This window comes from Arachis ipaensis, chromosome B9 (genome assembly GCF_059453495.1).
Source record: "Arachis ipaensis isolate K30076 ecotype BB chromosome B9, ASM5945349v1, whole genome shotgun sequence".
NCBI classification, from domain to species: Eukaryota; Viridiplantae; Streptophyta; class Magnoliopsida; order Fabales; family Fabaceae; genus Arachis; species Arachis ipaensis.
In genome coordinates this window covers 82,469,458-82,541,546 of record NC_142444.1, presented here as the reverse complement: position 1 = coordinate 82,541,546, position 72,089 = coordinate 82,469,458, and the positions used below count along the sequence as shown (strand labels likewise).

Genomic DNA, 72,089 nt, shown 5'->3' with positions numbered 1-72,089 from the left:
TAACTTTGGCTCCAACTTTTCATAGCAGCCAGCACAATTTGCTGGTATGAACGTTGGTGCCAACGTTAGGGGTCTAACTTTGACCCTAACGTTGGCCTTGCCTTGTGTGCTAGTGGCGCCAACGTTAGCCACCAAGTTAGGGGGCTAACGTTGGCGCAAAATTTTGCTCCTTCCTCATTGAATTTTCATGTGCCAACGTTAGCCTCCAAGTTAGGGGGCTAACGTTGGTGCAAACGTTGGATGGCCAGGGAGGAATTCATGTGCCAACGTTAGCCTCCAAGTTAGGGGGCTAACGTTGGCGCAAACTTTTGGAGCCCAGGGGAGAATTTTCAAATTCCAACGTTAGCCTCCAAGTTAGGGGGCTAACGTTGGAGCTAACTTTTCAACCAAAAGTTTGTGCAAAAGTTTGATGCTAACTTTAGGTCCAGCTTTTTACTTCCTGGTTCAATTTCACTTATTCCATTGTCTTCTCTTTACTCCTAGCTATTCCTTCTCACTTCAACCTTTCTCCAAGCTTTCTTCACCTATAATTAATCAACCAAACTCATCAAAGCTATGCTCATAATCATGAGATATTCATTCTATCATAATATGCAACAATTTTAGCATAAAACCTCATGAAATGGCATGAATTCATACATGATTGATTCAATCCAGGGAAACATGAAAATCTACTCAATTAGCTTGCTTATGGCTCAAGAAAGTGCATAATTCTAATGAAAACAAGAGAAAAAGACTAGTTAAAATAGGCTAAGATGACTTGTCATCATTGAGTCCTAACTCTGTGATAACCTTTATTATTTTAAGAGTCATTTATTTTTTTGATTTTAATTTTCTGTCTTCTATTATTATGGGTCTGCTCTTATATTTATCTTTGAGTCTTATTTTTATTCCATAATCAATAAAATTAGAGTTTATGTCTTAAATCTATGAATGTCCTATGAATCCATCACCTTTCTTAAATAAAAAGTGTTTCTAATTGAAAAAGAAAAAGAAGTACATGAATTTCAAATTTTAAAATAGTTTAATTATTTTGATGTTGTGGCAATACTCTTGTTCTCTGAATGAATGCTTGAACAGTGCATATTTTTGAATCTGATTGTTTATGAATGTTAAAATTGTTGGCTCTTGAAAGAATGAAAGAAAAAGGAGAAATGTTATTTGATGATCTGAAAAATCATAAAATTGTTTCTTGAAGCAAGAAAAAGCAGTGAATAGAAAGCTTGCATGAAAAAAAAGAGAGAAAAGCAAGCAGAAAAAGCCAATTGGGTAGATATTCACTTACATCTTGATTCAAGCATACATTGTGCACTTTACATGATTTCATGAGGATTTTTGCATGAATTTAAGGACAAATTGGATGTTGCATTTCCCATGACTTGGACTAGAACTTTGATGCACTTTATTGCTTGATTTCAGGACAAAGAAAGCAAAGAAGAACCACATTAGTGGCTACGTTAGTTACACTAACGTTAACACTAATGTGGAATGGGAGTAACTTGCAAAGTTAATGAGAAAAGTAATTGCCAATAACGCTCTCGAAGCCATCATTGCCCACGTTAAGAGTCACGTTAACTAAGTTAACGTGAACTCTAACGTGGAAGAAAGGAAATGGAGCCAACGTTAGTGACACTTAACATTATCACTAACGTTGGACCAAGCTCATAAGTGGCCACGTTAGTCACCACGTTAACTTAGTTAACGTGGCCTCTAACGTTAAGAAGAAAGGAGGGAAGCCAACGTTAGTGACATTCAACATTATCACTAACGTTGGCCAAGTCACATTAAGCCACGTTAACTCCCACGTTAACCTAGTTAACGTGGAAGCTAACGTGAGAAAACAAAGTGTTCAACAACGTTAGTGACACCAAACATTGTCACTAACATTGGAAGGAACCCACACAAGCCCCAATAAGCCACGTTAACTCCCACGTTAACTTAGTTAACATGGAAGTTAAAGTGAAGAAGGGAGGTGACGCCAACGTTAGTGACACCCAACATTGTCACTAACGTTGGAAGGAGCCCACACATGCCACCATGAGCCACGTTAACTCCCACGTTAACTTAGTTAACGTGGAAGCTAACGTGGATAAGGGAATGTTGAGCCAACGTTAGTGACACTCAACTTTGTCATTAACGTTGGAGATGGCTAGCATGGCCACGTTAGAAGTCACGTTAACCTAGTTAACGTGGACTCTAACGTGAGAAATAGGGGCACATTAGAACGTTAATGACAATGGTAAGTGTCACTAACATTCTCGAAGATTGGCAAGCCTACGTTAAAAGAGCCACGTTAACTAAGTTAACGTGGACTCTAACGTAGGGAAGGGGGGAGACTTCTCTACGTTAGTGCGAAAGGTAAGTCCCAGTAACATGTGCGAAGGGCATAGAGGCAACGTTAGTGGCAACGTTTGTGCCACTAACGTTGAAGTTAACGTGGCTCTTACTTGGGTGAGGAACGTTAGTGAAAAAGGTGATTGTCACTAACATTCTCGAACCCATATTTTCACTGAACGTTAACACCACTAACGCCCAGAGCTAAAGTCTCTGCCCACTTCACACTTTCTCTCTGCAAGTAAAGCCAAGCCCAATGAAGAAGAGAACTGCTTCAAACTCAAGATCCAAAGGCCCATACCCAAGACTTGAAGAGCCAACTAGAAGAACAAAAGAGTAGTATATATAGGAGTAGCTTTGTATTAAAAAGGGGAGTAGGAAATTATAGGGAGCCTCTGGGCATAGAATCACTTTCTATATTTACTTTCTCTGCACTTCTAGTTTCATCATGTATTCTCCATCTTTGTTTTCATTTTCCAAAGCTATGAACAACTAAACCCCTTTCATTGGGTTAGGGAGCTCTGTTGTAATTTGATGGATCAATACTAGTTTTCATTATTCTTCTTCTATCTTTTCTCTTGATTTTACTTGAAAGCTTTCAATCTTCATCCAATTGGGTAGTTATCTTGGAAAAGAAGCTATTCATACTTGGATCTCTTCTAAACCTTGAAAGAGGAATGAAGAGATCATGCTAGAAATGCTTTCTCATGTTGGACCAAATTGGGTTTGGATGGATATGTGACTATAATCCTCTCAACACTTGATTTGGGAAATGCATGTGGTATAATCAGTGACCATACTTCATCTCTTCTCATGAGCAATTGACCAAGGAATTGGCTATTGATCAAGATTTGAGAGATTGAATTACAAGAAATTGTAATTCAATCACTTAAGATTGCCAAGGAGATCAATGAGTGCATTGATTGAGGAAGAGATGAAAATGAAATTGATCCGGATAACGCAACAACTCCTAAGCTCAATGAACTCCCCATTTCTGATCTTACCCATTCTCTTTAATATCTGTCATTTACTTTTATGAGCAATTACCCATCCCCATATAAGATTCTGCAATTTACTTTCCGTCATTTACATTCAGCTCTATTTCTAGCATTTACTTTTCTGTTATTTACTTTCCCGCCATTTAATTTTCTGTAATTCTCAACTCAAATTCTGATTCGCTCAACTAGAACATTCCTTTAATTAAAGTTGCTTGATCAATCAATCCTTGTGGGATTCGACCTCACTCTATTGTGAGTTTTTACGTGATGACAAATTCGGTACACTTGCCGAAGGAAATTTGTTATGAGACAAGTTTTCCGTGCATCAAGTTTATGGCGCCGTTGCCGGGGATTGATTGTGCATCAACAATGATTAAATTGAAGGATAACTAGATTGAGTATTTTATTTTTTGTTTGATTTAATTTTCTGTTTGAGTCATTTACTTTCTGTTTTAGTTAATTTCTTCCCTTCCCCCTACGTTTTCTTTGTTATTTACCATTCATTTCACTAACCCACTAACTGTTTGATATATTGCATCACTCACACTAATAGTAATTCTGACATATATACTTTCTGCACCTATTCTCGTTGCTTGTACTTGTTTGTTGTATGACAGGGAGAAGAAGCGGGGCTTTAACTTCCTTTGATTCTGAACCTGAGAGGACCTTCCTTAGACTAAGGAGGGAGGCAAGAGAAAAATGTGTAGTTGGTGCTGAAGAAGAGGAGGAACACCTTGAGGAATACTTTGAACCAAACATGGAAGAAAACATGGAAAACCATCGTGAAGAAGAAGCTCACAACCATGGCGGAAGAGGACGAGCAAATCATGCTGGGGAGGATAGAAGAGTTTTAGGCTCTTACATCAATCCAAACCCAGGAAACTGTGGAAGTAGCATTCAAAAGCCAACCATCCATGCCAACAATTTTGAACTAAAACCACAGCTCATCACCCTTGTTCCGAACAACTGTTCGTTCAGAGGAAGTGTCTAAGAAGACCCCAATCAACATTTAATCACCTTCCTGAGAATATGTGACACAGTGAAGTCTAATGGTATTCATCCTGACGCCAATAGACTGCTCTTATTTCCATTCTCACTCAAGGATAAGGCAGCCAAGTGGCTGGAGTCTTTCCCAAAGGAGAGCTTGACAACTTGGGAAGATGTCGTGAATAAATTCATAGCAAAATTTTACCCCCCTCAACGAATTAATAGGCTGAGAGCTGAGGTCCAAACTTTCAGGCAACAACATGGTGAGACTCTATATGAAGCATGGGAGAGGTTTAAGGAGCTGACAAGGAAGTGTCCACCAGATATGTTCAATGAATGGGTGCAGCTGCACATTTTCTATGAAGGGCTCTCTTATGAGTCAAAGAAGGCCGTAGACCATTCATCCGGAGGATCTTTGAACAAGAAGAAGACCATTGAGGAGGCCATAGATGTCATTGAAACAGTAGCAGAGAACGACTACTTCTATGCTTCTGAAAGAGGGAACACAAGAAGAGTGATGGAGCTAAACAATGTAGATGCTCTGCTGGCTCAGAACAAGCTCATTACCCAGTAGCTAGCTGACCTCACCAAGAAGATGGAGAAGAACCAAGTAGCAGCAATCACCACTTCATCAACAACCCAAGAAGGAGTGAATGAAGAAGCAGAGGGAAGTCAGGAGCAAGTCAACTACATTGGGAATTCACCTAGGCAAAACCATGATCCATACTCCAAGACCTACAACCCTGGATGGAGGAATCACCCAAACTTTGGGTGGGGAAATCAACAAGACCAAAGCCTTGATCAAAGACGCCCAAATCCCAACAATGCAGCTCACCAACATTTTACATCTAGGCCATATCAACACTCCCATAACAACACCTCTCCACACCCACATCAAAACCAAAATAACTTACCTTATTCTTCCACCTCTGATCCCAATCTACAATCATTGGATGACAGACTCTCAAAGATTGAGAATCTACTTGAAGGCATAGGCAAGGAGATTCAAGATAGTAAAGCATTCCGAGAAGAAGTAATGTCCAATATGCAGAATCAGGATGCTGCTATCAAGAAACTGGAGACACAAATTGGCTATTTATTCAAGTAAATTCCAAGCCACAAACTTCGCAGCAAGACTAGCTCAACACAAAGGGAGGAGTGTCAGGCTATCACCCTTAGGAGTGGGAAGGAACTGAAGGAAACCCCCTAGAAACCACAAGAAAAGGACTCAGATAAAGAGGAAAAAGAGTAGGATGGAGCTCAAGTTCCTAATCTGAGTTCACAAAAAGGGGAAGGAGTACTGAAGCCAGACATACCAAGAGTCCATATCCTCAGCAATTAAAGAAGAAGGGGGATGACAACCAGTTTTCGAGATTTTTAGAAATCTTCAAGAAACTATAAATCAACATACCCTTTGCTGAAGCAATAGAACAAATGCCACTCTACGCCAAGTTTTTAAAGGAGCTAATGACTAAGAAAAGAAGCTAGAAAAACAACGAGACTGTGATATTAACCGAAGAATGTAGTGCTATCATTCAGCACAAACTACCCCAGAAATTGAAGGATCCCGGGAGTTTTTAGATCCCTTGTATTATAGGGGAAATCACAGTGGAGAAGGCTCTTTGTGACTTAGGAGCCAGCATCAATTTGATGTCGGTAGCTATGATGAGAAAGATGAAGATTGAGGAAGCTAAACCAACAAAGATGGCCTTACAATTGGCAGACCGATCGTTCAAGTTCCCGCATGGCATCGTAGAAGATTTGCTGGTGAAAGTGGGAGATTTTATCTTCCCAGCAGACTTTGTAGTGCTGGACATGCAGGAGGAAGCCAAGGCTTCCATCATCTTGGGAAGGCCATTCTTGGCCACTGCTGGAGCTGTCATTGATGTACAAAAAGGAGATATCACCCTAAGATTACACAATGAAAAGATGACGATCAATGTGTTCAAGGCCATAAGTTACCCACAAGAATAACTGAGGGAATGTATGAGGTTGGACTCACTTGAAGAGGAGGTGCAGGAAAGTTTTGAAGAAGAAGAGTCTGAAGAACCCGAAAGAATAATAGAAGAAGAGTGTACATCAAGTGAAGAGGTTGCAACAACAGAAATTGGCACACCAGGCACACCAAAGGAAGAGAACAAAAAGTCAGAAGCACCTAAACTTGAACTCAAAGCACTGCCACCCACTCTCAAATATGCATACTTAGGAGAAAATAAAAATTACCCAGTGATCATAAGCTCATGCCTCAGCAAAGATCAAGAGGATGAACTGATCAAAGTACTACGACAGCACAAGGATGCCATTGGTTGGACACTTGCTCACCTGAAGGGGATAAGTTCGGCCATATGCATGCACAAGATACTGCTAGAAGATGATGCCAAACCATCCATTCAATCCCAAAGGAGGCTGAACCCAATCATGAAGGAAGTGGTACAGAAGGAAGTTATGAAGTTATGGCAAGGGGGGTAATTTACCCAATCTCAGACAGCCCCTGGGTTAGCCCAGTGCATGTCGTCCCAAAAAAGGGAGGAATTACCGTGGTTCCCAATGAGAAGAACGAACTAATTCCTACAAGGACAGTCACAGGATGGTGGATGTGTATAGACTACAGGAATCTCAATGAAGCTACACGAAAAGATCATTTCCCCCTTCCATTCATGGATCAGATGTTGGAAAGACTTGCAGGGCACGCATATTATTGTTTTCTCGACGGTTATTCAGGATATAACCAAATAGTGGTTGATCCCAGAGATCAAGAGAAAACCTCATTCACTTGCCCATATGGAGTGTTTGCCAACAGGCGCATGCCATTTGGGCTATGTAATGCACCTGCGACTTTCCAACGCTGCATGCTTTCTATCTTTTCAGATATAATAGAAAAATTCATTGAAGTTTTTATAGATGATTTCTCGGTATTCGGAGATTCCTTCCCTAGTTGCCTACATCACCTCGCCTTGGTATTAAAAAGATGCCAAGAGACCAATTTGGTCTTGAACTGGGAGAAATGTCACTTTATGGTGACAGGAGGAATAGTCCTTGGTCACAAAGTTTCTAACCAAGGCATTGAGGTTGACAGAGCTAAAGTAGAACTTATTGAAAAACTGCCTCCACCCAGTGATGTCAGGGCAATTAGGAGCTTTTTGGGGCATGCTGGTTTTTACAGAAGGTTTATTAAAGATTTTTCAAAGATAGCCAAGCCCTTAAGCAATCTCCTTGTATCTGATACACCATTTATCTTTGATGAAACATGCATGTTAGCCTTTGAAAATTTGAAAATGAGGTTGTCTTCTGCTCCTATCATTTCCCTACCTGATTGGAATTTACCATTTGAATTGATGTGTGATGCATCTGATTTTGCAGTTGGGGCAGTGTTAGGACAGAGGAAAGACAACTTAGTCCATGTGATATACTATGCTAGCAAAGTCCTTAATGATACTCAAAGAAATTATACCACTACTGAAAAGGAGTTACTAGCAATAGTTTTTGCATTTGACAAATTTAGATCATACCTCATTGGTGCTAAAGTGATTGTTTTAATAGATCACACAGCACTTAAATATTTGTTTGCCAAGCAAGAATCAAAACCAAGACTAATAAGATGGATCGTATTGTTGCAGGAATTCAATATTGAAATCAGAGACAAGAAAGGAGTGGAGAACAAGGTAGCAGATCACCTATCCAGGATTCCTCATGATAAAGATGGAACACCTGATACAAGTGTGAACGAGTTCTTCCCTGATGAGCAGTTGATGATAGTTCACAAAGCACCATGGTTCGCAGACATTGCCCACTTCAAGGCAACTGGGGCATTGCCTCCAGAGATCAATAAACATCAAAAAGGAAGCTCATGAATGATGCAAAGTACTTTGTCTGGATGAGCCATATCTATTCAAGAAGTGTTCAGATGGAATCCTTAGAAGATGTGTTTCGGAAGAAGAAGGACGAGAGGTCCTATGGAATTGCCACGGCTCATGCTATGGAAGCCACTTTGGAGGGGATAGAACTGCAGCTAAGGTGTTATAAAGCGGATTCTTTTGGCCCACCCTTTTCAAGGATTCCAAAGGACTAGTAAAGAGCTGCAATGAATGCCAAAGATCTGGAAACTTGCCCAAAAGAAATGAGATGCCACAAAATTTCATCTTGGAACTGGAATTGTTTGATGTGTGGGGAATCGATTTCATGGGACCATTCCCAACCTCATATGCAAACAAGTACATCTTGGTAGCAGTGGATTATGTTTCCAAGTGGGTAGAGGCTATTGCAACCCCAACGAATGATAACAGGGTAGTCATGAACTTCCTCAGGAAGAATATCTTTAGCCGGTTTGGAGTCCCACGAGCACTCATCAGTGATGGAGGGAGCCATTTTTGTAACAGACCACTAGAAGCTCTTCTCCTACGATATGGGGTAAAACACAAGGTAGCCACACCTTACCATCCCCAAACAAGTGGACAAACTGAGATATCCAACAGAGAGCTAAAGAGGATTCTGGAAAAGACTGTAGGTGCATCAAGAAAGGATTGGTCGAAGAAGCTGGATAATGCTCTTTGGGCATACAGAACAGCATTCAAAACACCACTTGGAATGTCCCCATATCAACTAGTGTATGGGAAAGCTTGTCATTTACCACTGGAGCTGAAACATAAAGCTCTCTGTGCTATCAAGATACTAAATTTTGACAGCATTGCTGCTGGTGCAAAGAGGATCTTGCAGCTGCAAGAGATGGAGGAATTCAGGTCACAAGCCTATGAAAATACCAAGATGTATAAAGAGAAAGCAAAGAGAAGACATGACCTGCATCTTGCACCCAGGAGTTTTGAAAAGGGGCAGCGAGTACTCCTTTACAATTCCAAATTGAGACTATTCCCAGGAAAACTCAAATCAAGGTGGTCCGGACCTTTTCTTGTCACAAAAGTTTCGCCATATGGACACATCGAAATCATGGATGAAGGTTCAGAGAGGACTTTTACAGTGAACGAACAAAAACTCAAGCATTATCTGGGCAACATGGGGGAAAACCCCAGAGTAAATTACCATCTCAAGTAAAGGAGGAACCGTCGAGCTAGCGACGATAAAAGAGCGCTCTGTTGGGAGGCAACCCAACCTCAGGTAGTTTCCTTTTCATCTTTATTACAATAAGGATCACAAGTTGTTTCCCCTGTATTGCGAGGAGCTAAGTTTGGTGTTCCACACCAAAACAATTTAAGAGTGAAAGTGTGATTCTAAGTTTGGTGTTCCACCAAAGACATTAGTTAGAATTACACCCCACTCCCAAAACACATTGCTAGCTCCAACCAATCAAGGGAAACCACTTAGATGTAGTTAGACTTTAGTAATAATTGTTTTGTTAACAACAAGATATGAGGTTCTCTGCATATATGCAATGTTTTGTACTGGGCAAGGAACTAAGTTTGGTGTTCACACACCAAATTAAGTTCAAAAGCCACAAGCATACATGCAAGCTAACTATGTCTCAAGTGCTTTGGGAACAAGCAACTTTCAATAACGTTGCAGGAATCTTATGAGAAAATGGTGCACCTTCACCCAAGGAAGTGAAGTAGCAAGGACTAGGATGATGACAAAGAAAGAGGGTAACTAGAAATCATCACCCGAAGGTTGCATTGTTACTTAATTCCATTATACTCAGAATTGTTGAAAATTGGAAGTCCAAATGCACTTTTGATTAATAGTTACTCGTAGTTGGAACCTTTTTCAATTCTGTCTCTTAAGTTTTGTGTTGAAGAGGTCTATGCTTGCTAGTCTTTATGTCACTGCATCCTTACTTTGCTTACTTGTATGCTTGTCCCTTTGAATCAAATGAAAAAGAGAATGAGTGTTTCAAAAGACCAGAGAGGAGTTCATAATATGGAGTAAGTTCATGAGTTTATGGTATAGTCATAAGTTAGCTAAGTTGGTTCAACCAGAAGGTGGGAGGACAACTATCTGTCATGAATACTGTGCTTGAAAAACACCTCATGAGACCAGCTAAATAAGAAGATCCTAATAAGAAAAAGGGAAAGAACAATAAAGGTTGAAAAATAAAAGAAAAAGAGTAAGCAATAAGGCTAACTATGTGAGGGATCTACTTGGATGAATAAGCTCTTAGGGGTGCCTTATCACTTGGTAACTTGGGTTAACTAACTCGGGATTATCAGCTGAAAGTCCACTATCAAGAGTAACCCTCAATACAGAGCATTTAGTAACCCAAAGAGGTGCTGGACACCAAGGTCTCAAGAAAAGAAAATAAATAAACTATGTGCCTGTGGTGTGTATGTATGGGGGAGAGACTTGAGCAAGTAAGTCCTCAGGGGTGCTTCAACACCTAGCACCTTGAACCAACTGGTTCGGGAGTGTTGACTGAAAGCTTATTTTAAAGAGTTGCCCCCTTACAGAGCACTTAGCCTAAGAACAAAAATAAGCCCTGAAATGACAACAAAAGGATCAATGAATAAAAGTCTCATGGGATGCAATCACAGTGAGTATTCTAGGACATGATAAAGGTCTGAAAGCCAGGAATGAAACTAAGTTGCTATGCAAGAAACCACCATAAAACCAGGGACATGACTTCCACAAGAATGACTCATTTCTCTTGGCATTCCATTCATCATTCTCTTGTTCCAGTACTTGCTTAGGAACAAGCAAGCTTTAAGTTTGGTGTTGTGATGCCAGGGCATTTTGGCCAGTTTCACTGACCTTTTCTTTACTATTTTTAGGGTAGTTTCATGCATTTCCTTAGGAAATAAGCTAGTTTTGGGTAGATATTCACTTACATCTTGATTCAAGCATACATTGTGCACTTTACATGATTTCATGAGGATTTTTGCATGAATTTAAGGACAAATTGGATGTTGCATTTCCCATGACTTGGACTAGAACTTTGATGCACTTTATTGCTTGATTTCAGGACAAAGAAAGCAAAGAAGAACCACATTAGTGGCTACGTTAGTTACACTAACGTTAACACTAACGTGGAATGGAAGTAACTTGCAAAGTTAATGAGAAAAGTAATTGGCAATAACGCTCTCGAAGCCATCATTGCCCACGTTAAGAGTCACGTTAACTAAGTTAACGTGAACTCTAACGTGGAAGAAAGGAAATGGAGCCAACGTTAGTGACACTTAACATTATCACTAACGTTGGACCAAGCTCATAAGTGGCAACGTTAGTCACCACGTTAACTTAGTTAACATGGCCTCTAATGTTAAGAAGAAAGGGAGGAAGCCAATGTTAGTGACATTCAACATTATCACTAACGTTGGCCAAGTCACATTAAGCCACGTTAACTCCCACGTTAACCTAGTTAACGTGGAAGCTTACATGAGAAGACAAAGCGTTCGACAACGTTAGTGACACCAAACATTGTCACTAACGTTGGAAGGAACCCACACAAGCCCCAATAAGCCACGTTAACTCCCATGTTAACTTAGTTAACGTGGAAGTTAACGTGAAGAAGGGAGGTGACACCAACTTTAGTGACACCCAACATTGTCACTAACGTTGGAAGGAGCCCACACATGCCACCATGAGCCACGTTAACTCCCACATTAACTTAGTTAACTTGGAAGCTAACGTGGATAAGGGAATGTTAACCCAACGTTAGTGACACTCAACTTTGTCATTAACGTTGGAGATGGCTAGCATGGCCACGTTAGAAGCCACGTTAACCTAGTTAACGTGGACTCTAACGTGAGAAATAGGAGCACATTGGAACGTTAGTGACAATGGTAAGTGTCACTAACGTTCTCGAAGATTAGCAAGCCTACGTTAAAAGAGCCATGTTAACTAAGTTAACGTGGACTCTAACGTAGGGAAGGGGGAGACTTCTCAACGTTTGTGCCACTAACGTTGAAGTTAACGTGGCTCTTACTTGGGTGAGGAACGTTAGTGAAAAAGGTGATTGTCACTAACGTTCTCGAACCCATATTTTCACTGAACGTTAACACCACTAATGCCCGGAGCTAAAGTCTCTGCCCACTTCACCCTTTCTCTCTGCAAGTAAAGCCAAGCCCAATGAAGAAGAGAACTGCTTCAAACTCAAGATCCAAAGGCCCATACCCAAGACTTGAAGAGCCAACTAGAAGAACAGAAGAGTAGTATATATAGGAGTAGCTTTGAATTAAAAAGGGGAGTAGGAAATTATAGGGAGCCTCTGGGCATAGAATTACTCTCTGTATTTACTTTCTCTGCACTTCTAGTTTCATCATGTATTCTCCATCTTTGTTTTCATTTTCCATAGCTATGAACAACTAAACCCCTTTCATTGGGTTAGGGAGCTCTGTTGTAATTTGATGGATCAATACTAGTTTTCATTATTCTTCTTCTATCTTTTCTCTTGATTTTACTTGAAAGCTTTCGATCTTCATCTAATTGGTTAGTTATCTTGGAAAAGAAGCTATTCATACTTGGATCTCTTCTGAACCTTGAAAGAGGAATGAAGAGATCATGGTAGAAATGCTTTCTCATGCTGGACCAAATTGGGTTTGGATGGATATGTGACTATAATCCTCTCAACACTTGATTTGGGAAATGCATGTGGTATAATCACTGACCATACTTCATCTCTTCTCATGAGCAATTGACCAAGGAATTGGCTATTGATCAAGATTTGAGAGATAGAATTACAAGAAATTGTAATTCAATCACTTAAGATTGCCAAGGAGATCAATGAGTGCATTGATTGAGGAAGAGATGAAAATGAAATCAATCCGAAGAATTCAACAATTCCTAAGCCCAATGAACTCCCCATTTTTGATCTTACCCATTCTCTTTAATATCTTGCATTTATTTTTATGAGCAATTACCCATCCCCATTTAAGATTCTGCAATTTACTTTCCGTCATTTATATTCAGCTCTATTTCTAGCATTTACTTTTCTGTTATTTACTTTTCCGCCATTTAATTTTCTGCAATTCTCAACTCAAATTCTGATTCGCTCAACTAGAACATTCCTCTAATTAAAGTTGCTTGATCAATCAATCCTTGTGGGATTCGACCTCACTCTATTGTGAGTTTTTACTTGACGACAAATTCGGTACACTTGCCGAAGGAAATTTGTTATGAGACAAGTTTTCCATGCATCACAAGGGTGATAAAAAGGATCCAAGGCTTTGAGCATCAGTGGATAGGAGGGCCTGAAGGAATAAAATCCTGGCCTAAGCGGCTAAACCAAGCTATCCCTAACCATGTGCTTGTGGCATGAAGGTGTCAAGTGAAAACTTGAGACTGAGCGGTTAAAGTCGTGGTCCAAAGCAAAAAAAAAGAGTGTGCTTAATAGCTCTAGACACCTCTAATTGGGGACTTTAGCAAAGTTGAGTCACAATCTGAAAAGGTTCACCCAGTTATGTGTCTGTGGCATTTATGTATCCGGTGGTAATACTGGAAAACAAAGTGCTTAGGGTCACGGCCAAGACTCATAAAGAAACCGTGTGCAAGAATCAACATACTTAACTAGGAGAATCAATAACACTATCTGGATTCTGAGTTCCTATAGAAGCCAATCATGCTGAACTTCAAAGGATAAAGTGAGATGCCAAAACTGTTCAGAGGCAAAAAGCTAAAAGTCTCGCTCATCTAATTAATACTGATCTTCATAGATATTTTTGGAATTCATTGTATATTCTCTTTTTTTATCCTATTTGATTTTTAGTTGCTTGGGGACAAGCAACAATTTAAGTTTGGTGTCGTGATGAGCGGATAATTCATACGCTTTTTGGCATTGTTTTTAGTATGTTTTTAGTATATTTTAGTTAGTTTTTATTATGTTTTTATTAGTTTTTAAATAAAAATCACTTTTGTGGGCTTTACTATGAGTTTGTGTGTTTTTCTGTGATTTCAGGTATTTTATGGCTGAAATTGAGGGACCTGAGCAAAAATCTGATTCAGAGGCTAAAAAAGGACTGCAGATGCTATTGGATTCTGACCTCCCTGCACTCAAAGTAGATTTTCTTGAGCTACAGAAGCTTAATTAGCCCGTTCTCAATTGCGTTAGAAAGTAGACATCCTGGGCTTTTCAGCAATATATAATAGTTCATACTTTACCCGAGATTTGATGGCCCAAACAGGCGTTCCAAGTCAGCTCAAGAATTCTGGCGTTTAACTCCAGAACTGGCACAAAAGCTGGAGTTAAACACCCAAACTGGCATAAAAACTGGCGTTTAACTCCAGGAAATGTCTCTACACATGAAAGCTTCAATGCTCAGCCCAAGCACACACCAAGTGGGCTCCGGAAGTGGATTTTTACAATAAACACCCTAGTTTATTCATTTTCTGTAACCCTAGGTCACTAGTTTACTATAAATACTACTTTCAGTGATTCATCTTGTACCTCATGACACTTTACACGTTTCTTGTTGTGTTCTCTACGGCATGAGTCTCTAAACCCCATTGTTGGGGGGTGAGGAGCTCTGCTATTCTTCATGAATTAATGCAATTACTACTGTTTTCCATTCTATTACGCTTGCTTCCATTCTAAGATATTCATTCGCACTTCAACTTGATGAATGTGATGATCCGTGACACTCATCATCATTCTCACCTATGAACGCGTGCCTGACAACCACCTCCTTTCTACCCTAGATTGAATGCATATCTCTTAGCCTCATGATTCAAATCAGAGTCTTCGTGGTATAAGCTAGATTCATTGGCGGTCATTCCTGAGATCCAGAACGTCTAAACCTTGTCTGTGGTATTCTGAGTAGGATCTGGGAAGGGATGACTGTGACGAGCTTCAAACTCGCGAGTGTTGGGCGTAGTGACAGACGCAAAAGGATCAATGGATCCTATTCCGACATGATCGAGAACCGACAGATGATTAGCCGTGCGGTGACAGCGCATTTGGAACATTTTCACTCAGAGGACGAGATGTAGCCATTGACAACGGTGATGTCCAACATAAAGCTTGCCATGGAAGGAGCCTTGCGTGCATGAAGAAGAAGATAGTAGGAAAGCAGAGATTCAGAAGACAAAGCATTTCCAAAGCCTCAACCTGTTCTTCATTACTGCATAACAAGTATTTATTTCATGTTCTTTTACTTTTTACAATTAAATCTGAGAATTATTGATATCCTGACTAAGAGTTACAAGATAACCATAGCTTGCTTCAAGCCGACAATCTCCATGGGATCGACCCTTACTCACGTAAGGTATTACTTGGACGACCCAGTGCACTTGCTGGTTAATTGTGCGGAGTTGCAAAAGTGTGATTGTAATTTCGTGCACCAATCACTAAGGTGGACTCATTCCTTGTTCTTAAATTTTGTATTTTTTTTCTTATGTTAGATGTTTATCTATGTTTGTGTCTTTATTACATGATCATTAGTGTCTAAGTGTCTATGCCTTAAAGTAGTGAATATGAATCCATCACCTCTCTTAAATGAAAAATGTTTTTAATTCAAAAGAACAAGAAGTACATGAGTTTCGAATTTATCCTTGAACTTAGTTTAATTATATTGATGTGGTGACAATACTTTTTGTTTTCTGAATGAATGCTTGAACAATGCATATGTCTTTTGAATTTGATGTTTAAGAATGATAAATATGTTGGCTCTTGAAAGAATGATGACAAGGAGAAATGTTATTTGATAATCTAAAAAATCATAAAAATGATTCTTGAAGCAAGAAAAAGCAGTTAATACAAAAAGCTTGCAGAAAAATGGTGAAAAAAAAAATAGAAAGAAAAAGAAAAAGCAAGCAAAAAAAGCCAAAATCTCTTTAAACCAAAAGACAAGAGCAAAAAGCCAATAACCCTTAAAACAAAAAGGCAAGGGTAAATAAAAAGGATCCCAAGGCTTTGAGCATCAGTAGATAGGAGGGCCTAAAGGAATAAAATCCTAGCCTAAGCAGCTAAACCAAGCTGTCCCTAACCATGTGCTTGTGGCGTGAAGGTGCAAGTGAAAACTTGAGACTGAGTGGTTAAAGTCAAGGTCCAAAGCAAAAAAAGAGTGTGCTTAAGAACCTTGGACACCTCTAATTGGGGACTTTAGCAACGCTGAGTCACAATCTGAAAAGGTTCACCCAGTTATGTGTCTGTGGCATTTATGTATCCGGTGGTAATACTGGAAAACAAAGTGCTTAGGGCCACGGTCAAAACTCATAAAGTAGCTGTGTTCAAGAATCAACATACTGAACTAGGAGAATCAATAACACTATCTGAACTCTGAGTTCCTATAGATGCCAATCATTCTGAACTTCAATGGATAAAGTGAGATGCTAAAACTATTCAAGAGGCAAAAATCTACAAGTCCCGCTCATCTGACTGGAGCTATATTTCATTGATATTTTGGAATTTATAGTATTTTCTCTTCTTTTTATCCTATTTGATTTTCAGTTTCTTGGGGACAAGCAACAATTTAAGTTTGGTGTTGTGATGAGCGGATAATTTATACGATTTTTGGCTTTGTTTTTAGTATGTTTTTAGTAGGATCTAGTTACTTTTAGAGATGTTTTTATTAGTTTTTATGTTAAATTCGCATTTCTGGACTTTACTATGAGTTTGTGTATTTTTCTGTGATTTCAGGTATTTTCTGGCTGAAATTGAGGGACTTGAGCAAAAATCAGATTCAGAGGTTGAAGAAGGACTGCTGATGCTGTTGGATTCTGACATCCCTGCACTCAAAGTGGATTTTCTGGAGCTACAGAACTCCAAATGGCGCGCTTCCAATTGAGTTGGAACGTAGAAATCCAGGGCTTTCCAGCAATACATAATAGTCCATACTTTAAATATGGATTGATGACGTAAACTGGCGTTCAACGCCAGTTCCATGCTGTAGTTTGGCGTCCAGCGCCAGAAACAAGTTGCAAAGTGGAGTTCAACTCCAAGAATGACCTCTCCACGTGTAAACTTCAAGCTCAGCCCAAGCACACACCAAGTGGGCCCCAGAAGTGGATTTCTACTTCATTTACTCAATTCTGTAAACTCTAGTAACTAGTTTAGTATAAATAGGACTTTTTATCATCTTTGGATCATCTTGGGACGTCTAGTTCTTAGATCATGGGGGCTGGCCATTCGGCCTTGCCTGGACCTTATCACTTATGTATTTTCAATGGTATAGTTTCTACACACCATAGATTAAGGGGTGGAGCTCTGCTGTTCCTCAAAGATTAATGCAAAGTACTACTGTTTTCTATTCAATTCAACTTATTCCGCTTCTAAGATATTCATTCGCACTTCAACATGAATGTGATGATCGTGACAAAGTCATCATCATTCCCCTATGAATGCGTGCCTGACAACCACTTCCATTCTACCTTCGATTGAATGGATATCTCTTGGATATCTAATACAGGGGACCGAGTCCGAGTTATTAGCGTCTTCGTGGTATAAGTTAGAACCCATGGATCGCCATTCTTGAGATCCGAAAAGTCTAAACCTTGTCTATGGTATTCCGAGTAGGATCTGGGAAGGGATGGTGATAAACCTCTATTTCATGGTTTATCTTGTGCTCAATTGAGTGGATTTTATCAACTCTTTACCCACTTATTCATAATATTTGCATGGTTTTACATTTGCCTTCCTAATTATGTGCTTTGATTGAAAACATGCTTCTTTGGCTTTAAACTACCAAATATTAATCCTCTCTTATTACCATTAGATGCCTTGATATGTGTGTTAAGTGATTTCAGAGATTACAGGGCAGGAATGGCTCAGAGGATGGAAAGGAAGCATGCAAAAGTGGAAGGAATACAAGAAGTTGGAGAAATTGCTAAGCTGTCCAGCCTGACCTCTTCGCACTCAAACGACTATAACTTTAGCTACAAAGGTCCAAACGATGCGGTTCTAATTGCGTTGGAAAGCTAACGTCTGGGGGTTCGATTTAATATATAATATGCCATATTTGCTCTGACGCTAGGCAACACAACCGCGTGACCTATGCGGCCGCGTCGCAGTGACGGAAATCAGCGTGTTTGAATTCTTCTCCAGCGATTTCTGGGCTATTTTCGACCCAGTTTGCGGCCCAGAAAACACAGATTAGAGGTTATAAAGTGGGGAAATGCATCCATACATGGAGAGGCTCTCATAATTCACTTCTCATGATTTAGATTAGTTTTGAGAGAGGTTCTCTCCTCTCTCTCTTAGGATTTAGGACTTCTCTTAGTTTTAGGAGTAACTCTCAATCTCAGGTTCTTTATTTTTATTTTCCCAATTTAGTTTATGAACTCTTTCATGTTACATATAATTTTCTTAATTAATATTATTTGAGGTATTTCAGCTTAATATTTCTTTCTTTTATTTACATTATTGTTATTCCCATCTGAAGACATTGTTATTCCAGTAGATTTACTTTTCCCCTTTTAGTTTTGATTAAGAAATCAGTAACTCAGGAGTTATCCAATTCAACAGCATAATTGATAATTGTTATCTTGCCAATTGAGTTGAACTTCGATAATCCCAATCTTTTCTTAGAAAATAAATAGATTCGAAGATCAAACCAATTTGTCCCTTGACTTTCCTTTGCTTTAGTAAAGGTCAACTAAGTGGAATTAAGATTCAACTTTCATTATTATTGATAAGGATAACTAAGTCTGGACTTCCAATTTCTTATACCTTGCCAAGAGATCTTATTATTATTATTTTATTTTACTTGTCATATAACATATTCCATCCTTACTTCCAAAACCCCCAATTTACAATCTTCATAACCAATAATAAAAACATACTTCCCTGCAATTCCTTGAGAAGATGACCCGAGGTTTACATACTCGGTTATCAATTTTAAAAGGATTTGTTACTTGTGACAACCAACATGATTAGCCGTGCCGTGACAGAGCATTTGGACCTTTTTCACAGAGAGGATGGGATGTAGCCATTGACAACGGTGATGCCCTATATAAAGTTTGCCATGGAAAGGAGTAGGAATGATTGGATGAAGACAGCAGAAAAGCAGAGGTTCAGAGGAACAAAAGCATCTCTATACGCTTATCTGAAATTCTCACCTATGATTTGCATAAGTATTCTTATCTTTATTTTCTGTTTATTTATTATTATTATTCAAAAACTCCATAACCATTTGATATCCGCCTGACTGAGATTTACAAGATGACCATAGCTTGCTTCATACCAACAATCTCCGTGGGATCGACCCTTACTCACGTAAAGTTTTATTACTTGGACGACCCAGTGCACTTGCTGGTTAGTTGTATCGAAGTTGTGACAAATTATGAATTAAGATTAGAGCACCAAGTTTTTGGAGCCATTACCAGGGATCACAATTTCGTGCCAGAGAGGGAGATCCAAGCATGCATGTGGTGTGGCACGCCAAGGACTGGGCATGGCACGCTAATACATTTTTCCAGAGAGCTACAATGCAGGACACAAAAGGAGCGTGGCACGCCAGGCTAGGCGTGGCACGCTTGACCCATCAACTATTATGGGCGTGCCACTTGAGCAAAGGGGGGTGGCACGCTAACTCACCATTCCAAGAAGAACCTTTACTATGGCGTGCCACTTGGTGTCGAAGGCGTGGCACGCCAGCCCCAAGAAGTCACTTGGGGGTGCCACTTGAGAACCTAGGCGTGGCACGCCAAGCTTGAAAAGTTCACAAATCCATGAGCATGCCACTTGAACAACATGGTGTGGCACGCTGGTACAACAATCCAGAGAAGGGGCTGAAGGCAATTGAAGACTGGGCGTGCCACTTGAGCAACCTGGCGTGGCACGCCAATGCACAAAGGACCAGAAGCAAGGACTGGGCGTGCCACTTGGTATCGAGGGCGTGGCACACCAACCTTATCATTTCACTATGGCATGCCACTTGAAGGCTGAGACGTGGCACGCCAACCACTGGAACCAAGACACGATCATGGGCATGGCATGCCAGTCTTTAAGCGTGGCACGCTGGTATAAGTTTCCATAGAGGATGAAGGAAGCCAGTTACAAGGGGCGTGCCACTTTATATCGAAGGTGTGGCACGCCATTCACCATTCATCACTTAGGCGTGCCACTTGAGCAACCAGGCATGGCACGCCAGTGTCATTCAGAGAGCAAGAAGCATTGGGGCGTGCCACTTGAGTTCGTGGCGTGGCACGCCAAAACAGAGGAACCACTCACTCACAAAAGGGGCGTGGCACGCCAGACCCTAGGCGTGCCACGCTAGTTCAACTTTCCAGAGAAGCTTAGCCAAGCATAGAGCAACGGCGTGGCACGCCAGACGTTGGGTGTGGCACGCCAGTTCAAGTTTCCAGAGGCAAAGAGAAGTGAGAAAGGCAAGGGGCGTGTCACTTGGGTTCGAAGGCGTGGCACGCCAACACAAGAATTTCACTATGGCGTGCCACTTGAGTTCAAAGGTGTGGCATGCCATGGTTGTTAGAGGGACGAGCGTGCCACTTGAAGGATTGGGCATGGCACACCAAGCTAGAAATAAAGGGCACGTTACACGCCAGAAAAGTGCCAGCTAAACGCCAGCTGAGAAGTCATGCTTATTGAGTGTTTTTTTTTTCCTCCAAAATGTAATTTTCCTTTTTCACTTTTGTAATTCTTTTATTTTACTAGGAGTAGTATAAATACCCCCAAGGAGTACTGAAGAAAGGGGGGGTTAAGCAGTCAGTTTTAGATCCACTTTTACACTTTACTTTTGAGTACTTTTTGAGCTATGAGTTGCTAACTTCCCTCTCATTGAGAAAGGGAGCTCTGTTGTACTTGATGGATTGATAATAGTGAAATTCTTCTTCTCTTCATCTTCTCTTTGATTTGCTAGAGGGAATTTCGTTCTTAATGCTTAGTGTTCAATTATCTTGGAAAAGAGATTGAATGCAATTGGGTTTCATGGGAACCTTGGGAAAGGAAACATGAAATCATGCTTGAAATCCCTTCTCACACTAGAGTAGAATATGGGTTTTGGTGTTTGGATATGTGACATATAATCCTCCCTCTACTTGGACCTATAATGGTGTGTGGTATAATCAGGGACCAAGCATATCTCTGTTCATGAGCAATTAAACCAAGGAATTGGCTATTGATCAAGATCTGAGAGATTGAGTCACTAAGAGGTCAATGAGTTGCATGATTGAAGAGGATATAAGCTAGATTTGATCCAAAGAGACAACATCTCCTAATCTCAATGAATTTCCCCATTCTTATCTATCCATTTCTTTATAGTTTATTTTTACATTCAGCAATTTCCCATTTCTATTTACATTCAAGTCATTTATGATTCTTCACTTTACATTCTGCCATTTATATTTCTGCACTTTATCACTTTCCTTTATATTCTAGTCATTTACATTTATGTCCTTTACAATTCTGCACTTCACAATCCTATTGATCCGCTTAACTAATTCATCAATTGATTAAAACTGCTCGAATTTGCCAATCTCTGTGGATACGATCCCACTCCACTGTGGGTTATTACTTGACGCTAATTTTGGTGCGCATGCCAAAAGAACTAATTCACCAATTTTTGAATGGGGTGTGGATTCGACTCATCACGTGCCTAGCAAAAAGCACGAGCGACGCGTACGCGTGTATGACGTGTACGCGTGACAAGGAAAATCTCCAAATAATGCGCACGCGTGACGGACACCACATGTAGAAAATTATAAAAGTCGACCCCAGCGATTTTTGGGCCCTTTTTCGGCCCAAATCCAAGCTCAGAAACATAGAATAGAGGCTGGAGAATGACAGAATCAAATCATTCATTCAACATCAATCATTATTGACAATTTTAGGTTTCTAAATGTAGTTTTAGAGAGAGAAAGAGAGGCTCTCTCCTCGCTCTTAGGTTTTTAGGATTAGGATTTCTTCATTTACTTTATTCCAGCTTCAATGTCACTTTAAATTAGTCTCTCTTATCTACTTTTATTTATTTTGTTACTTTAGTTGCTCTATTTCACTTGCTAATTACTTATATTGCCAAATTGGCTTTTGAACTCTTCATGTTAGATTTGAATTTATGTTTAAATGCAATTTAAGGTATTTTAGATTTATGACTGTTTTTTTCTATTTATGATATAAATAATTTAGATTTTCCCCCTTTGCTTTGGTTGAGTAATTGGTGACACTTGAGTTATCAAACTCAGCTGTTGATTGAAAATTGGAATTTGCTGATTGATTTGGATCCCTCTAAAGCTAGTCTTTCCATAGGAGTTGACTAGGACTTGAGGAATTCAATTGTTTAGTCCACTTGACTTTCCTTTATTTAGTAAGGGTTAACTATGTGGGAGCAATAACAATTCTCATCACACCTGATAAGGATAACTAGGATGGGATTTCCAGTTCTCAAACCTTGCCAAGAGTTTTTCTAGTTATTAATTTACTTCCTTGCCAATTTATTTTCTTATTCCTTATTTTAAAAACCCAATAACATACCTTTTTGCATAACCAATAATAATTCATACTTCCATGAAATTCCTTTAGAGACGACCCGAGATTTCAATACTTCGGTTATCAATTTTATTGGGTTTACTTAAGTGACAAACAAGTTTTTGTACGAAAGGATTCTTTGTTGGTTTAGAACCTATACTTGCATCGAGATTTAATCTGTAAAATTCTTTACTAGGAGAAATTCGTTTGTCATTCACCCAATAGGTCAATATGATTTCTCAACATTTGACAGGAATGCAAGCTACAACTGGCAGTACTCAGGACACCTCTTATGAAGGAGATGCCAATGATCCAGATCAACCTTCATTAGAGGAGGTAATTACATGGGAGATTCCTATGGAAATACCTACAACCCTTCATGTAGGAATCATCCTAACCTCTCATAGAAGGATCAACAGAAGCCTCAGCAATGCTTCAACAACAATCAAGGTGGAAGAACCCAGAACAGGTTCAACAATAGACCACCATTCCTATCTTATCAGCAATAGATGGAGACTTTTAAGCAGAGCCGTTCTGACTTAGCAATCATAGTCTCTGAGCTCTCTAAGACCACTCACAGTTTCATAACAAAAACAAGGTCCTCCATCAAAAATTTGGAGGTACAAGTTGGTCAATTGAGCAAGAGAATCCCTAAGACCCCTCTTAACACTATTCCTAGTAACACTCAAGTTAACCCAAGAGAAGAATGTAAGGCCATCACTATAGAAACTGAGGCCGAATCTGAAGGGGATGCATTGGAGTTGAACGCCAATAAAGTCCTTACTGGGCGTTCAACACCCAATTTGGAGCTATCATTGGAGTTGAACGCCAGTAAGGAGGTCCTTACTGGACGTTCAACGCCTAAAAAGCCACCATCACTGGCATTGAATTCCAGTAAGCAGGTCCTTACTGGGTGTTCAACGCCCAAGGCATCACAAAAGCTGGCGTTGAACGCCAGCAAAGGGACATAAGCTGGGCATTCAATGCCCAAAGAAACGCAAGTCCAGGCATTGAATGCTACAATAGGGGTATTTAGCAACCCTAAACCCATTGGGAACTCCCCTATTGAAGAACTGATAACACCCAAAGTTCATGAAGAGCCCATTGAAGTTCCCTTGGATGCTTGGTTGAAGATCATAGAATCTGAAAGGTATTCTTCAACTGATAAGGAAGAGGAAACTAGGGAGGAGCAAGTTGCTCAGTGCCAACAAATTCTAATGAAGCTAAATGCCAAGTTATTTGGCACATAACCTTTAGAGGAAGAACCTCCAATGCTCACCAAGGAATTCAATAACTTGGCTTAGCAGAAACTACCTTAAAAGCTGCCGGATCCTGGGCGCTTCCTGATTCCTTGCACCATAGGCACCATTACCTTTGATAAGGCTCTGTGTGACCTAAGGTCAAGCATAAACCTTATGCCACTCTCTGTAATGGAAAGGCTGGGAATCTTTGAGCTACAAGCTGTAAGAATCTCACTAGAGATGGCAGACAAGTCATTGAAGAAGGCATATGGTCTTGTAGAGGATGTCTTAGTAAAGGTTAAGAACCTTTACATCCTTGCATATTTTATAATCTTGGACACACTGGGGAGGAACAGGATGAATCTATCATCCTTGGAAGACCCTTCCTAGCCACTACCAATGCCATCATTGATGTAGCAAAGGGAGAACTGATTCTACACTTATGGGAGGACCATATCTTGTTCAAGATGCCTAACCATAACTCTCCCCCCTGACAGAAAAGAGACAGTTGTGCAACACTTAGTGTTCCAACCCTCTCTTTCAGTGCAGAGCTAAACAGAGCCCTCAGACACCAACTCTAAGTTTGGTGTTGGGCAGCCATTATCAAGCACTGAAAACACTAGTACTAAGAAGAAAGTACCTAAAGGCTGGAGGGACAAGAAGATCCCCACTGAAGGCATCTGATGACTTACGTTATCTACCTCTTTCTCTTATCTAAAAGGACCATAGAATTGGTAAAATCTCATTCAGGTGAGGCAATTATATAAACTATATGATGAATTTATGGGACATTGCTTTGAAATGAGCTTTGCTTGAATTTTAGGTGAAAAGAACAACAAAGGATGAAACAGGGGAGCACCTCTGGCGTTGTGTTTCTTGCAAGAAGTACTCCTTCAGTAGCCCAGGATAGCGCTACGCTCTTTTGAAGAGTGCTACGTTCTCCTGCAGCACCATACATGCATGGGAGGAGCTACGTTCTTCACCCAAGAGCGCTACGTTTTTCACCCAAAAGTGCCTGCGATAGTTTTCAAAGTTGGGGAAAATACGGCTAGTGACGCGTACGCATGGATGACGAATACGCGTGGAAGTGGCATTTTTTGAAGGGTCATGCGAACGTGTGGATAAAGCGGCAGCGAGAAAGTGGTATTTTTGAAAGGCCACACGTACGCGTAAAAGAGCGCTCTCGGCGCGAACTCTACTCTCTCCTGGAGAGCGCCAAATATGACGCGCATGCGTGGGTGACGCGTACGCATGACAAGTGCTGAAGACAGTGATGACGTGCACGCGTGGAGGACGTGTACGCGTGAGTGTACGAGCGCTACGCTCTCCTGAAAAGTCCTACGCTCTCTTGGGAGCAGAATATTCAGCCAAATGGATTGTTGACGAGAAGATTTTTACCAGTAAAGAGATTCATAGAAACAGTCGTGTTGTAGATATAGTCTCTAAACCGACAAAAATCCCTTCGTACAAACGTTTTGGGTGTCACAAGTAACAAACCCCTTTAAAAATTGTTAACCGAGTATTCAAACCTTGGGTCGTCTTCTCAAGGAACTGCGAGGAAGTATGTTCTTATTATTAGCTATAGAGGTTGTAATCGGAGTTTAGAAGATGAGAGGCAAGTAATTTGAATGACAGGTAAAGTAAATGGCAATTAAAAATAAATAATTACTGTAAAGCAAACTTTTGGCAAGGTAAGAGAAGTTGGAGGTCCAACGTAGTTATCTCTCTCAACTATAATGAAAGTTGAATCTAAACTCCACTTGATCAACCTGTACCAGGGCAAGGAAAGTCAAGGGACTAATTAAATTGACCTTTGAATCCTATTTATTTCCTAAGAAAAGGTTGGGATTACTTAAGTTCAGCTCAATTAGCAAGATAACGATTATCAATTATGTTGAGTTTAATAACTGTTGAGTTACTAAATTCTTAACCAGAACCAAAAGGGAAAAAAGTAAAATTGCTGGAATGATAAAAAAATGTCCTTAGATGGGAAGCAATGGTAACTTAAATCAAAGAAAACAATCATAAACTGAAAATACCTCAATTATCATTAATTCAAATAATAGTCTCTAACATGGAAGAATTCTTAAATCAAATTATAATAATCAATTCAAATGTTGGAATAAATAAATAGAAGTAAAACTAAAATAAAAGAACATTAAACCTGGGATCCAGAGTTACTCTTAAAACAAGAAGAAATCCTAAATCCTAAAAGAGAGAGAAGATCTCACTCTCAACTAAATCTAAATCATTGAAAGGTAAAACATGCGAGCTTTGCTTTTGAATGGGTGCATTCCCACACTTTATAACCTCTGGTCTATGCTGTCTGTACTTGGATCTGGGCCAAAAAGGGCTTCAGAATTTGCTAGGGGCGTATTCTGTAAATTCTGATGCGTGGCCTCTGTCACGCGTCCGCGTGGGTCACGCGGTCGCGTCATTTGGAGCTTTTCCTTGCCACGCGGTCGCGTTAGTTATGCGATCGCGTCATACGCGTCCTGCTTAAGGCGCACGGTTGCGTCAGTCATGCGGCCGCATCGCTGCTAATTCGTGCTTGGCACGTGATCGCGTCATCCATGCGATCGCGTGAATACCAGTTTCCTTCAAAGCTCCGTTTTGCTTTCTCCTTCCATTTTTGTATGTTTCCTTTTCCGTCCTTTAAGTCATTCGGCCTTAGAAAATCTGAAACTACTCAACACACTGATCACGGCATCGAATGGGAATAAAGGTAGTTAAATTAATTAATTTTAAAGCTTAGGAAACATGTTTTTCATTTACATCACATAATAAGGAAGGGAAAGTAAAATCATGTAATTAATGTGAATAAGTAGGTGAAGGATTGTATAAATCACTCAAATTAAACACAAAAGAACTCATGAATTATGGGTTTATCAACCTCCCCACACTTAAACACTAGGATGTCCTCATGCTAAATCCAAGGTAAATAATTAAGGTTAAAGTGATGGAATGTCATGCAATGCAACCTAATTTAAATGCAACTACCTAAATGAATGGTGCATCATGCAACTCTAATTTATTCACTCATATATAAAGCTTACATGTAGTCAAATTAATCCCTATTCTCAAGGAGTCATATATATATATATAGCCAACCCTTAAATAATAAAGCATTTTAGCAAATGAGATGGGAAAGAAAACATTGTACAAACTTGCAAAACAATTAGTAAATTAAGTACAGATATATGTTGATGTGTTATTGAACCCTCACTGGATTTTGTGTTTACTCTCTAGTCACTCAGTGTTTATTGGGTTTATTCACTCTATTTTTCTTTTTATTTTTACTTTCTATAGCTTTGTTCTTTATCTAACCAATCAACAATTATAGAATATAGTCACACCAAAAAGTCATGAGGTCTTAATTAAGGTTGTAATGGGGCTAAGGTAAAGGTAAGGATTTATGTATAGGGTTAAGTGAGCTAATAAGCGAATCCTTAATTAGACTAAGATCTCACCTAACATACATTTTTACCAAGATAAAACTTCTTTACCTATTCTCCCATATTATCCCACTTATTGTTACATGCTCATGTTTCACTCTTTATTTTTATCCCATGTGCATTGTTTTTATTTTGCATTGGGGAATTTCTTTTGTATCCCCTTTTATTCAAATGCTGAAAAATAACTCTTTTTTTTTAAGGCACATGACAATTAATGCACTTTGATTTTCTCATGAACATGCTTCCCAAATTTATTTTATTTCTTTTAACTTCTCTACCTTTTTGTTTCTATCATCCATGTTCCCAAAAGGTTTCCCACATTTAACTCTATTCATGATTTTCTATCTTAAGCTAACCAAGGATTCACTTGAGATTTTCTTTTGTTTTTCTGCTTAAGGCTAGTAATTTGGCTAAATAGAATAAAGGGGTTTTAAAAGGCTCAAGGGGGCTAACAAGGGTGATGTAAAAGGTAGGCTAATTTGGGGTGAGTGAGCTAAAATCAAATGATGGCCTCAATCATTCTCTTGGTATGTATCTATTCTATATTCTATAATTGGACATATAGATTAAAGCAAAGGAAAGAACATCAGAATAAAAAGAAATGTAACACACAGAAATGAAATTATGGTTTGAATGCAACCATACAATTTAAGCTCAAGACTCACTGGCTGTGTGTTCTCTAACTCAAGCATCATATATCATTTATATATTGTATGCAGGTTTAGTTAAAAATTCCCATTATTCTCATAAAAAAATTATTTAGGGTGGCTTTTAAAGTTTTAATGTTCCTCCTTGATGAAATGTTGTCAGCTTAACTACATCATATAATGCTATATACAAGTTTTGTGGATTTATATCTGATATGTTCAATTTCCTAGCTTACTTCCTTTTTATATTTTTCAATTTAAACTATACTATCTTATGCTAAAAAGGATAAACTATACTAATTAATCCACTAATAAATGAGAATTGAAAACTAAACAAAATAACTAAAATAAACTAAATGGCTAAAGTATGAACTAAAGATGCAAAATGCAGAAAATAGAGTAAAAATACATAAAGCAATGTATAAGTACTCAGAAAATAACAGTAAAAGGAAAAATATAGAAAAATATCCAAAATAAAAGAAAAAGTATGTAGTGGTTCACCAAAATAAACGCCAGAGATGGTGACCTCCCTACACTTAAAAGAAAGCATCGTCCTCGATGCTCAATCAAGCCGGGTGTGAAGGAGTGTCATCATTGGGAGGGATGGTAGCTGGAGTCTCAGTGATGGTGGTGGGCTGAGGGTCTGGCTGCTGTGGAGGAGGGGCTGACTGGATCGGGATCTCAAGATCCGCAGCCTCAATCTGATGTGGGACCGCTGCCTGTGTTGCGACTGGTGCTGCCTTCTGGGGATGGGTCTCTGCCTCGGGTGCATCCGCCTCCTCCTCAGATGCCTCGGATGGTGTGTCAGGCTCAGAAGGGATGTCGCCGGATCGTATCATTAGCTTTAGGTGCTCATAGCACCGCTTGTTGTGACACTCCATCTGGTCAAGTCGTCGGAACAAGAGGTGCACCAGATGATAGACGGGCTCTGTGGCAGGTGGAGGTGCAGTGGTGGTAGCAGGGGTAGGTGGTGCAGCAGTGGAGGAAGAGGGTCCAGCAGACTGTGGGGCTGACTCATCAGTAGCAGTGAATGGTGCTGGTTTGTGGCCCAGGGCTAAGAAGTTCCGGCTGTGCGGAATGATCTTCCTGCAATCCGCCGCTGGTGGTCTTTCATCGGCATCCTCCCATGGCACGTCAGCTCGACGGCCAAGCTGTGTAACTAGATATGGAAAAGGGAGGGTGCCTCGGACGTGGACCCTGGCCATATAATGCCGAATGAAACGTGGTAGATAAAGGTCCTTACCCTCCAGCACACACAAAAGGAGGGTGATCATAGCAGCCGGGATCTCCGTCTCGTGAGTACTCGGCATCACATAATTACTCAAGATCTGATGCCATAACCGAGCCTCATCGTTTAAGTACGCTCTCTTGATCCCTCTGGCGCATGTCCTCTTCAGCCTTTGAATAACCATCAGCCTGATCGGACTTGGCTGGGAGCCGAAGAATGTCCTCTAAGGCCTCCTCAGTGACCAGAATTTGTTTTCCTCTCAAGTTCACTGCATCTAGGGTGGTGAGGTAGTAGTTGCAGTAGAATTTCCGGACGCAAGATGAATTGACCTCTGTTAGTGTTCTCTCCAGAAAGAACCAGCCCCTTTGCTTAATTTGCTCAGTTGTGTACTGCTGGAGGGCTTCCGAAATCTTCAGAGTTCATTCCAGGTATAGATTTCTGGAGTTTGCAAAAGCCGGGTACTTCAACTCACAGTACCGGTTTGCAAATGTTATAGCATCAGTCGCAGGGAGCAGCTGGTCAACTTTTTCCTGCTGTGTGAAGTTCTTCTCCCGCCGTGAAGAATCATGCATTAGAGCAATGATGGACTGGGAGGAATCTCCTCTCTTGCGCTTGCCAGTAGCCTTGCCTTTTCCTTTCCTCTGTGAGGCAAACATGCTAAAAAAGAGAAAACCAGGATATGGATAAAATAGGAAAGCAAATAGGCAATTAAACAAAGGAAACTCAAAGCTGCAAGAGAGAAATAAAATAAGGAAAATGAGTAAATGAAATGTGATTGAATTCATGTTAAATGGAAAAATAAACAATATGCCATGGTTAGAAAGTTAGAGGAAAGTGAAAATAATCAAAAAAGAGATTAAAAGGGTTAATATGGTTAGAATTTGAAAAAGAAATTAGTAAATTAAAATTAGTGAGTTAGTAAAGTGCGGGTTAAAGTAAGTGGCATAGAAAAATTCCACATAACAAGGATTCACAGGTAAGAATAGAAGTACTCATAATTGAACAAGGAAAACAGGGTGATGCTGATTCGAATAGAAATAAAGAAACCAAAAATTGGAATCAGTGAATCACAAATGCGGTTTATGAACCAGGAAATCAAAGAGGATAAGAATGTCTGCCATAGCATTCATGAAATGGTGTGGGTAAACCAGAGTAAAACAGAGATCAGAAATGCCAAACAAAAACATGAATGAAAACAATTTTTTTTTTTAAATTTGGGTAGCATTCCGGCTAAAATTGGATTATCCCGGAAAATAAACAGCAATCATAGCAGTTCATATGAATTTAAAAACTAGCTGCAGTTACCAGCAATGAATAGAAACAGGAAAATTTAGAGTAACAAGCAGCAAGTGTAAGAAATCATAGCATATGAACGAGGTCACAGGAACAGTAAAATTGCAGTTATGATAAAATATAAACAGGAACAGTGCAAGTAAACAGACCTAGATCCACTAACCACAACTTAAGCTACCTAACAACCTAAATATCCACTACAAAATGCATATCTATCTATCCTAATGATGAACAGAAATGGAAAAAAGTACAGAAAAAATGACTAACGGATAAAAGGGGGTTGCGTTTTGCGGGATCTGGTAGGCGGAAGGGGTGGAACGGGAAAGAAGGTGGCTGCGGCGACGTCCGGCGCGGTGGTGGGGCACGGTGTCGCGGTGGTGGCTGGTGGGGGCAGTGGCGGTGAAGGTTTCGGGTTAGTGATAGAAGATGGGGGGGTGCGGGTGGGTGGCGAAGAGAGAGGGGGGGCGCGGCTGGGTGGCCGGCGGTGGGAGGGTGGTGGTCGCGGAGGCAGTGGTGGAGAGGGGAGGAGAGAGGAAGAAGGGAGAAGAAGGGAGGGGAGGGGGTTGTGGCGGCGGCGTCCGGGGTGGTGGCGGCGTCTGGGTGGCCGGCGGTGGCGGCTGGGTGGTGGTTGGAGGGAGAGGGAGCAGAGAAGGAGAAGAGGGTTGGGGGTGGGGGGCTCGCGACTGATAGGGTTCGCGGGCTGGGGGGGTTATATTTTCGAATCCACGCGGCCGTGTGGGGAACGCGGTCGCGTGGTTGGGGTGAAAATGGGAGTGACGCGATCGCGTGGGGCGCGCGATCGCATGAGAGGGGGGAAGGAAGGGTGACGCGATCGCGTGGGTCACGCGATCGCGTCACTGGAATTTGTGCTAAACGCACAACTCCAGCGCCGTTTGAGCGCAACTCTCTATCTCCTTTTGGGGTGATGTGCAATCCATGCGACGCGATTGCGTCACTCACGCGGTCGCGTGGGATTGGTATTTTGCAAGTGACGCCGTCGCACGGGACATGCGATCGCATTGGCCAATTTGTGAGAAACACACAAGGGCCGCACGATTCCAACCTAACTTTCTGTTCGTTGGATTCTTACGCCGATATATATATATCACGCGGCCGCGTGGGTCACGCGGTCGCGCGGGTGGCGTTTTTGGCGATATGGCGCGATCGCATGGGGCATGTGGTCGCGTCTTGCATCCCTTTTTTTTATGCATGAAAAATGCAGAATGCAATGATTAACATGAATGTTATGCATGATTCCAGGTTTAATAAATTAAAATGAAAAAGGAAAAATGAAAGCAATTAACAAGAATTAAATAGAAGCGACCATACCATGGTGGGTTGTCTCCCACCTAGCACTTTTAGTTAAAGTCCTTAAGTTGGACATTGGAGGAGTATCCTGTTATGGTGGCTTATGTTTAAATTCGTCCAAAAATCTCCACCAGTGCTTGGAATGCCAGTAGCCTCCAGGGTCCCAAACTAGGCACGCAAAGCTTTCGAACAGCTTTAAATATATTGTTAGGCTCCCGGGATGACAAATGTCAGAATAAACTCCAGGATTCCAAGCCTTGCTTTTAAATCCGCCTCTGCCTTGATCTGCATGTTTCCATTCGGGCAGGTTAAAAAGTAGAATCTCACCTTGGTGACCAAACGTTTTCCTTGATCCATGTAATTGAGCATGATACCAATCCATGTACTTCGAGGTGAAGCGTGGAATCTTATTGAACCTTGTGCACCAGCTCTGAGTACGAGCCATTTTCCTCTTACTCTTAAAGCCGCAGAGAGCTCTAAGCTGGCCATCTGTTTCAAGCAAACCATATTCAAGTGAATAAGTAAAATTATAAGTTAAGGATTGTATCCACTTGAAGCTTTTATTAGGTGGTAATGGCCTTGGGATAGGTATTTTTGGTGGTTCTGCAAGTTCCGTTTCCTTGTGCTCTTCTGTGAATTCCTCCACTTCTTTGCAAAGATCTTCAACTGTATCTGTGTCCTGGTCAAAGTCTTCTGTGTCTTCCTCATCACTTGAGTCATAGATTGGAGGTTGAGAGAAATCTACCTCTGCATCATCTTCATATTCACTTGGGGAAGATTCTTCGATCTCAGAGAATTCACTTGCGGATGCAAGTTCATCACTAAGAGAGCTAGACTTGTGACTATCATCATCAAGGGAATTTGTTTCTTATATTATTCCGTCTGATTCTTCATAAACGATTTGCCTTGGAGAAATATCCTTCTTAGCATCAACTGTAGCATCCTGGAAGGAGTTTTCCTCAATTCTGGATTCCCATGGAGGTTCAGCATCTCCTAGATCTTCAACCAACTTTTCTTCTTGAACAAAGACAGCTTCTTCTAATTGTTCCAGTACAAATTCATGCTCTGTCTTGTCCACTGGAGTTTCTGGCACTTCCTTCATGCTCTGCTCTTCATTGGGCTGTCCACATGGAGCTGTGGTTGATCCTTGTATATTTGAGCGCCTAGAAGCCCATTGAATCATCGCTTGCTCCAGTTGTTTAATGGTTGTTTGGAATTTAATTACTATTTCTCTTAGGCGATCCTCTGCTTCTTAGGTTGCTAGACTTGGACATGCTACAAAGAAAAGTGGTGGTGGTTGGGAGCGATTGGATTGGTAATGGGGTAAGGATGGATCATATGGTGGCAAATGGTGAAGAGAAGCTCGTGAGTGTGGTGGTTCAAGGTTATGTTGAAAGGGTGGTTTATATGTATGGGGTGGGGCTTGTTGGTAGTTACAAGGTTGTCCACCATGTCTTTCAGCTGGGTATGCATTGTGGAATGGTCTTTGTCCAGGATATCACGGAGGGTGTTGCTGCCAAAAGGGTTGATTAGATCCTCTTGGTTCCATCCATCCTTGATTGGTCTGGCCTTGATGCACATTCCTGCTGTAACTTCTATTTCCTTTAACAACATTAGAACCAAACTCAAAGCGAGAGGGGTGAGAGTTCATAGTAGCAAATAAAGATAAAAAGGAAAAACAAAAATAAATAAACAAGCAAAAGAAAAATATTTACAATAATCAATAATAAGGCACACGTTAGCAGTTCCCCGGCAACGGCGCCATTTTGACGAGAAGATTTTTACCAGTAAAGAGATTCATAGAAACAGTCGCATTGTAGATATAGTCTCTAAACCAACAAAAATCCCTTCGTACAAACGTTTTGGGTGTCACAAGTAACAAACCCCTTTAAAAATTGTTAACCGAGTATTCAAACCTCGAGTCGTCTTCTCAAGGAACTGCGAGGAAGTATGTTCTTATTATTGGCTATAGAGGTTGTAATCGGGGTTTAGAAGATGAGAAGCAAGTAATTTGAATGACAGGTAAAGTAAATGGCAATTAAAAATAAATAATTACTGTAAAGCAAACTTTTGGCAAGGTAAGAGAAGTTGGAGGTCCAACGTAGTTATCTCTCTCAACTATAATGAAAGTTGAATCTAAACTCCACTTGATCAACCTGTACCAGGGCAAGGAAAGTCAAGGGACTAATTAAATTGACCTTTGAATCCTATTTATTTCCTAAGAAAAGGTTGGGATTACTTAAGTTCAGCTCAATTAGCAAGATAACGATTATCAATTATGTTGAGTTTAATAACTGTTGAGTTACTAAATTCTTAACCAGAACCAAAAGGGGAAAAAGTAAAATTGCTGGAATGATAAAAAATGTCCTTAGATGGGAAGCAATGGTAACTTAAATCAAAGAAAACAATCATAAACTGAAAATACCTCAATTATCATTAATTCAAATAATAGTCTGTAACATGGAAGAATTCTTAGATCAAATTATAATAATTAATTCAAATGTTGGAATAAATAAATAGAAGTAAAACTAAAATAAAAGAACATTAAACTTGGGATCCAGAGTTACTCTTAAAACAAGAAGAAATCCTAAATCCTAAAAGAGAGAGAGAAGATCTCCCTCTCAACTAAATCTAAATCATTGAAAGGTAAAATATGCGAGCTTTGCTTTTGAATGGGTGCATTCCCACACTTTATAACCTCTGGTCTATGCTATCTGTACTTGGATCTGGGCCAAAAAGGGCTTCAGAATTCGCTGGGGGCGTATTCTGTAAATTCTGATGCGTGGCCTCTGTCAGGCGTCCGCGTGGGTCACGCGGTCACGTCATTTAGAGCTTTTCCTTGCCACGAGGTCGCGTCAATCATGCGACCGCGTCATACACGTTCTGCTTAAGGCGCGCGGTCGCGTCAGTCATGCGGCCGCATCGCTACTGATTTGTGCTTGGCACACAATCGCGTGAATACCAGTTTCCTTCAAAGCTCCGTTTTGCTTTCTCCTTCAATTTTTGTATGTTTCCTTTTCCGTCTTTTAAGTTATTCTGCCTTAGAAAATATGAAACTACTCAACACACTGATCACGCATCGAATCGGAATAAAGGTAATTAAATTAATTAATTTTAAAGCTTAGGAAACATGTTTTTCATTTACATCACATAATAAGGAAGGGAAAGTAAAATCATGTAATTAATTTGAACAAGTAGGTGAAGGATTGTATAAAATACTCAAATTAAGCACAAAAGAACTCATGAATTATGGGTTTATCAATTGTACTAACTGAAAATGTGAAAGGCCCACTTTGAGATCTTGCAAGTACACCTGAGGACTCACAGAAAATTTGTATAAATAGGTGGTACCTCGAATTAGAAAAAAACTTTTGGAACTTTCAGCTTCTGGAGACTTTTGGGAATTGTTACATCTCTTTTATTTTTTGTACTTAGTTTTATTTTCCAGTTCTAAAACTCTATTTCGATACCTGAAGATATGGGTAGCTAACTTCCCTCTCATTGGCGGAGGGAGCTCTATTGTACTTGATGGATTAATTGATAGTGAATTTCTTCTTCTCTTCATCTTCTCTTTAATTTGTTAGAAGGAATTTCGTTCTTCATGTTTAGTGTTCAATTATCTTGGTAAGAAGATTGAATGCAAATTGGGTTTCATGGGCCCCTTGGAAAAGGAAACATGAAACCATGCTTGAAATCACTTCTCACATTGAGTAGATCTGGGTTTTGGGATTGGATACTGTGACTTGAAATATTCCCAAATATTTGGATCTATGAGGATGTGTCGTAAAATCCGGGACCAAGCTTATCTCTCTTTATGAGCAATTAGACCAAGGAAATGGCTGATTATCAGGATTTGAGAGATTGAATCACCAAGAAATTGGGATTCAATCAATCATGATTGCCAAGAGGTCAATGTGTTGCATGATTGAAGATTAGATGATCTGAATTTAATCCAAAGAGAGCAATATCTTCCAACTCCAATGAATCTTCCCTATTCTTATCTTACCCATTCTTTATAGCTTTCATTAATTTCTATTATCAACCCATTCCCCATTTATTATCCAGTCATTTATGTTTCAGCACTTTACATTCTTGTCATTTATGTTTTTGGACTTTATTACATTCCTTTACTTTTAAGTCATTTACATTTCTGCTAATTTAGAATTCTGTACTCAACAATCTCTATTGCTTAGCTTGACTAATTCACCCATTAATTAAAGTTGCTCAATCTACCAATCTCTGTGGGATTCGACCCCACTCATAGTAGGTTATTACTTGACGATATTTTGGTGCGCTTGTGATGCGCATAAACTTGTTATGCTACGATTTAGGAAATTGCACGATCGGCAAAATTCCTTCCGGCAAGTGCACCGGTTATCGTCAAGTAAAAACTCACAATAGAGTGAGGTCGAATCCCACAAGGATTGGTTGAGTGAGCAATTCGGATTAGAAGTATGTTCTAGTTGAGCGGAATCAAGATTTAGATGAGAATTGCGGAATGTAAAATTGCATGAATTAAAGAGCGAGAAGCTAAATTGCTGAAATTAAAAGGGATGGGGTGATTGCATGAATTTAATTGCAGAATGTAAAGAGAAAGTGGTAGATCAGAAATGGGGAATTCATTGGGTGTTAGGAGATATTGAGATCTCCGAATCAAAACATTTTTATTCCTTCCTCAACCAATGCATTCATTGAATTTTGCTTGGCAATCTTATATGATTGGATCCCAATCCCTTGGCTCACCAATTCTCTCTAAAAACGAACAAATTCCCAATCCCTTGGTTTAAATGTTCATAAGAAGAGATGATGCTCGATCACTGATTATACCACACAGTTTCATGAACCACAATTTGGTAGGATTACATGTCACAATATCCATCCAAACCCCAATCCAATTCACTGTGAGAAAGCTTCTCTAGCATGAATCCTCCATTCCTTTCCCAAGGTTCCGAAGGATTCCAATTATGGGTAGTTTCTTTCCCAAGACAACTACCCAATGGAATTAGATCGAGAAGCTTTCTAACAAAATTCAAGAGAAAAGATTGAAGAAGAAGATAAAACTATTATTGATTCATTGAATTACAATAGAGCTCCCTAACCCAATGAAAGGGGTTTAGTGAGTCATAGCTCTGAATTCAATTACAAGACTAAAAGAAAATGATCCTAAGTTCTCTCCATAAAAAGTCTCTCTCAGGGGCTGGATTCCCCTTCAATCCCCCCCCCCCCGTGTCTCAAATGCAGGAACTAAGGCCTTTAAATAGGCTCCCTAAATTACAAAATGAAAATGAAATTCAAAGCAAATTACAATCAAATAAAAATAAACTATTCTAGATGATTCTTGTGGCCTTGATTTGGTGTTGTTGATGGGCCTTGCTTGCTTGAAGGGTAGAGTGACATAATTGATCCAAAAAGGATAATGATCCATTAAACTACACTCAAACGTTGCACCCCCCTTTCTTGAGTCGTCACTTTGTTCTCTTGTCAACCTTGCCAATTTGATGCCAAATATAGACTATTATACCTCGTTGGAAAGCTATGGATGTCAGCTTTCTAACGCAACTGGAAGCACCTCAATTGGATTTCTACAACTCGAGTTATACTCCATGGAAGGTGAAGAGGTCAGCTGGCCTGATTGCATGTTGGTACTATGCTCTTCTATGCACATTACGGGGCTGTTTTCTCCCTCAATTTTTAGTATCCACCATGCATGCCATATATGCTTGGAAAGCTCTAGATGTCTTCTTTCCAATGCATTTTGAATCACTTCATTTGGAGTTTTGTAGCTCAAGTTATTTATGTTTGAAGAAGGCATGGTCAAGCTGTTCCATATAACACGTTTAAGCTCCAGTTTAAGCTTAAACTGAAGCTTAAACGCTGGCACTCCATGGAGGCACAAGCTAGAGCACGTTTAAGCTTCAGTTTAAGGTTAAACTGAAGCTTAAACGTGGAAATGAGAAAGCAACCCTGGAGGAGAAAAATAGTCGAACACGTTTAAGCTCCAGTTTAAGGTTAAACTGGAGCTTAAACGTGGAATGCTCCTGGTGCCTTTCTTACTTCTGGCGTTTAACCTCCAGTTTAAGGTTAAACTGGAGGTTAAACGTGGAAATGCTCCCCTGGTGAGATTCTCACTTCTGGCGTTTAACCTCCAGTTTAAGGTTAAACTGGAGGTTAAACTTCAATTCCAGCATTATATGGCTTGGTAGTTTAAGTTCCAGTTTAAGCTTAAACTGGAACTTAAACTCCACATGTGATATTCAAGCTTCCTTTATTGATTTTGTTGCTTCCTTGCCTAGCCTCTTCTTCCCTGAAATCATCCAAACAATTGCATCAAAGTCTTGCAAAATTTCATGAGAAATCTTCCATTCATAGCATTCAAGTAATATAACTAAAAACTCATGGAATTTGCATCAAAATCTTCATGTTGAATGATTTAAGACAAGCATGACTATTTGGCCCAAATGATTACTTAAGGCTCAAGAAAATGCATAAAACAACTAAAAATAAAAGAAAAAGGCTAGTGAAACTAGCCTAAGATGCCTTGGCATCAGCTTGCCAAAGAACGGATTCATTATATATTGAGTGAATTTCGGTCAACAAGTTTTATGGCACCATTGCCGGGGATTGGTTTGAGATTGACAATAACTAAATTGATGGGTATTTAGATTAAGCATTTTGTTTTACCTTGTTAATTCCTTTAATTTCAGTCTCTTATTCATTTTTTTCTTTAGCATTTGAGTTTCCAGCTGATTCATTGTATATATTTCCATTTTAGCATACTAATCCATTAACTATTTGATCAATTGCACCAATCAATCTAACCATAAGTCTTAACAAGAGTAATTCCTTCACTTGTCTTTTGCTTGTTTGTTGCTGAATGTATGACAGGTAGAAAAGGATAAACTTCATCCTCTTTTGATAGTGAACCTGAGAGGACCTTCCTTAGACTAAGGAGGGAAGCAAGAGGCAAGGGAATAGTTGGAGAGGAAGCAGTGGAGGAAGATCTAGATGTTACTATGAAGGAGGAAATATATAATCATATTGGGAAAGGTGTTGGTAACCATGTTGGGTAGGAGAAAAGAGTTCTAGGCTCTTACATCAATCCAAACCCAGGAAATTGCAGAAGCAGCATTCTAAAACCAACCATTCATGCTAACAATTTCGAGTTAAAGCCTCAACTCATCACCGTTGTTCAAAACAGCTGCTCATTTGGAGAAAGTGCACAGCAAGATCCCAACCAACATTTAACCACATTCTTGAGGATCTTTTGATATAGTGAAGGCTAATGGTGTCCACCCGGATACCTATAAGTTGCTGTTGTTTCCCTTTTCTCATAGGGATAAAGCATCAAAGTGGTTGGAATCATTTCCTAAGGAGAGACAACTTGGGAAGTAGTAGTGAACAAGTTCTTGGCAAGATTCTACCCTCCCCAAAGAGTTAACATATTGAGAGTTGAGGTGCAAACCTTTAGACAACAAGATGGGGAAACTTTCTATGAAGCGTGGGAGAAATACAAATAGCTGACAAGAAAATTCCCTCTAGACATGTTCAATGAATTGGTACAGCTACACATTTTTTATGAAGGATTGACACAAGAATCAAAGACGGCTTTAGATCATACTTTAGGAGGATCTCTAAACAAAAAGAAGACAATTGAAGAGGCCATTACTTCTATGCCTCTGATAGAAACCCAAGAAGGGGAGTAATGGAGTTCAACCCTATGGATGCTCTGCTAGCTCAAAACAAGGTGATCACAGCTCAACTAGCAGCTCTAACCAAGTAAATGGAGAAGAATCAAGTCTCAGTTATCGATGCTCAAGCACCTATGCAAGAAGAAAATACCCCAGAAGTTGAATGTGAATGGGAGCAAACCAACTATGTGAACAATATATCCAGACCACCATATGACACCAATGCCAAAATATACAATCCAGGTTGGAAGAACCACCCAAATTTTGGGTGGGGCAACCAACAAAACCACAACCAAGATCATAAACCATACTACTCTAACCAATACAACAACTCCAGCCATCAATCTAACAACCATAGATCCTACCATAACTCACAAAATGCACCCTACCACTGCACCCAACAACCATACAACAACCATTCTCAAGATGTATCATCTTTAGCACCACAATCATGTGATAACAGCAACAACTTTGCAAGATTAGAGGCTGCTATGTCACAATTGGCAAGGAGTATTGCCACTGTTGCAGAGAGATAATTGCAAGCTAAGAAAAAGATAGATGCAATCCAAGAGGAGGCTAGATCTAACATAAGGAACCAAGGGGCAGTAATTTCAAAACTGGAATCACAACTAGGGAATCCAATGCCTACACATACATTTTCCAATGATACCATGGCCAACCCAAGAGGAGAATGCAAGGCCATCACACTAAGAAGTGGGAAGGTGGTGGAGGAGATTTCCTCAAACCACAACTTGCAAAAAAAAAAAGAAGCTGCAAATGACTTAAAAACCAAGAAGAAGAAGAGACACCTAATCCAGCTCCACCAAAGCACGTCTTGAAGCCCTATGTACCAAAAGCACCCTACCCACAAAGGCTGAGAAAAGATGGGAAGGACAGCCAGTTTTATAGGTTCTTGGAGATCTTTAAGAAGCTTCAAATTAACATACCTTTTGCTGAGGTATTAGAGCAAATGCCACTCTATGCCAAGTTTCTAAAGGAGCTCATGACAAGGAAAAGAAATTGGGGAGAAAAGGAAACTGTAGTGCTCACAGAGGAATGTAGTACCGTCATACAAAAGAATCTTTCCAAAAAGATGAAATAACCTGGGAGCTTTCAAATCCCCTGTATCATAGGGGATATTAGCATTGAAAAAGTATTTTGTGATATGGGAGCTAGCATTAACCATATGTCCTTAGCCATGATGAAGAGAATGAGAATTGAAGAGGCCAAACTAACAAGAATGGCACTTCAATTAGTTGATAGAACATTCAAATTTTCTCATGGGGTGGTGGAGCACTTATTGGTCAAGGTGGGGGAGTTCATCTTCCCAGCTGATTTTGTTGTGCTTGATATGGAGGAAGAGGCTAACACATAAATCATACTAGGAAGACCATTCCTAGCTACAGCTGGAGCCATAATTGATGTGCAAAAGGGAGAGTTAGTCTTAAGACTGCATGAAGAAAAAATGGTGTTCAATGTCTTCAAAGCAATGAGCTACCCAGAGGAATCCAATGTTGAATGCATGATGGTGGACACAATGGAGAAGATAGTTCAAGGAGTCCTAGAAGAAGATTAATGTGAGGAAGTTATGGAACAAGACCAATAAAGAGAATGTGGTGAACTACCACAAGAAATCATAGAAGGGTCAATCATGTTGATCAAGGCAAGCAAGAAGGATGTGGAAGCACCAAAGTTGGAGTTGAAGACCCTACCTTTAAGCTTGAAGTATACCTACTTGGGTGACAATAACACATATCCAGTAATCAATAATTCAAGCTTGAGTGAGGAGCAAGAATAGGAGCTTATCAATGTGTTGAGACAACATAAGGATGCCATAGGATGGACTCTTTCAGATTTAAAGGGGATCAGCCCTTTAATGTGCATGCATAAAATCCTTCTTGAGGAAGATGCCAAGCCCTTAGGACAGCCATAAAGAAGATTAAATCCAACAATGAAGGAAGTGGTACAAAAAGAAGTGCTGAAATTGTGGCAAACAGGGGTAATTTACCCAATCTCAGACAACCCTTGGGTAAGCCTAGTGCAAGTAGTCCCCAAGAAGGGAGGAATCACAGTTGTGCCAAATGAAAGAAATGAGTTGATACCAACAAGAACAGTGACTAGATGGTACATGTGCATAGATTATAGGAAGCTCAATGAAGCCACAAGGAAGGACTATTTTCCTCTACCCTTCATGGATCAAATATTGGAGAGGCTTGCTGGATATGAATACTACTATTTCTTGGATAGATACTCAGGCTACAATCAGATTGTAATAGTTCTTAAAGACCAAGAGAAGACTTCCTTTACTTGTTGATGAGCGGATAATTTATACGCTTTTTGGCATTGTTTTTAGTATGTTTTTAGTAGAATCTAGTTACTTTTAAGGATGTTTTCATTAGTTTTTATGTTAAATTCACATTTTTGGACTTTACTATGAGTTTGTGTGTTCTTCTGTAATTTTAGGTATTTTCTGGCTGAAATTGAGGGACTTGAGCAAAAATCAGATTCAGAAGTTGAAGAAGGACCGCTGATGTTGTTGGATTCTGACCTCCTTACACTCAAAGTGGATTTTCTGGAGCTACAGAACACAAAATGGCACACTTCCAATTGCGTTAGAATGTATACATCCAGGGCTTTTCAGCAATATATAATAGTCCATACTTAGGCCGAGTTTAGATGACGTAAAAGGGCGTTGAACGCCAGTTCTACGCTGCTGTCTGGAGTTAAACGCCAGAAACACTTCACAAGCCGGAGTTGAACGCCAGAAATACGTTACAAACTGGCGTTCAACTCCAAGATTGACCTCTACACGTGTAACATTCAAGCTCAGCCCAAGCACACACCAAGTAGGCCCCGAAAGTGGATTTATGCATCAATTACTTACTTCTATAAACCCTAGTAACTAGTTTATTATAAATAGGACTTTTTACTATTGTATTAGAGATAATCTTTGATCAGTTTTATGCTATCTTAGACTTTCATGGGGGCTGGCCATTCGGCCATGCCTGAACCATTATCACTTATGTATTTTCATACGGTAGAGTTTCTGCACTCCATAGATTAAGGTGTGGAGCTCTGCTGTTCCTCAAAGATTAATGCAAAGTACTACTGTTTTTCTATTCAATTCAACTTATTCCGCTTCTAAGATATTCATTCGCACTTCAACCTGAATGTGATGAACGTGACAATCATCATCATTTCCTATGAATATGTGCCTGATAACCACTTCCGTTCTACCTTAGATTGAATGAGTATCTCTTGGATCTCTTAATTAGAATCGTCGTGGTATAAGCTAGATTGATGCCAGCATTCATGAGAGTCCGGAAAGTCTAAACCTTGTCTGTGGTATTCTGAGTAGGACTCTGGGATTGAATGACTGTGACGAACTTCAAACTCGCGAGTGTTGGGCGTAGTGACAGACGCAAAAGTAGGGTGAATCCTATTTCAGTATGATCGAGAACCTCAGATGATTAGCCGTGCTGTGACAGAGCATTTGGACCATTTTCACAAGAGGATGGGATGCAGCCAGTGACAAGGGTGATGCCTCCAGACGATTAGCCATGCAGTGACAGCGCATCGGACCATTTTCCAGAGAGGATAAAAAATAGCCATTGACAACGGTGATGTCCTTACATAAAGCCAGCCATGGAAAGGAGTAAGATTGATTGGATGAAGACAGCAGGAAAGCAGAGGTTCAGAGGAACGAATGCATCTCTATGCGCTTATCTGAAATTCTCACCAATGATTTACATAAGTATTTCTATCCTTATTTTATTATTTATTTTCGAAAACTCCATAACTGTTTTATATCTGCCTGACTGAGATCTACAAGGTGACCATAGCTTGCTTCATACCAACAATCTCCGTGGGATCGACCCTTACTCAGGGTTTATTACTTGGATGACCCAGTGCACTTGCTGGTTAGTCGTATCGAAGTTGTGAATGAAAAACAATTTATTAAGACGTGCGTACAGAGTTTTTGACGCCGTTTCCTGAGATCACAATTTCGTGCACCAAGTTTTTGGCGCCGTTGCCGGGGATTGTTCGAGTTTAGACAACTGACGGTTCATCGTGTTGCTCAAATTGGGTAATTTTCTTCTTATTTTGTTTTCAAAAAAATTTTCAAAAATTTTTCAAAAACCATTCAAAAATTTCTCATCTGTTTTCGAAAAAAAAATAAATCTTTTCAAAAATATATTTTTCTTCAGAATTTTTAAGAATGAATTCTAGAGTTTCGTGAAGCATGTTGAAGCCTGGCTGGCTGTAAAGCCATGTCTAATTCTTTTGGATAGGGGCTTCCAACCATCAGCATAGAGGCAAGTTAATTGGAATGTCAGCCGTGGCATGTCTGAGTTACATACTAAAGCTTGGCTGGCTATTAAGCCATGACTAACCCTCGGATTGGAGCTTTAGACTAAGAATACAAGATTCCTGGAATTAATATTAAAAAATTTTGAAATCCTTATTTTCTTTTTCCTATATGTTTTTTCGAAAAAAATATACAAAAATCCAAAAAAATAAAAAAAATCATAAAAATCAAAATATTTCATGTTTCTTGTTTGAGTCTTGAGTCAAGTTGAAAGTTTGGTGTCAATTGCATGTTTTAAAGTTTGCATAAAATTTTCGAAAAATTCATGCATTCATAGTGTTCTTCATGATCTTCAACTTGTTCTTGGTAAGTATTCTTGTTTGATCTTGATGTTTTCATGTTTTGTGTCTTTTCTTGTTTTTCATATGCATTCTTGCATTCATAGCGTCTATACAAGAAAAATTTTTAAGTTTGGTGTCTTGCATGTTTTCTTTGCATTAAAAATTTTTCAAAAATATGTTCTTGATGTTCATCTTGACATTCAAAGTGTTCTTGGTGTTCATCTTGACATTCATAGTGTTCTTGCATTCATCACATACTTTGATCCAAAATTTTCATGCATTGCATCATTTTCATGTTTTTCCCTCTCATCATTAAAAATTTAAAAATAAAAAAAAAATCTTTCCCTTTTTTTCACTCATAGATTTCGAAAATTTGAGTTGACTTTTTCAAAACTTTTTAAAATCTAGTTGTTTTTATGAGTCAAATCAAATTTTCAATTTAAAAATCTTATCTTTTTCAAAATCTTTTTCAAAAATCAAATCTTTTTCATTTTTCTCATTTAATTTCGAAAATTCCAAAAATCTTTTTCAAAAATCTTTTTCTTATCTTTATCTCCTAATTTTCGAAAATAACATCATCAATTAATGTTTTGATTCAAAAATTTCAAGTTTGTTACTTGCTTGTTAAGAAAGATTCAAACTTTGAGTTCTAGAATCATATCTTGTGATTTCTTGTGAATCAAGTCATTAATTGTGATTTTAAAAATCAAATCTTTCTCACAACTAATTTCAATCATATCTTTTCAAAAATATCTTCTTATCTTATCTTTTTCAAAAAATTTGATTTTAAAATATCCTTTCTAACTTCTTATCTTCTTATCTTTTCAAAATTGATTTTCAAATTTGTTTCAACTAACTAACTAACCTTTTGTTTGTTTCTTATCTTTTTCAAATCTACCTAACTAACTCTCTCTCTCTAATTTTCGAAAATATCTTCCCTCTTTTTCAAAATTTCTTTTTAATTAACTAATTATTTTAATTTTGATTCTAATTTTCGAAAATTACTAACCTTTTTCAAAAACTATTTTCGAAAATCACTAACTCTTTTTCAAAAATAGTTTTCGAAAATTCTCTTTTTCTCTCATCTCCTTCTATTTATTTATTCATCTACTAACACTTCTCTTCATCTCATATCTCTGCTCTCCTCACCCTTGTGTTTCTTTCTTGACATTACTCTTCTTTTCTTCTACTCACACAGGGACCTCTATACTTTGGTAAAAAGGATCCCTATTATTATTATTTTTCTGTTCCCTCTTTTTCATATGAGCAGGAGCAAGGACAAGAACATTCTTGTTGAAGCAGATCCAGAACCTGAAAGGACTCTGAAGAGGAAACTAAGAGAAGCTAAATTACAACAATCCAGCAAGCACCTTTCAGAAATTTTCGAACAAGAAGGAGGATACTTGGTGACTTTACTGCACCTAATTCCAATTTACATGGAAGAAGCATCTCCATTCCTGCCATTAGAGCAAACAACTTTGAGCTGAAACCTCAATTAGTTTCTCTGATGCAGCAGAACTGCAATTTTCATGGACTTCCATCTGAAGATCCTTTTCAGTTCTTAACTGAATTCCTGCAGATCTGTGATACTGTTAAGACTAATGGAGTAGATCCTGAAGTCTACAAGCTCATGCTTTTCCCTTTTGCTGTAAGAGACAGACCTAGAGTGTGGTTGGACTCTCAACCCAAAGATAGCCTGAACTCTTGGGATAAGCTGGTCAAGGCTTTCTTAGCCAAGTTCTTTCCTCCTCAAAAGCTGAGCAAGCTTAAAGTGGATGTTCAAACCTTCAGACAGAAAGAAGGTGAATCCCTCTATGAAGCTTGGGAGAGATACAAGGAACTGACCAAAAAGTGTCCTTCTGACATGCTTTCAGAATGGACCATCCTGGATATATTCTATGATGGTCTGTTTGAATTAGCTAAGATGTCATTGGATACTTCTGCAGGTGGATCCATTCACCTAAAGAAAACACCTGCAGAAGCTCAAGAACTCATTGACATGGTTGCTAATAACCAGTTCATGTACACTTCTGAGAGGAATCCTGTGAGTAATGGGACGCCTCAGAAGAAGGGAGTTCTTGAAATTGATACTCTGAATTCCATATTGGCTCAGAATAAAATATTGACTCAGCAAGTCAATATGATTTCTCAGAGTCTGAATGGAATGCAAGCTGCATCCAACAGTACTCAAGAGGCAACTTCTGAAGAAGAAGCTTATGATCCTGAAAACCCTGCAATAGCAGAGGTGAATTACATGGGTGAACCTTATGAAAACACCTATAACCCCTCATGGAGAAATCACCCAAATCTCTCATGGAAGGATCAACAAAAGCCTCAACAAGCCTTTAATAATGGTGGAAGAAATAGGTTTAACAATAGTAAACCTTTTCCATCATCCACTCAGCAACAGACAGAGAACTCTGAACAAAATACCTCTAATTTAGCAAACTTAGTCTCTGATCTATCAAAGGCCACTGTAAGTTTCATGAATGAAACAAGGTCCTCCATTAGAAATTTGGAGGCACAAGTGGGCCAACTGAGTAAAAGGATCACTGAAATCCCTCCTAGTACTCTCCCAAGCAATACAGAAGAAAATCCAAAAGGAAAGTGCAAGGCCATTGACATAGTCAACACGGCCGAACCTAGAGAGGAAGGGGAGGACGTAAATCCCAGTGAGGAAGACCTTCTGGGACGTCCAGTGATTAATAAGGAGTTTCCCTTTGAGGAACCCAAGGAATCTAAGACTCATCTAGAGACCATAGAGATTCCATTGAACCTTCTTATGCCCTTCATGAGCTCTGACGAGCATTCATCTTCTGAAGAGAATGAGGATGTTACTGAAGAGCAAGTTACCAAGTACCTTGGTGCAATCATGAAGCTGAATACCAAATTATTTGGTATTGAGACTTGGGAAGATGAACCTCCCTTATTCACCAATGAACTAAGTGATCTGGATCAACTGACATTGCCTCAGAAGAAACAGGAACCTGCAAAGTTCCTAATACCTTGTACCATAGGCACCATGATCTTTGAAAAGGCTCTGTGTGACCTTGGTTCAGGAATAAACCTCATGCCCCTCTCTGTAATAGAGAAACTGGGAATCTTTGGGGTGCAAGCTGCTAAAATCTCATTAGAGATGGCAGACAATTCAAGAAAATAGGCTTATGGACAAGTAGAGGACGTATTAGTAAAGGTCGAAGGCCTTTACATCCCTGCTGATTTCATAGTCCTAGATACTGGGAAGGATGAGGATGAATTCATCATCCTTGGAAGACCCTTCCTAGCCACAGCAAGAGCTGTGATTGATGTTGACAGAGGTGAATTAGTCCTTCAATTGAATAGGGACTCCCTTGTGTTTACAACTCAAGGTTATCCTTCGGTAAACATGGAAAAGAGGCACAGTAAGCCTCTCCCTCTGCAGAGTCAACCAGAGCCCCCACAGTCAAACTCTAAGTTTGGTGTTGGGAGGCCACAACCAAACTCTAAGTTTGGTGTTGAACTCCCATATCCAAACTCTAAGTTTGGTGTTGGGAAGTCTTAACAATGCTCTGAACATCTGTAAGGCTACATGAGAGCCCACTGTCAAGCTATTGACATTAAAGAAGCGCTTGTTGGGAGGCAACCCAATTTTTATTTATCTAATTTTATTTTTCTTGTTCTTTCATGTTTTATTAGGTTCATGATCATGTGGAGTCACAAAATAAATATAAAAATTGAAAATAAAATCAAAAACAGCAGAAGAAAAATCACATCCTGGAGGAAGACCTTACTGGCGTTTAAACGCCAGTAAGAAGCATCTGGCTGGCGTTCAACGCCAGAACAGAGCATGGTTCTGGCGCTGAACGCCCAAAATGGGTAGCATCTGGGCGTTTGAACACCAGAATTGCACCCTGGAGAAGAGCTGGCGCTGAACGCCCAGAACAAGCATGGTTCTGGCGTTCAACGCCAGAAATGGGCAACAAATGGGTGTTCAACGCCCAGAACAAGGACCAATTTGGCACTGAACGCCAAGAGTTGTGTGCAAGGGCATTTTGCATGTCTAATTTGGTGCAAGGTTGTAAATCCTTGAACACCTCAGGATCTGTAGACCCCACAGGATCACCTCAGGATCTGTAGACCCCACAGGATCCCCACCTACCTCCACTCACTTCTTCTCACCCCTCTTTCACACAATCCCATAAACACTCTTCCCCAAAACACTTCACTAATCACCTCAATCTCTCTTCCCCATCACCACTTCACCACTCACATCCATCCACTCTTCCCCATAAACCTAACTCATAAACTCCACCTACCTTCAAAATTCAAAATCAATTTCCCACCCAAACCCACCCTATATGGCCGAAATTAAACCCCCTCCTTTCCCTATATATAGCCCTCCATTCTTCTTCATTTTCACACAACACAACCCTCTCTTCCCCTTCTTGGCCGAATACACCCCTCTCCCCTCTCCTCCATATCTTCTTCTTCTTCTTCATCTATTCTTTCTTCTCTTGCTCGAGGGCGAGCAATATTCTAAGTTTGGTGTGGTAAAAGCATAAGCTTTTTGTTTTTCTATTACCATTGATGGCACCCAAGACCAGAGAATCCTCTAGAAAAGGGAAAGGGAAGACAAAAGCTTCCACCTCCGAGTCATGGGAGATGGAAAGATTCATCTCCAAAGCTCATCAAGACCACTTCTATGATGTTGTGATCAAGAAGAAGGTGATCCCCGAGGTCCCTTTCAAGCTCAAGAAGAATGAGTATCCAGAGATCCGACATGAAATCCAAAGAAGAGGTTCGGAAGTTCTAACAAACCCCATCCAACAAGTCGGCATCCTAATGGTTCAAGAGTTCTATGCCAATGCATGGATCACTAGGAACCATGATCAAAGTAAGAACCCAAACCCAAAGAATTATATTACAATGGTTCGGGGGAAATACTTAGATTTTAGTCCGGAAAATGTGAGGTTGGCGTTTAACTTGCCTATGATGCAAGGAGATGCACGCCCCTACACTAGAAGGGTCAACTTTAATCAAAGGTTGGACCAAGTCCTCATGGACATATGTGTGGAAGGAGCTCAATGGAAGATTGACTCCAAAGGCAAGCCGGTTCAACTAAGAAGACTGGACCTCAAGCCTGTGGCTAGAGGATAGTTGGAGTTCATCCAACGCTCCATCATCCCCACTAGCAACCGATCTGAAGTTACTGTGGATCGGGCCATCATGATTCATAGCATCATGATTGGAGAGGAAGTAGAAGTTCATGAAGTCATCTCCCTTGAATTCTACAAAATAGCCGAAAAGCCCTCTCCTGGGGCAAGGCTAGCTTTTTCTCATCTTATTTGCCATCTATGTTACTCAGCTGGAGCTTTCATAGAAGGAGACATTCCCATTGAGGAAGAGAAGCCCATCACTAAGAAAAAGATGGAGCAAGCAAGAGAGCCCATTCATGGATCTCAAGAGACGCATGAAGCTCATCACCATGAGATCCCGGAGATGCCTCAAATGCATTTTCCTCCACAAAACTATTGGGAGTAAATCAACACCTCCATAGGAGAATTAAGTTCCAACATGGGACAACTAAGGGTGGAACATCAGGAGCACTCCATCATCCTTCATGAAATAAGAGAAGATCAAAAAGCAATGAGGGAGGAGCAACAAAGACAAGGAAGAGACATAGAAGAGCTCAAGGACATCATTGGTTCTTCAAGAAGGAAACGCCACCATCACTAAGGTGGACTCGTTCCTTGTTCTTACATTCTCTGTTTTTTGTTTTCTCTATGTTAAGTGCTTATCCATGTTTTTGTCTTCATTACATGATCATTAGTATTTAGTAAATTTGTCTTAAAGTTATGAATGTCCTATGAATCCATCACCTCTCTTAAATGAAAACTGTTTTAATTCAAAAGAATAAGAAGTACATGAGTTTCGAATTTATCCTTGAACTTAGTTTAATTATATTGATGTGGTGACAATGCTTCTTGTTTTCTGAATGAATGCTTGAACAGTGCATATGTCTTTTGAAGTTGTTGTTTAAGAATGTTAAATATGTTGGCTCTTGAAAGAATGATGATAAGGAGACATGTTATTTGATAATCTGAAAAATCATAAAAATGATTCTTGAAGCAAGAAAAAGCAGCAAAGAACAAAGCTTGCAGAATATTCTCTTCTTTTTATCCTATTTGACTTTCAGTTGCTTGGGGACAAGCAACAATTTAAGTTTGGTGTTGTGATGAGCAGATAATTTATACGCTTTTTGGCATTGTTTTTAGTATGTTTTTAGTAGAATCTGGTTACTTTTAGGGATGTTTTCATTAGTTTTTATGTTAAATTCACATTTCTGGACTTTACTATGAGTTTGTGTGTTCTTCTGTGATTTCAGGTATTTTCTGGCTGAAATTGAGAGACTTGAGCAAAAATCAGATTCAGAGGTTGAAGAAAGACCGTTGATGCTGTTGGATTCTGACTTCCCTACACTCAAAGTGGATTTTCTGGAGCTACAGAACTCAAAATGGCGCGCTTTTAATTGCGTTGGAAAATATACATCCAGGGCTTTCTAGCAATATATAATAGTCCATACTTTGGCCGAGTTTAGATGACGTAAAAGGGCATTGAACGCCAGTTCTATGCTGTTGTCTGGAGTTAAACGCCAGAAACACGTCACAAGCCAGAGTTGAACGCCAGAAATACGTTACAAACTGGCGTTCAACTCCAAGATTGACCTCTACACGTGTAACATTCAAGCTCAACCCAAGCACACACCAAGTGGGCCCCGGAAGTGGATTTATGCATCAATTACTTACTTCTGTAAACCCTAGTAACTAGTTTATTATAAATAGGACTTTTTACTATTGTATTAGAGATAATCTTTGATCAGTTTTATGCTATCTTAGACTTTCATGGGGGCTGGCCATTCGGCCATGCCTGAACCATTATCACTTATGTATTTTCATATGGTAGAGTTTCTGCACTCCATAGATTAAGGTGTGGAGCTCTGCTGTTCCTCAAAGATTAATGCAAAGTACTACTGTTTTTCTATTCCATTCAACTTATTCCGCTTCTAAGATATTCATTCGCACTTCAACCTGAATGTGATGAACGTCACAATCATCATCATTCCCTATAAACGTGTGCCTGACAACCACTTCCGTTCTACCTTAGATTGAATGAGTATCTCTTGGATCTCTTAATCAGAATCTTCGTGGTATAAGCTAGATTGATGGCGGCATTCATGAGAGTCCGGAAAGTCTAAACCTTGTCTGTGGTATTCCGAGTAGGACTCTGGGATTGAATGACTGTGACGAACTTCAAACTCGCGAGTGCTGGGCGTAGTGACAGACGCAAAAGGAGGGTGAATCCTATTCCAGTATGATCGAGAACCTCAGATGATTAGCCGTGGTGTGACAGAGCATTTGGACCATTTTCACAAGAGGATGGGATGCAGCCAGTGACAAGGGTGATGCCTCCAGACGATTAGCCATGCAGTGACAGCGCATCGGACCATTTTCCAAAGATGATAAAAAATAGCCATTGACAACGGTGATGTCCTTACATAAAGCCAGCCATGGAAAGGAGTAAGATTGATTGGATGAAGACAGCAGGAAAGCAGAGGTTCAGAGGAACGAATGCATCTCTATGTGCTTATCTGAAATTCTCACCAATGATTTACATAAGTATTTCTATCCTTATTTTATTATTTATTTTCGAAAACTCCATAACTGTTTTATATCCGCCTGACTGAGATCTACAAGGTGACCATAGATTGCTTCATACAAACAATCTCCGTGGGATCGACACTTACTCACGTAAGGTTTATTACTTGGACGACCCAGTGCACTTGCTGGTTAGTTGTATCGAAGTTGTGAATGAAAAACAATTTATTAAGACGTGCGTACAGAGTTTTTGACGCCGTTGCCTGAGATCACAATTTCGTGCACCACTTGTCCTTATGGTGTTTTTGCATATAGAAGAATGCCCTTTGGATTGTGCAATGCACCTACCACATTCCAAAGGTGCATGCTGTCCATTTTTTTTATATGATTGAAAGGTTTATTGAAGTTTTCATGGATGATTTTTTTGTGTTTGGTGATTCATTTTCTAAGTACTTACACCATCTTGATTTGGTGATAAAGAGATGCCAAGAGACTAACCTAGTTTTGAACTGGGAAAAGTGTCATTTTATGGTCACCGAAGGGGTGGTCTTTGGCCACAAAATCTCTAAGAAAAGCATAGAGGTGGACAGAGCCAATGTGGAAGTGATTGAGAAATTACCCCCACCTTGCAATGTCAAAGCAATTAGGAGTTTCTTAGGGCATGTTGGGTTTTATAGAAGGTCCATTAGAGATTTTTCAGAGATTGCCAGACCTTTAAGTAACTTGCTTATCTCTAATGTACCTTTTATCTTTGATAGAGAATGTATGCAAGCCTTTGATGAGCTTAAAAGCAGACTCTCCTCTACACCTATTATTGTACCACCTAGCTAGGATTTACCTTTCGAATTAATGTGTGATGCATCAGACTTTGCTATTGGTGCTGTTTTAGGACAAAGGAGAGACAAGCTAGTGCATGTCATCTATTATGCTAGCAAGGTTCTTAATGAAGCTCAAAAGAACCACACCACCATAGAAAAAGAACTCCTTGCTATAGTTTTTGCATTTGATAAATTCAGATCTTACCTCATTGGTTCTAAAGTCATTGTGTTTACTGACCATGCAGCTCTCAAATATTTGTTGACCAAGCAGAAATCCAAGCCTAGACTGATAAGATGGGTCTTGCTACTCCAAGAGTTCAACATTGAGATTAAAGATAGAAGTGGGGCAGAGAACAAGGTGGCTGACCACCTATCAAGGATCCCAAATGAGAAAGACAAAGCACACAGCCCTGCAGTGAATGAGGGCTTTCCAGATGAACAGTTGATGATGATCCAAGAAGCCCCTTGGTTTGTTGATATAGCCAATTTCAAGGCTATTGGAGAGCTACCTTCCAACATCAACAAACACTTGAAAAGGAAGCTCATCAATGATGCCAAGTACTATATTTGGGATGAGCCTTACCTCTTCAAGAGGTGTGCTGATGGGATTTTAAGGAGGTGCATCTCTCATGATGAAGGACAAGAGGTCCTTTGGCACTGCCATCGATCCACACATGGAGGACATTTTAGTGGAGAAAAGACTGCAGCCAAGGTGTTGTAATGTGGATTCTTTTGGCCTACAATATTCAAAGATGCAAAGGAGTTTATGACAAGGTGCAATGAATGTCAAAGAGCTGGCAACCAACCCAAGAAAAATGAAAAGCCACAGAGATTCATCATAGAGTTGCAATTATTTGATGTTTGGGGGATTGATTTTATGGGACGATTCCCACCATCATACTCAAACAACTACATATTGGTGGCTGCGGATTATGTGTCAAAAAGGCTAGAGGCCATAGCTAATCCAACAAATGATAACAAAGTGGTGATTAATTTCTTGACAAAGAATATATTCAGCAGATTTGGGGTTCCAAGAGCTCTTATAAGTGATGGGAGAACTCACTTTTGCAACAAGAAACTAGAGACACTCCTCCACAAATATGGTGTCAAGCACAAAGTAGCCACCCCATATCATCCACAAATCAATGGTCAAGCTGAAATTTCAAACAGAGAGCTCAAGAAAATCCTTGAGAAGACTATTGGGAACTCAAGAAAAGATTGGTCCAAGAAGCTAGATGATGCATTGTGGGCTTATAGAACAACCTTTAAGACACCTATTGGCATATCTCCATACTAATTGGTGTTTGGAAAGGCTTGTCATCTGCCAATGGAGCTTGAACATAGAGCATTTTAGGCCCTAAAGATGTTGAATTTTGATAATCAATCTGCTGGAGAAAGAAGGATGCTGTAGCTCAATGAGTTAGAAGAATTCAGAACCCTGATAAACCCCATTTTGGAGGGTTTATCTTGTGTTGAATTTAGAGGATTTTATCACTTTCTCCCACATTTATCCAATGAAATAGCACGGTTTTTGTTATTCTCCTTTAATTGTGCTTAAGAGTGAAAACATGCTTTTTAGGACTTAGAATAGCTAAATTTAATTCACCTTGATTCCATTAGATGCCTTGATATGTTTGTTAAGTGATTTCAGATTTAGGAGACAAAGATTGGATTAAGCGAATGAAGGAAAAGCATGTAGAAATGGAGAACTCATGAAGAAATGAAGGAATCGCAAAAGGTGTCAAGCCAACCTCTTTGCACTTAATCGACCATAACTTGAGCTACAGATGTTCAAATGATGCAGTTCTAGTTGCGTTGGAAAGCTAACATCTGGGGCTTCGAAATGATATAAGATTTGCCATAGTTGCATCACGTTTAAGGTCGAGCACGCGCACTGTACATGTACGCGCCGATGGTTGCAGATGATTCACTTAATGCAACTTGTGGCCCACGATTTCAGAAGCCTTGTGGGTCCAATCTAACTCATTTCTGATGCTATTTAACCCAAAGATTTAAGAGGGATGACACACTTTAGACACTAGTGTAGTTTTAGATTAGTTTTGGAGGAAAAGTTAGTTTTAGCGAGAGAAGCTCTCACTTCTCTCTAGGATTAGGATTAGAATTAGGATTAGGTTTAGATCTAGATCTACTTCTTCTTCTTCTCTCTTAATTCTCCTCTTTCATCCTTAATTGTTCTCTTGTAGTTGTAGTATTTTACTTCTCTTGTAATTCCTTTGTATTGTTAGTTGTAGCTTATGAACTTTCTTTTGTAGATCTACATTCCTTCTTTAATGCAATTGGTAAGTTCTTTGTTGTCTCATAATTGTTTTGCCTTTCTATTGTTAATCTCTTACTTTTGTAGTTGTAGATTCTTTTAATTCTTGCAATTAATAATGTTTTCCTTTATTACCTTCTATGTGTTTGTTAAAATGCTCCTTTTAGTTGTGAGTTAGATTTTTGTTCCTCTTGGCTTGGGAAGGTAACTTAGGAACTCTTGAGTTACTAATGTCGAAGTAATTGACGATTGGGAGCCATTAACTCTAGATCTCACTAATTGATTTGGTGGAGAACTAGGATTTATGGACTTGGATTCATATAGCTCACTTGACTTTCCTCTACTATTAGTTAGGGGATGACTTAGTGGGATTGGTCCTTGCCAATTCTCATGTTGTGATTAGCGATAAGGATAGAGATCCTTGACCACCAAACCTTGCCAAGACCTTTGTAGCTATTAGTTTACTTTTTGTCATTTATCTTTCATGTTTCTTATCAAAAAACCCCAAAAATATGCAACTCATAACCAATAACAAGGACACTTTATTGCAATTCCTAGGGAGAACGACCCGAAGTTTAAATACTTCAGTTTATAAATTTAGGGGTTTGTTTTAGTGACAAACAAATTTTTGTATGAAATGATTATTGTTTGGTTTAGAAACTATACTTGCAACGAGAATTCATTTGTGAACTCTAAACCGTCAAAGATCTAATCATCAAAATGGCACCGTTGCCGGGGATTTGCTTATGTGTGCCATTCTATTGGTTAGTGTGAATATGTTAATATGTGGATACTTGCGTTTCTCTCTTGATTGTTTGTTTGTTTGATTGTTAGTTAGGATTAGTCTTTGCTTAGATACCAATTGATGTCATGAGCTTCTTATCTCCTTCATTGTATGACGCGTTCACTACCAAATCCGAGCTTAGCCCCATTTGATTCGGAAATTGAAAGAACTTTGCTTCATATTAGGCAGGCTCGGAAGCGGTTAGACTTTGAGAAAGGTGAAAAGGTTTTTACCAATTCACCAACCATATCACCGTCATCCAATGAATGCACTAATTACTCTTTCGTTGATACTACTAATAGTTTTTCTTTTGATTTAGGTCTTGACAACATGGCCGCTCCAAGGAGAGTTACTCTCAAGGAAGCGGGTGCACCGAACTTTGTTCTCCAACCTCTTCATATGCTTCATCCCAACATGAATGCAAACTTTGAACTCAAGACCGCTCTCATCAATCTTCTACCAAAGTTCCATGAACTTCCCGCACAAGATCCAATTAGACACCTTAAAGACTTTCATGGTGTATACTCAACCACTAGGCGGGAAGGATCCGATGAAGTGGCTATATGGTTGTTTGCCTTTCCTTTCTCTCTTGAGGGAAGAGCCAAGGAGTGAATTTTATACTTTACCTAGTGATGTTGCTCCGATTGGGACTTACTTAGGAGAGAATTCCTTGATAAATTCATGCCCGTAGAAATGACAGACAAGCTAAGGAAGGAAATCTCATGTATTGTACAAGGTGAAATGGAAACTCTATATGAATATTGGGAACCGTTTCGCAAACTTCTTGACTCATGTCTGATCCACATGATTGACACTCAAGTATTGCTTAGCTATGTGTGCTAAGGCATGAGAGAGTAAGATAAGAATCTATTGGATACCTCAAGTAACGGTTCTTTGTCAAAGTATAGGACGGCGGAGGAAGCATGGCAACTCATTACTGACTTGGCCGAATCCACTCAACATGCTAGGTGAAGAATCAACCGCCCAAAGACCGTGAATGAAGTCTCTTCCAGTGGTGAAACCGTCACCCTTACCAAAACCTTGTGTGAGATGACAAGCCTTCTAAAGCAACTCCAAGTGAATCAACCACAACCTCCACCCTCTCCCCAACACCAACATAGCCAACAATTGGTCCCCAAAAAGTATGCGGTATTTGCTCATGCTACTCCCACTACACGGACGAATGTCCGAGTCTCCAAGAAGATAACACTCTAGCGGCTACCCACAACTTTTATGATCACTCCTACTATGAACGCCCTAATCAAGGATACCATTCACAAGGGAGCAATTACAACCAAGGGTACCCCTAACAAGGAGGCAATTATAACTAAGGGAGCAACAACTCTAATCAAGGTTGGAGGGATAGCTCCAACCAAGCTTGGCGGGACAATTATCAACAAGGGGGTAGGGATAATGGAGGCAACCAAAGATGAAACACCAACAATTCACAAAACTGATACTCACAAAACCCTCCAAATCAACAACCAAACCAAGGAAGAAACTACCAAACCTACATACCACCTCATAAATAACCACTTCCATCCAATCAATCACAAGCACCACAAATCACCTATCCTTCCACTTCTTCAAATGAAGACGAGACACTGATGAGCGGATAATTTATACGCTTTTTGGCATTGTTTTTAGTATGTTTTTAGTAGGATCTAGTTACTTTTAGGGATGTTTTCATAAGTTTTTATGTTAAATTCACATTTCTGGACTTTATTATGAGTTTGTGTGTTTTTCTGTGATTTCAGGTATTTTCTGGCTGAAATTGAGGGACTTGAGCAGAAATCAGATTCAGAGGTTGAAAAAGGACTGCTGATGCTGTTGGATTCTGACCTCCCTGCACTCAAAGTGGATTTTCTGGAGCTACAGAACTCGAAATGGCGCGCTTCCAATTGCGTTGGAAAGTAGACATCCAGGGCTTTCCAGGAATATATAATAGTACATACTTTGGCCAAGAATTGATGACGTAAACTGGCCAAATCTGGCGTCCAGCGCCAGAAAAGGATCCAAAACCAGAGTTGAACGCCCAAACTGGCACAGAAACTGGCGTTCAACTCCACAAATGGCCTCTGCACGTACTACACTTAAGCTCAGCCTAAACACACACCAAGTGGGCCCCGGAAGTGGATTTATGCATCAATTACTTACTCATGTAAACCCTAGTGACTAGTTTATTATAAATAGGACCTCTTACTATTGTATTAGACGCGTCTTTTTGACCATCTTTGGACGTCTAGTTCTTAGATCAGGGGGGCTGGCCACACGGCCATGCCTGGACCTTCACTTATGTATTTTTAACGGTAGAGTTTCTACACTCCATAGATTAAGGTGTGGAGCTCTGCTGTTCCTCAAAGATTAATGCAAAGTACTACTGTTTTCTATTCAATTCTTCTTATTTCTCTTCTAAGATACCCATTCGCACCCAAGAACGTGATGAAGGTAATGATTATGTGTGACGCTCATCATCCTTCTCCCTTATGAACGCGTGTCTGACAAACACTTCTGTTCTACATGAATTAAGCTAGAATGAATATCTCTTAGATCTCCTAACCAGAATCTTCGTGGCGTAAGCTAGAATGATGGCGGCATTCAAGAGAATCCGAAAGGTCTAAACCTTGTCTGTGGTATTCCGAGTAGGATTCAATGATTGAATGACTGTGACGAGCTCCGAACTCGCGATTGCAGAGCGTTAGTGACAGACGCAAAAGGATAGTAAATCCTATTCCAGCATGATCGAGAACCGACAGATGAATAGCCGTGCCGTGACAGGGTGCGTGAGCATATTATTCACTGAGAGGATAAGATGAAGCCATTGACAAGGGTGATGCCTCCAGACGATTAGCCGTGCCGTGACAGGGCATTGGATCATTTTCCCGTGAGATGACCGAAAGTAGCCATTGACAGTGGTGATGTATCACATAAAGCCAGCCATGGAAAGGAGTAAGACTGATTGGATGAAGATAGTAGGAAAGCAGAGGTTCAGAGGAACGAAAAGCATCTCCATTCGCTTATCTGAAATTCCTACCAATGATTTACATAAGTACCTCTATCCCTATTCTTTTATTTATTATTCGAAAACTCCATAATTATTTTATATCCGCCTGACTGAGATTTACAAGGTGACCATAGCTTGCTTCATACCAACAATCTCCGTGGGATTCGACCCTTACTCACGTAAGGTATTACTTGGACGACCCAGTGCACTTGCTGGTTAGTTGAACGGAGTTGTGTCCACACATAGAGCCACAATGAGGATTCAATACAATTATATATTGTTAATCTCACACAAGTACAAAGAACATGGAACACAATTTCGTCCACCAAGTTTTTGGCGCCGTTGCCGGGGATTGTTTGAGTTTTCGGCAAGCTTTTGGTCCGGTAACATCAGTGCCAGATTCCCTTTTGATCCGGCAACAGCACAAGTTTTTGGCGCCGTTGCCGGGGATTGTTTGAGTTTGGACAACTGACGGTTCATCTTGTTACTCAGATTAGATAATTTTCTTTTTATTTTCTTTTCAAAAATTTTTTTAAAAAAATAAATAAAATATTTTCAAAAATCTCTCATCTGTTTTCGAAAAAAAATAAAAATGTTTTCAAAAAAAAAAAATTATTCTATAGATTCAAAATTTTTAAGAATGAATTTTAGTGTTTCATGAAGCATGTTGAAGCCTGGCTGGCTGTAAAGCCATGTCTATTCCTTTGGGAATGAGTATGTCAGGCGTGTCATGTCAGAATTACATGTGAAGCCTGGCTGGCTGTAAAGCCATGTCTAAATTCATTTGGACTGAGGCTAGCAATTTGCTATCAAGAGCAACTTAGTTGTCGCTCATCCACCTGCTGCTGATCCATGATCACCTGCTGAAGCTTGGCTGGCCATTGGCCATGTCTAGTGTTTTGGACTGAAGCTTTCTTTGAAAGCTTGGCTGGCTAGTGAGCCATGTCTAATTCCTGGACTGAAGCTTTAGACTAACATGGCAAGATTCCTGGAATTCATATTAAAGAATTTTGGAATCCTTATTTTTCTTTTTTCAATTAATTTTTGAAAAAAATCCAAAAAAAAATTTAGAAAATCATAAAAACCAAAAATATTTTTCTATTTCGTGTTTGAGTCTTGAGTCATATCATAAGTTTGGTGTCAATTGCATGTGCATCTTGCATATTTCGAAAATTTCATGCATTCATGGTGTTCTTCATGATCTTCAAGTTGTTCTTGGTAAGTCTTCTTGTTTGATCTTGATGAATTTTTGTTTTGTGTCTTTTCATGTTTATCATATGCATTCTTGAATTCTTAGTGTCTAAGCATTAAAGAATTCTAAGTTTGGTGTCTTGCATGTTTTCTTTGCATAAAAAATTTTTCCAAATTGTGTCTATGATGTTCATCTTGACATTCATAGTGTTCCTGGTGTTCATCTTGACATTCATAGCATTCTTGCATGCATCACATGTTTTGATCTAAAAATTTCATGCATTGCATCTTTTTAGTGTTTTTGTCTCTCATCATAAAAATTCAAAAATTAAAAAAATATCTTTCCCTTTTTCTCTCATCAAATTCGAAAATTGAGTTGACTTTTTCAAAAATTTTTAAAAATCAAATTGTTTCTCATGAGTCAAATCAAATTTTCAATTTGAAAATCTTATCTTTTTCAAAATCTTTTTCAAAATCAAATCTTTTTCAAAATTCTTAGTTATTTTCGAAAATTTAAAAAATATTTTTCAAAAATCTTTTTCTTATTTTTATATCAAATTTTCAAAAATAACATAATCAATTAATGTTTTGATTCAAAAATTTGAAGTTTGTTACTTGCTTGTTAAGAAAGATTCAAACTTTGAGTTCTAGAATCATATCTTGTGATTTCTTGTGAATCAAGTCATTAATTGTGATTTTAAAAATCAAATCTTTTTCAAAACTAATTTCTATCATATCTTTTTAAAAATATCCTCTCATCTTATCTTTTTCAAAAATATCTTTTCAAAATATCTTTTCTAACTTCCTAACTTCTTACCTTTTCAAATTTGTTTCAACTAACTAACTAACTTTTTGTTTGTTTCTTAACTTTTTCAAAACTACCTAACTAACTCTCTCTCTCTAATTTTCGAAAATATCTTCTCTCTTTTTCAAAAACTTCTTTTTAATTAACTAATTATTTTTAATTTTTATTTTTGATTTCAAAAATTTTCGAAAATTACTAACATTTTTCAAAAACCATTTTCAAAAATCACTAACTCTTTTTCAAAAATATTTTCGAAAATTTTCCCTCCCCAATCTTACTCTATTTATTCATTCATATCCTAACATCTCATCTCACCTCTCTTCCATCCTCACAGTTGTGTTTCTTCCATTATATTACATTCTTTGTCTCCCCCTCTTCTTCCACTCACACAGGAATCCCTATACTGTGGTATAAAGGATCTCCATTATTATTATTATTTTTCTGTGCCTTCTTCTTTGTCATATGAGCAGGAGCAAGGATAAGAACATTCTTGTGGAAGCAGATCCAGAACCTGAAAGGACTCTGAAGAGAAAATTAAGAGAAGCCAAAATACAACAATCCAGAGATAACCTTTCAGAAATTTTCGAACAGGAGAAGGAGATGGCAGCCGAAAATAATAATAATGTAAGGAAGATGCTTGGTGACTTTACTGCACCTAATTCCAATTTACATAGAAGAAGCATCTCCATTCCTGCCATTGGAGTAAACAACTTTGAGCTGAAACCTCAATTAGTTTCTCTGATGCAGCAGAACTGCAAGTTTCATGGACTTCCATCTGAAGATCCTTTTCAGTTCTTAACTGAATTCTTGCAGATATGTGATACTGTTAAGACTAATGGAGTAGATCCTGAAGTCTACAGGCTCATGCTTTTCCCTTTTGCTGTAAGAGACAGAGCTAGATTATGGTTGGATTCTCAACCCAAAGACAGCCTGAACTCTTGGGATAAGCTGGTCACGGCTTTCTTAGCCAAGTACTTCCCTCCTCAAAAGCTGAGCAAGCTTAGAGCTGATGTTCAAACCTTCAGACAAAAAGAAGGTGAATCTCTCTATGAAGCTTGGGAAAGATACAAATAGTTGACCAAAAAGTGTCCTTCTGACATGCTTTCAGAATGGACCATCCTGGATATATTCTATGATGGTTTATCTGAGCTATCAAAGATGTTACTGGACACTTCTGCAGGTGGATCCATTCACCTAAAGAAAACGCCTGTAGAAACTCAAGAACTCATTAACATGGTTGCTAATAACCAGTTCATGTACACTTCTGAAAGGAATCCTGTGAATAATGGGACGCCTATGAAGAAGGGAGTTCTTGAAGTTGATACTCTGAATGCCATATTGGCTCAGAACAAAATATTGACTCAGCAAGTCAATATGATCTCTCAGAGTCTGCATGGAATGCAAGCTGCATCCAACAGTACTCAAGAGGCATCTTCTGAAGAAGAAGCCTATGATCCTGAGAACCCTGCAATAGCAGAGGTAAATTACTTAGGTGAACCTTATGGAAACACCTATAACTCAACATGGAGAAATCATCCAAATTTCTCATGGAAGGATCAAAAGCCCCAACAAGGCTTTAATAATGGTGGAAGAAACAGGTTTAGCAATAGCAAGCCTTTTCCATCATCAACTCAGCAACAGACAGAGAACTCTGAACAAAATGCTTCTAATTTAGCAAATCTAGTCTCTGATCTATCTAAGGCCACTGCAAGTTTCATGAATGAAACAAGGTCTTCCATTAGAAATCTGGAAGCACAAGTGGGCCAGCTGAGTAAAAGGATCACTGAAATCCCTCCTAGTAATCTCCCAAGCAATACAGAAGAAAATCCAAAAGGAGAGTGCAAGGCCATTGACATAAGCGCCATGGCCGAACCTGTGAGGAGAGGAGAGGACGTGAATCCCAAGGAGGAAGACCTCCTCGGACGTCCAGTGATTAATAAGGAGCTTCCCTCTGAGGAACCAAAGGACTCTGAGGCCTATCTAGAGACCATAGAGATCCCATTGAACCTCCTTATGCCCTTCATGAGCTCTGATGAATATTCCTCTTCTGAAGAGAATGAGAATGTTACTGAAGAGCAAACTGCCAAGTTTCTTGGTGCAATCATGAAGCTGAATGCCAAATTGTTTGGCATTGATGCTTGGGAAGTTGAACCTCCCTTGTTCATCAATGAACTAAGTGATCTGGATCAACTGACATTGCCTCAGAAGAGACAGGATCCTGGAAAGTTCATAATACCCTGTACCATAGGAACCATGATCTTTAAGGCTCTGTGTGACCTGGGTTCAGGAATAAACCTCATGCCCCTCTCTGTAATAGAGAAACTGGGAATCTATGGGGTGCAAGTTGCTAAAATCTCACTAGAGATGGCAGACAGCTCAAGAAGACAGGCTTATGGACAAGTAGAGAATGTGTTAGTAAAGGTTGAGGGCCTTTACATCCCTGCTGATTTTATAGTCCTGGATACTGGAATGGAAGAGGATGAATCCATCATCCTAGGAAGGCCTTTCCTGACCACAACAAGAGCTGTGATTGATGTTGACAGAGGTGAAATAATCCTTCAATGGAATGAAAACTCCCTTGTATTCAAAACTCAAGGATCTCCCTCTGCAACCATAGAGAGGAAGCTTGAAAAGCTTCTCTCCAAGCAGAGTCAACCAGAGACCCCACAGTCAAACTCTAAGTTTGGTGTTGAACTCCCATATTCAAACTCTAAGTTTGGTGTTGGAGAGTCTCAACAAAGCTCTGCACATCTGTGAGGCTCCATGAGAGCCCACTGTCAAGCTATTGACATTAAAGAAGCGCTTGTTGGGAGGCAACCCAATGTTTATCTAATTCTTATTTTTATTGTTTTTCATGTTTTCTTAGGTTCATGATCATGTGGAGTCACAAAATAAATAGAAAAATTGAAAATGGAATCAAAAACAGCAGAAGAAAAATCACATCCTGGAGGAGCATCTGCCTGGCGTTCAAACGCCAGAACAGAGCATAGTTCTGGCGCTGAACGCCCAGAACAAGCATGGTTCTAGCGTTCAACGCCAGAAATGGCAGCAAATGGGCGTTGAACGCCCAAAATGGGCACCAACCTGGCGCTGAACGCCCAGAGTTGTGTGCAAGGTCATTTTGCATGCCTAAATTGGTGCAGGGATGTAAATGCCTTGACACCTCAAGATCTGTGGACCTCACAGGATCACCTCAGGATCTGTGGACCCCACAGGATCCCCACCTACCTTCACTCACTCTCTTCTCTCTTCTCAATCATCCTCTATTCCCAATAAACACTCTTCCCTATTAACTCTTTACCACTCACATCCAAACACCCACTTTCCTTCAAAATTCAACATCTCTTCCCCACCCAATCCCACCCATATGGCCGAATACACATCTCCCTCCATCTCCTCCATATCTTCTTCTTATTCTTCTATTCTTTCTTCTTTTGCTCGAGGGCGAGCAACATTCTAAGTTTGGTGTGGTAAAAAGCATAGCTTTTTTGTTTTTTCCATAACTATTGATGGCACCTAAGGCCAGAGAAGCCTCTAGAAAGAGGAAAGGGAAGACAAAAGCTTCCATCAAGGGTCTATAGCTCAGTGGTAGAACATTTGACTGCAAATCAAGAGATCCCTGAGATACCTCAGGGGATACATTTTCTTCCACACAATTATTGGAAGCAACTAAGGGTGGAACATCAAGATCACTCCATCATCCTTCATGAAATCAGAGAAGATCTAAAAGCAATGAAGGAGGAGCAGCAAAGACAAGGAAGAGACATAGAAGAGCTCAAGGATATGTTATGTGCTTATCTATGTTTTTCATTTTCTATGTTATGTGCTTATCTATGTTTGTGTCTTCATTACATGATCATTAGTAGTTAGTAACTTTGTCTTAAAGATATGAATGTCCCATGAATCCATCACCTCTCTTAAATGAAAAATGTTTTAATTCAAAAGAACAAGAAGTACATGAGTTTCGAATTTATCCTTGAACTTAGCTTAATTATATTGATGTGGTGACAATGCTTCTTGTTTTCTGAATGTATGCTTGAACAGTGCATATGTCTTTTGAAGTTGTTGTTTAAGAATGTTAAATATGTTGGCTCTTGAAAGAATGATTACTAGGAGACATGTTATTTGATAATCTGAAAAATCATAAAAATGATTCTTGAAGCAAGAAAAAGCAGCAAAGAACAAAGCTTGCAGAAAAAAGAAAAAAAAAAAAGAGGCGAAAAAAAAAATATAGAAAGAAAAAGAAAAAGCAAGCAGAAAAAGCCAATAACCCTTAAAACCAAAAGGCAAGGGCAAATAAAAAGGATCCCAAGGCTTTGAGCATCAGTGGATAGGAGGGCCTAAAGGAATAAAATCCTGGTCTAAGCGGCTAAACCAAGCTGTCCCTAACCATGTGCTTGTGGCGTGTAGGTGTCAAGTGAAAACTTGAGACTGAGCGGTTAAAGTCAAGGTCCAAAGCAAAAAAAAAGAGTGTGCTTAAGAACCCTGGACACCTCTAATTGGGGACTTTAGCAAAGCTGAGTCACAATCTGAAAAGGTTCACCCAATTATGTGTCTGTGGCATTTATGTATCCGGTGGTAATACTGGAAAACAAAGTGCTTAGGGCCACGGCCAAGACTCATAAAGAAGCTGTGTTCAAGAATCATCATACTGAACTAGGAGAGTCAATAACACTATTCAAAATCTGAAGTTCCTATAGATACCAATCATTCTGAACCTCAATGGATAAAGTGAGATGCCAAAACTATTCAAGAGGCAAAAAGCTATAAGTCCCGCTCATATGATTGAAGCTCTGTTTCATTGATAGTTTGGAATTTATAGTATATTCTCTTCTTTTTATCCTATTTGATTTTTAGTTGCTTGGGGACAAGCAACAATTTAAGTTTGGTGTTGTGATGAGCGGATAATTTATACGCTTTTTGGCATTGTTTTTAGTATGTTTTTAGTAGGATCTAGTTACTTTTAGGGATGTTTTCATAAGTTTTTATGTTAAATTCACATTTCTGGACTTTACTATGAGTTTGTGTATTTTTCTGTGATTTCAGGTATTTTCTGGCTGAAATTGAGGGACTTGAGCAGAAATCAGATTCAGAGGTTGAAAAAGGACTGCTGATGCTGTTGGATTCTGACCTCCCTGCACTCAAAGTGGATTTTCTGGAGCTACAGAACTCGAAATGGCGCGCTTCCAATTGCGTTGGAAAGTAGACATCCAGGGCTTTCCGGCAATATATAATAGTCCATACTTTGGCCAAGAATTGACGACGTAAACTGGCGTTTAACGCCAGCCTTCTGCCCAAATCTAGCGTCCAACGCCAGAAAAGGATCCAAAACCAGAGTTGAACGCCCAAATTGGCACAGAAACTGGCGTTCAACTCCACAAATGGCCTCTGCACGTGCTACACTTAAGCTTAGCCGAAACACACACCAAGTGGGCCCCGGAAGTGGATTTATGCATCAATTACTTACTCATGTAAACCCTAGTGACTAGTTTATTATAAATAGGACCTCTTACTATTGTATTAGAGGCGTCTTTTTGACCATCTTTGGACGTCTGGTTCTTAGATCAGGGGGGCTGGCCACACGGCCATGCCTGGACCTTCACTTATGTATTTTTAACGGTAGAGTTTCTACACTCCATAGATTAAGGTGTGGAGCTCTGCTGTTCCTCAAAGATAAATGCAAAGTACTACTGTTTTCTATTCAATTCTTCTTATTTCTCTTCTAAGATACCCATTCGCACCCAAGAACGTGATGAAGGTGATGATTATGTGTGACGCTCATCATCCTTCTCCCTTATGAACGCGTGTCTGACAAACACTTCTGTTCTACATGAATTAAGCTAGAATGAATATCTCTTAGATCTCCTAACTAGAATCTTCGTGGCGTAAGCTAGAATGATGGCGGCATTCAAGAGAATCCGGAAGGTCTAAACCTTGTCTGTGGTATTCCGAGTAGGATTCAATGATTGAATGACTGTGACGAGCTCCGAACTCGCGATTGCAGGGCGTTAGTGACAGACGCAAAATGATAGTAAATCCTATTCCAGCATGATCGAGAACCGACAGATGAATAGCCGTGCCGTGACAGGGTGCGTGAGCATATTATTCACTGAGAGGATAAGATGAAGCCATTGACAAGGGTGATGCCTCCAGACGATTAGCCGTGCCGTGACAGGGCATTGGATCATTTTCCCGTGAGATGACCGAAAGTAGCCATTGACAGTGGTGATGTATCACATAAAGCCAGCCATGGAAAGGAGTAAGACTGATTGGATGAAGATAGTAGGAAAGCAGAGGTTCAGAGGAACGAAAAGCATCTCCATTCGCTTATCTGAAATTCCTACCAATGATTTACATAAGTACCTCTATCCCTATTCTTTTATTTATTATTCGAAAACTCCATAATTATTTTATATCCGCCTGACTGAGATTTACAAGGTGACCATAGCTTGCTTCATACCAACAATCTCCGTGGGATTCGACCCTTACTCACGTAAGGTATTACATGGACGACCCAGTGCACTTGCTGGTTAGTTGAACGGAGTTGTGTCCACACATAGAGCCACAATGAGGATTCAATACAATTATATATTGTTAATCTCACACAAGTACAAAGAACATGGAACACAATTTCGTCCACCAGACACTCTGGTCCATACTCCAAGGGCAAAAAGAACTCCAAAATTCAACGCAAGTCTTAATGGTCTCACTTCTACCCTCAAAGCTCTCTTTGCTCGCATGGAGCCACCTCCCACTTCCACTCCTCAAGCTCCAAACTCTAGTACCATACCTTCTCAACCTCTACCCAACCCCAAGGGTGGCATCAACGACATAACCTTGAGGTCCGGAACTCAATTGAAAGAGAGAGACTCAAAGGTACCTAGCCTAATGGTAGTTACTCAGGAGGAGAATCGAGTTGAGATAGAAGAAATAGAAGATGAGGAGGAAGCACATGTGATAATTGAAGATGAAGAGCCTCAACCAAGGAGTGAAGTCCCTAGAAAGGAGCAAGTCTTAGAGGAAGTGGCTCAACCAATCCCATTTTCTACATTGGCAAGAAAGGCTAAGAAGCGTGTAGAACTTGACCCAAAATGGTAGAGATGTTCAAGAAAATGGAGGTAACTATCCCTCTCTTTGATGCTATATATTAAGTGCCTAAATATGAGAAGTTTCTTAAGGACTTGTGTATGAACAAAGATATAATTCATGAGTTAGAAACCATTCCATTGGGGAGTTCTATTTCGGCTTTGATGGGAGCCATTCCGGAAAAGTGTGTTGATCCGGGCCCTTGTTTAGTCTCTTGTGTCATTGATAGAGTCCAATTCATTGATTGTATGTGTGACCTTGGTGCACGTGTTAGAATTATGCCTCTTTTCGTTTATCATAGATTGAAGCTCCCACCGTTGAAGGGGTCGGTGGCTAGGTTTGTCTTGGCGGACAAGAGCATAATAACTGTGACAGGTATTGTGGAAGATGTGTTGGTCAACATAAAAGGTTTGGTATTTCTAATTGATTTCCATATCCTTGAGATGCCACCAAGTGAATCTGAAAGGACATCATCTATCCTACTTGGGAGGCCATTTTTGAGGACCTCTAGATTCAAGTTGGATACCCATTCGGGAACCTACTCATTTGAGATAGATGGGAGAGTCGTAAGTTTTAGCTTAGAAGAAGCAATGAGGCACCCACCAGAGAACCACTCCATATTCCGGTGTGATTTAATTGATAACATTGTGGCCGAGGTGCATTATGCACAGCTAGATGAGAAACATATGATTGAAGAAAATAGTAAAGACCCAAGTGAAGAAGTTCAAGTGTTGAGTCAAGAGCAAAAGCTAGAATTGAAGCCACTACCGCCCCACCTAAAGTACTCATACCTTGATGAAGCCCACAAATTCCCGGTGATTGTAGCAAGGGAACTAAATCCTCAATAAGAAGAGAAGTTGCTATGTGTTTTGAGGAAGAACAAAAGGGCAATAGGGTGGAGCTTGGAGGATCTAGTGGGGATAAGTCCCCAAGTGTGTGAGCACCGGATCTTTTTAGAAGAGGAAGCTAGACCCGTTAAACAACCTCAAAGACGATTGAATCCTACCATTTTAGAGGTGGTCAAGAAGGAGATAACCCGGTTACTCGAGGCGGACATTATCTACCCCATTTTGGATAGTGAATGGGTGAGTCCCGTTCAAGTTGTGCCAAAGAAATCCGGCGATACCACTCCTATTAATGATTCTTTTCCCTTTGAGGGCTTGCATGTAATCTCGGAAACCATTCCTTGGTATGCATCAATTGCCAATTACTTGGTGTCTCGCTTCTTCCCTCCTAATCTCTCCAAACATCAAAAGGATAAGCTAAAAAGCGAATCCAAGTACTATGTGTGGGATGACTCATACCTTTGGAGATGTGGGGCAGATCAAGTAATTTGGAGGTGCAAACAACAAACCGAATTCCACTCAATCTTGGAAGCTTGCCACTCCTCCGAAGGAGGAGGCCATTTTGGACCCCAAAGGACGGCAAGGAAAATCCTAGATTGTGGATTTTGGTGGCCAACTCTTTTTAAGGACTCTTCTCTCTTCTGTAAATCTTGTTCTCAATGTGTTAGATTTGGTAATATCTCCAAGAAGGACGAAATTCCCCAACAAACCATGCTATTTTGTGAGATTTTTGAGGTGTGGGGTATCGACTTCATGGGGCAATTCCCAAATTCTAATGGTTTTCTCTACATTCTACTTGCTGTTGATTATGTGTCCAAATGGGTGAAAGTGATACCCACCCAGACGGACGATGCTAATGTGGTCCTTTCCTTTGTGGGAAATAACATCGTTTGTAGATTTAGGTCACCACGAGCAATCATAAGCGACCAAGGTTCACATTTTTGCAATAAGAGAATGGAAGGGCTAATGAAGAAATATGGCATCATGCACAAAGTAGGCATGGCCTACCACCCACAGATAAACGGCCAAGCCGAGGTTTCCAATCGGGAGATTAAATGCATCTTGGAAAGAATTGTGAAGCCCAATAGGAAGGATTGGAGTGCTAAGCTCACCGATGCATTATGGGCCTACCGAACGGCATACAAAACGCCAATTGGCATGAGCCCCTTTCGGTTGGTGTATGCCAAAGCTTGCCACTTACCGGTGGAGAAAGAGCACAAGGCATATTGGGCCATCAAAGAGTGCAATACATGTTTGGGTGGAGTCGGAGTTGAGAGGAAGCTACAACTAGTGGAGTTGGAATGCTTGAGGCTTGAAGCTTATGAGAACTCTAGACTTTACAAAGAAAGACTGAAAGCCGTGCATGATAAGAATATAAGAGGTAAAGAATTTAGAGTCGGTGAAATGGGAAGGCCTATATCAAGTTGAAAAAGCGGAACCCTATGGGGTTTACCATTTGCGCCATCCCTCAAGTCCATATATCTTCAAGGTCAATGGGCACCGTCTCAAGTTGTATCATGGTGAGAAAATGAAGAGCAACAAGGATATTGAGGTATTCCTTTGGGAAGATGCACCTCTTGGCAAAGAGCAATGAGCTAGAGAAAGTTCAACTTAAGGACATTAAACAAAAGTGCTAGGTAGGAGACACCCTACCATGGTGAGATCTATCCTTTTTGCCCCTTTTGTATATAGTTCGTGATTTTTTCATTGTTTTATAATTGCTTAGCTATAGTTTGTTTGGTTAAATTTGATTGTGACTACCTTAGATAACTTGTTCATGAAGATTTGCATTGTTTTCCAACGGATGGATTGATTGTGTGGTAGAAAAACACCCCATCTTTAGGTGTTGCATCGAATTTTGGGTGTTTTTGACCCCTTTGGCTTGTTTGGCCACCTAATTCATGATAATTAGGCATTCTTCATGTCTCTAAAAAAAAGGGGGGGGGGGGGCGTGTGCGCGCATTATGCATGTACGCGCCCATCGGGCACTCGCAACTCCTGGGTCATTTCCAGAGAGTTGTGCCAATTCTGGGCCAATTCTGAGCCCCAGGCACAACACCACTCACGTGTGTGCACACTTGGTGCACACGCGTCCTTGGCCTCAGTTTCGGAATACACGCGTACGCACACTAGCCGCGTGCGCGCCGATATTGCAACCTATAATCCTGGGCTATTTTCCCGAGAGTTATGCCAATGTTGTGCCAATATTATGCCTCTCGCCTGCCTCAACTCATGCGTATGCGCACCTGGCGCGCACGCGTACCTCAGACAAAATGCTCATCGACGCGCAAGCGCACCGTGCGTGTTCGCGTCGATCATCAAAATTCAAAATTCTAGTACTTCTTCCCGAGAGTTGAGCCTGAGTTATGCCCACATTGTGCTGCGGGCACAACCCAGACGCACGCGCAGGTGCACCTGGCGCTCGCATGCACACCTCACTGTGCGCGTCCGCGCGCCTGCTGATTTTTGCCCTTGCACGCGCACACGTGCATGGCACGCGCGCGCCGGTCTCGCGACCCAAGTACATTGAGAGCGCGCCCTTTTCTTTTCAATTCTTCTTCCCTCTTCTCACCATCATTTCTCTTCTTCACTTCTACCCCCTCCTACCACCTCTCCTCCGACCTCTACTGGTGGCAACCACCACCTCTGACGGTCCCACACCTTTCTTTCCCCTCTCCTCTCTCATACTCCTCACTACCTCCTTTCTCACTTACATACCCCATTTATCTTCTTCTTCTCAAGGTACTTCTCATTTCTTTTCTTGTTTAGCTCTCTCTTTTCCTTCTTCCTTTCATTAGTTGCATTCTTCTACTTTTCCTCTTAGGCTTAGTTTGCATTCATGTTTTGTTTGTGTGTTGGTTTTTCTTTCTTTTTTTTATTTTTACTTATGGGTGTTAAAAGTGAGGATTACTACTCTTTTTTTTGATTTTTTGAGTTAAATTTGACCTAGTGTCTTCCACTTAGTGCTCTTTCTCATTCACTTGCTTGTTCACATATGCATTGAGCTTACTACTCTTCTTGCTTTATTTCCACATGCTCATCCCTTAACACTTAATTCTTGTTATTGATGTTGAGAGTGTATGCTTCTCATGCTTATTGTTTGCATACCTATACCACTCATACATCCCATGCTAGTGATTAGTCATGATTTTCATTGTTGTCTTTGTTACATGTTGCAGCAATCATGTATCTAAGTCACTTATTCTCTTATGCTTTATCACTTGCATGACTATCATTTTTGGTGCTTCTTTATGTTTAATTTTGCCACCTTTTCCTTCTTTCTAGGATGGTTATAAAGAAAGACAAAGGAAAGGCGTCTAAGAAGGCACCTTCCCGGTCCACTAGCAAAGCACATCAGGCGCCTAGAGCCAAGCCCCTCCTCAATAAGACAAGGAGCATTGCTAACATTGATGCTTTGGAAAAGGACAACCCGGCAAGGGATCCAAACAAGTTTCCCAACTACTATTGTGAACTTGTCTACCCCTTGATCAAAGAAAGGAACTATCATGCGGAGTGGTGCACA

General features: G+C 39.9%; 3 non-coding genes across 3 annotated transcripts; all 3 read right to left on the bottom strand.

The window, feature by feature from the left end:
* Positions 1-4,542: 4,542 nt before the first annotated feature.
* On the bottom strand, positions 4,543-4,649 carry LOC148545222 (small nucleolar RNA R71). The gene has a single exon (XR_015901757.1). It is a non-coding gene; the product is annotated as a small nucleolar RNA R71 (small nucleolar RNA).
* A 41,237-nt stretch (positions 4,650-45,886) lies between these two features.
* LOC148545221 (small nucleolar RNA R71) lies at positions 45,887-45,994 on the bottom strand. The gene has a single exon (XR_015902097.1). It is a non-coding gene; the product is annotated as a small nucleolar RNA R71 (small nucleolar RNA).
* A 15,637-nt stretch (positions 45,995-61,631) lies between these two features.
* Positions 61,632-61,739, bottom strand: LOC148545220 (small nucleolar RNA R71). The gene has a single exon (XR_015901734.1). It is a non-coding gene; the product is annotated as a small nucleolar RNA R71 (small nucleolar RNA).
* Between the last annotated feature and the right edge of the window lie 10,350 nt (positions 61,740-72,089).